Source organism: Nicotiana tomentosiformis, chromosome 12 (genome assembly GCF_000390325.3).
Source record: "Nicotiana tomentosiformis chromosome 12, ASM39032v3, whole genome shotgun sequence".
In the NCBI taxonomy this organism is placed as follows: domain Eukaryota; kingdom Viridiplantae; phylum Streptophyta; class Magnoliopsida; order Solanales; family Solanaceae; genus Nicotiana; species Nicotiana tomentosiformis.
The window spans coordinates 42,264,261-42,336,349 of NC_090823.1; positions in this window are offsets into that span (position 1 = coordinate 42,264,261).

Below are 72,089 nucleotides of genomic sequence, written 5' to 3' on the forward strand. Positions count from 1 at the left end.
CCCATAACTATCCTCACAATGGACAATTATTACTGAGTGTGAAATGTATATTTTAGAATAATTAATTCAACAGCATCACGACCCCATGGGCCCTAAAATATCGGCACGTAGCCTAAACACGATCTTTATTACAAACCTCAACTCAATTCCTCTAACACGTGCCACATGTTCAGATAATAACATGATTCTTTAATTTTACAACTTCACACAGGATTTATTCAAGACACAATTTCTGTGGTGCATGTCTACATGTTCGTCACCTATCGTGTGTGTCACCTTCAACAATTCATATCATACCAAATTCGGGGATTCATACCCTCAGAACCAAGTTAGAAGTGTTACTTACCTCAAACCGTGTACTTCTTTACTCCGGTATGCCTTTGCCTCGTGAATTGGCCTCCAAACACCTCAAATATAGCCACAAATAATTTGTTTCAGTCAATAAAAATGATAGGAATTAATTCCATAAGAAAATACAAATTTTCCATCAACATTCGAAATTTCACCCAAAAATCGCCCGTGGGGCCCATGTCTCGGAACCTGACAAAAGTTATTAAATCTGAAAGTCCATTCAACCACGAGTCTAACCATACTAATTTTACCAAAATCCGACCTCAACTCGACCTCCAAACCCTCAAATCTTACTTTCAAATCCCGAGGTTCAAATTCCGAATTACACCTCAAAAATACATAATCTAGTCGGATTATGCGATGATAATACAATATTATGGAGTAGAAATGATCACAGGTGACTTACCTCAAGATTCCCCATGATTTCTTGCTCAAAAATCGCCAAAACCCAACCTCAAAATGTCAAAATTGATAAAAATGTCGGAACCCCTCTGTTTTGTACACTGCCCAGGATTTTCGCACCTGCGACCTCCTATCCGCACCTACGAAACCGCTTTCGCGGTGAAATTTCCGCTTTTGCGGAAGCCACCTGGTTTCCCAAACTCCGCACCAGAAGACAGAAAATTTTCCAGTTTTCTTCTAAGTCCGAATTTGATCCGTTAACCATCCGAAATTCACCCGAAACTCCCGAGACCCCCGGGACCTCAACCAAATATACCAACAAGTCCTAAAACATCATACGAACTTAGTCGAGTCTTCAAAACACATCCAACAATACTAAAAACACGAATCACACATAGATTCAAGCCTAATAAACTTTGAAACTTCCAATTTCTAAAAACGACACCGAAACCTATCAAATCACGTCCGATTGACCTCAAATTTTGCACACGAGTCATAAATGACATAACGAAACTATTCTAATTTTCAGAAATGGATTTCGACTCTGATATCAAAAGTCAACCCCGGTCAAACTTTCAAAAAATTTAACTTTCGGCATTTCAAGCCTAATTCCACTACAGACCTCCAAATAATTTTCCGGACACGCTCCTAAGTTAAAAATTACCATACAGAGCTGTTGAAATTATCAGAAATTCAAATCCGAGGTCTTTTACACATAGGTCAACATCCAGTCAACTTTTCTAACTTAAATTTTCAATAATGAGACTAAATATCTCATTTCATTCTGAACTCTTTCCGGACCCGAACCAACTAACCCGATAAGTCATAAATCAATTGTATGGCATAAATTAAGTAGTAAATTGGGGAACGGGACCATAATAGTCAAAACGACTGATCGAGTCATTACACACACATGGTAGTCTCACTATCAAAAAATACATAAATGGCTGGCTTAGGTTGTGGCCATAACTTTATATCTAATAACATGTTCCTCAACCATTCTGGTTCTTTCCCAGCAGTTGCTAGTGCTATGGATTCAGATTATATATTAAAAATGAGAAATACAAGTTTATTTCTTAGATGCCCAACTAATGGAACCACCTCCCAGAGTAAATATCCATCATGAAGTGGATTTATTATCATTAACACTAGTAATCCAGCTTGCATCAGAATATCCTTCTAAAATAGTAGGACAACCATTATAGCAAATGCCCAAATGTTTAGTATAATTTAAATAGCCAAGTACTCTAGTTATTGCTTTCCAATGATCATTACTTGGATTACTAGTAAACCTTGAAAGCTTACAAACAACAAATGCTAATTGGGATACTGCTCTTTCAGTGTTCTCAGTTAGTTTGATACTAGAGTCATAAGGAGTATTGAACTCCTTTATGCCTAAATAATTGAACTTAGCAAGAATTTTATCAATATAATATGATTGTGATAAAGTCACTCTTTTGTTATCTCTTTTGACCTTTATGCCCAAAATAGTATCTACTTCATTTAAGTTTTTCATTATAAATCCTAAAGTTAGATACTTCTTGATTTTAGAAGTACCAAGCATATTTGTACCAAATATAAGCATATGATCAACATAGAGATAAAAGATAACTCCGTATTCTTTTGTGAACTTGGAATAAATACATTTGTCAACATGATTATGTATGTATCCATTTGATAGTACTGCACTGTTAAATCTTTCATGCCATTGTTTAGGTGCTTGTTTTAAACCATAAAGAGACTTTATCAACTTACAAACTTTTTTCTCATTTCCTGGAAGAACAAATCCTTCAAGTTGTTGCATATAAATCTCTTCACTAACGATTTTATTTAAGAAGGCCGTTTTAACATCCATTTGATGCACATACAAGTTATATATAGAATATAATGATAAACTACTCTAATGGATGTTATTCTTACTACAAGAGCATATGTATCAAAATAATCTATGCCTTTCTTTTTGAGTGAAACCTTTTGCAACTAATCTTGCCTTGAAGGTTTGGATAGAACCATCTGTATTATACTTTCTTCTAAAGACCCATTTGTAACCTATGGGTTTTGATCCAGTTGGAAGATCAACTAAAATCCAAATATTATTGGACATTATAGAATTTATTTCGTCATTAATATCCTCCTTCCAAAAGGCAGCATCTCTAGAGGCCATAACCTCTTTAAATATTTTCGGGTTTTCTTCAACATTTAATAAGGTAGGAATTTGACTACGGACTTTTTTTCTATCTCCTTCAACAAGAAAAAACTAAAGATTGTGAAGAGATAAAATCAGAACCAAGACACTTTTTTTTCTTATTTTTTGACTCTTTCTTGGTTCTATTTGAATATTATCACTTTTATCTTTACTTGTAGTAGTTTCAGAATGCGATAATCTATATGCATTAATATCACTTTCATTTGGTTCAGTCACTTTCTTATCAATACTATCATGTATAAAAATATTTTCAATGAAATCAACATGAGTGGATTCTATTATAACATTAGATTCTAGATCCAATAGTCTGTATGCCTTTGAATTTTATGCATATCCAACGAAAATACTTTTATTTCCTCTAGGACCAAGTTTGGTTCTTTAATGATCATGAACCTTGTAGAATGATATACACCCTACACTTTAAAATAATCTAAATTTGATTTTCTACCATTCCAAAGCTCATATGGTGAAACATGTATACGTTTTGAAGGCACCCTATTTAATATGAGACAAGCTATTAAAAGTGCTTCACCCCATAAATTATGTGGTAAATGTGCATTCATTAACATAGCATTAACTATATCAACTAAAGTTCTATTTTTTCTTTCAGCCAAACTATTTTATTGTGGTGTATAAGTGTCACGACCCCAATCTCCCTCTGTAGGATATCGTGATAGCACCTAGTCTCTAAGACTAGGTAAGCCTAGCATACATGAAGAGTTTAATGGAAATAGAAATAAAACTTCCAATTTAAAACACATAGCTATCATAAAAAGGACTCTGCAATACAACTGAACATAACACCCAAAATATGCTGATACCGAGTCACAAGCTCTACACGAGTATACTAAAATATCCCTATACAACAGTATCTATAAAGGGAGAATATTAGAAACTAGATAGAGGGAGACTTTGAGGCATGCGAACGCCGGAAGGTATACCTTGAAGTTCCCGATCCAAGCTCGACTCTCTGATGCCTAGGCTGACATGAAATACCTAGATCTGCACAAGAAAATATGCAGAAACGTAGTATGAGTACAAAACAATGATACCCAGTAAGTATTAAACCTAACCTCGGTAGAGTAGTGACGAGGTCAGGTTAAGACACCTACTGAAATAAATAAAGAAAATTAAACATGTATAGTACAGTATGATAATGAAAATAATGGAAGTGATGCAAGGAAGAAATATAATAAGAATAGCTACACAGAGACTAAGGCAATTAAGACATCACGGAAGAAACACATAATAAGCATGCCAAGGAAATGATGCAAACAAAACACAAGTGATGTGAACGAAAGGTATCAACAAGCATTACTACTGAGGTACTGCCTCGTAGTCTCATTTCACAAATCAAATCACAATTTTTCCTTATAGCACTACGGGTGTAACTACCCAACCGATCGTTTTGAGCTCTAGCGCGTCATTCAGTGGTTTGAGGCCTTGAGTAGTTTCACTTCAAGTATTATGACTTGCACGTGTGGTCGGAATTGAATTTCGGGAAGTTCGGAGTTGATTCGAAAGGAAAATTCTCATTTCGAAAGCTTAAGTTGGAAGGATTGACTAAGGTTTGACTTTTGAGTAAACAACCTCGGAATCGGGATTTGAAAGTTTTAACAGGTTTGTATGATGATTTTGGACTTGGGTGTATGTCCGAATCGAGTGTTAGATGACCCGGGAGCGTTTCAACGCTTATTGTGGAAAGTTGGCATTTTGGAAGAGTTTCATAAATTTGGGTTGAAGTGTATTTTAATGTTATCGATGTCCGTTTGGGATTATGATCCTGGGAATAGCTCCATATGGTGATTCTGGTTTTAGGAGTGCATCCAGATGTCGATTTGGAGGTCCGTAGGTCATTTAGCAAAAGTTAAAAATTGGATGATTTTTAGGAAGTTTGACCGGGATTGGACTTTTTGATATCGGGGTCGGATTCTGATTCCGAAAGTGGGAGTAGGTCTGTAATGTCAATTATGACTTTGTGCAAAATTTCTGGTCAATCGGACTTGATTTGATATGTTCCGGTACAATGTATAGAATTTGGAAATTATATGTTTGATTCGAGGCGTGATTCATTATTTTTATGTTATTTGACATGGTTTAAGGCATCAACTAAGTTTGTATTGTATTTTGGGACATGTTGGTATATTTGGTTAAGGTCCCGAGGGCCTCGGGTGGATTCCGGATGGTTAACGAATTGAATTTGGCCTTATAGAAATGCTGAAGCTGCTGTCATCTGGTGTAACCGTACCTGCGAGGTTTTGGCCGAAGGTGCGGGGCTACAGAAGCGTCCCAGGGGTCGCACAAGCGGAGCAGGTAAGCCAGGGGAAGGACTGCAGATGTGGAGTTTTGGCCGCATCTGCATAAGCGCAGAAGTGAACCGTGGGCTCCGAAGCGGAAAAAGGCGCAGGAGTGGAAGGGGGCTCGCACCTGCGATGTCGCAGAAGTGCGGAATGCTTTTGCAGGTGCGAGGCATCGTGTTTTGGTGATGTTTTGCAGAATCGGTGGTGTGGTCGCAGAAGGGACGCCGCAGGTGCAACTACTGTCCCGCATGTGCGAAAATATCGCTGGGCAAAATCGTTTTAAGAGCGGGATTTGGCTCTTCTTCTCTCATTTTTTACTTGGTTGGGGCGATTTTGGAGAGTTTCAAGGAGGGATTTTCATCAAGCAACACGAGATAAGTGATTCCCATTAATTACATGTTAAAGACATGGATTCTATATGGATTTAAATATGGAAATTAGTAGGAATTTGAGAGTTTTGGTAGAAAACCTAAAAATTGGTATTTTTGGATTTTGACCACGAAATTGGAAATGGAATTGAGAATAAATCATATATTTGAGTTCGTAGTGTTATGGGTAATGATGATCTTCAAAAGGTTTCAAAATCCGGACATGTGGGCCTAAGGGTGACTTTATCGACTTTCTGAGCGGAGTTGGAAATTGTTAAAATTGATTTATTATGAGTATTAGAGTATATATTTAGGGATTTGCACATTGATTTACTAGTTTTGGAGCGACGGGCATCGGTTTGGGGTGTTAGAGTGGTGTTGGAGCCGGTTATGGAACTTCGGAGCGAGGTAAGTCTCTTTTTTAACCTTGTAAGAGGGAATTAACCCCATAGTTAAATTGATTTAATATGTGCTTTTATTTGTGAGTGTTTCATACACACGAGGTGATGAGAGTCTGCACGTAGCTACTAATTATGCTTATGTTCGGGTAGTCTAGGACCCAAATCATGTTATACTTGCGATGTTTGTACACTACTTGTTAATTTAATCGCTTAAATCATATTGGAACTTGATAAAGGAATTGTAAAATGTTAAATTTTATTTACTTGAATGTAACGACCCGGCCGGTCGTTTCAAGTATTACAACCCCATTACCCCATTTACTGCTCACTTTATGCTTTATAGTCGTTATATGACTTACCAGGGTAATTGGTTCGGATCCGAAAAGATTTCGGAGAGAAATGAGGCACTAAGTCTCATAATTGAAAATATAAGTTGGAAAAGTTGACCGGATATTGACTTATGTGTAAACGACATCGGATTTGAATTCCGATAATTTCAGTAGCTCCGTATGGTAATTTTGGACTTAGGAGCGTGTCTGAAAAATTATTTGGAGGTCCATAGTGGAATTAGGCTCGAAATGGCGAATGTTGAATTTTTGAAAAGTATGACCGGGGTGTTGACTTTTTGATATCTGTGTCGGAATCCGATTCTGGAAATTGAAATAGGTTTGTAATGTGAAATATGACTTGTGTGCAAAATTTGAGGTCAATTGGATGTGATTGATAGGTTTCGGCATCAGTTGTGGAAGTTGAAGTTTCAAAGTTCATTGATTTTGAATTGAGGTGTAATTCATCGTTTTGATGTTGTTTGATGTGAATTGAGGCCTCGAGTAGGTCCATGGTATGTTTTAGGACTTGTTGGTGTATTTGGGTTGAGACCCCGGGTTCCTCGGGTGAGTTACGGATGGTTAACAGATCAAATTCAGACTTAAGGAAATGCTGGAACTGTTGCCTCTAGTGTGATCGCACCTGCGAGGGTCTTTTCCGTAGTTGCGATGCCGCAGGTGCGGCAGGGTTGGCGTAGATGCGGGCCTGGGCCTGCCCTAGGGCGAATGCAGGTGCGAAGGGGAATGCACATTTACGAGCCCGTAGATGCAAGAAGGGCACCACAGATGTGAGGTTTTGGAAGGCTGGCTCTGTCCGTAGGCACACATTTTCGTTCGCAAAACCGGATGCGCAGGTGCGAGTCTAGGCACCGTCGGTGCGGAAAATGCATGGACAGTGTTAAAAATGAGGGTTTCCGAGATTTTTCTTATTTTGGAGCTCGTTTTGGGCAATTTTGGAATGGAATGTTTCCACACAACTTGGGGTAAGTATTCTTGATTCCCTTGTGATTATATTCCATGAATCCATCTTCTTTTTTAGCAATTAGTTGATGAATTTTAAAGAGGAAATTGGGGGTTTTGGCCTAAAGGTTTATAATATAAATATTTGAGTTTTGAACATCGAATTGGAGTCGGAATTGAGTGAAACTAGTACGGTTGGACACATAATTGAATGGGTTGTTGAATTTTGTGAATTTTGTCGGGTTCTGAGGTGCGGGCCCGGGTTAGGCTTTTGGCCGATTTTGGGCTTTTGATTCAAGATTTGATCTTTTTCGATCGGGATTTGGTTCCCTTAGCATTGTTTGATGCACTTGAGTTGTTTTTGGTTAGTTTCGAGCCGGTCGGAGGTCGGAACGCCTGAGACGGCATCTTTGGAGCACTGCTTGGCTTGTTCGGCATTGGTATTGGCTTGTTCGAGGTAAGTAACTCTTCTAATCTTAGTGTTGAGGGTATAAAACCCTGAAATACGTGTTGTGTGATTGGTATTGAGGTGACGCACATGCTAGGTGACGGGCGTGTGGGCGTGCATCATGTGAATTGGGACTCTGTTGTTTCCATGGCACTGTATAATGGTCCCACTTTGTTGATATCCGTGTTTTCACCATGTGATAAAGTAGTTAAGCTATCAATCATGCTAGAGATCATGTTTTGCCATTATGTCGATATTGTTTGGACCTATAGTGGTCGTTTCTTACTATCATCTCACTGATTTCATTGATATTTCGTACTCAGTCATATTCATGCATTCATATCATATCTCAGTCTCAGTTATTTATTGATACATCATATCATTGTTGTCGGGCTAGTTTCATGACACTGTGATCCCGTGAGTAAGACTTGAGAGATTGATGACTGAGTGGGGCCGGGGCCTGTTTGTGAGGATGTTGTCACTATATCACGTGAGTTGTCCGTGCAGCACATGAGTTGTCCGCACGATTTCAGATGTTGATATTATAGCATGTGAGTTGTCCTTGTGGCACGTGAGTTGTCCGTGTGATTCCAGATATTGATATTATGGCACGTGAGTTGTCCGTAAGGATTATAGCGCTTGGGCTGAAAGGAGCCCCTCCGAAGTTTACACGCCCCTAGTGAGCGCAATCGGCTATAAATAGGGATCGGGCTGCACGCCGCAGAGGGTATTGTACAGCGCTGAGTGATTGAGTGTGCTGAGCGTAGTTAGAGAGAATGAGAGACAGTGAGATTGAGTACTCTGAGATAGTGAGTACATGAGCTCATCATCGAGATGCATTGCATTTCCTTCTGCTACCCAGTTTTGGGGACATTTGTGATTTTACATGTATCTTGACATGTAGGCATAGAGAAGTACTTTCCTCATGCTATCTGAAAATGAAACATCTTACTATTTGTTGTAAGGAGTTTTAGAAAAAATTATAGTTTTCAAAGTTACTCGTATTTTGGCTTTTTCGGTAAAAGATTTGGATTTTCACTAAGATACTTGAAAAGAAACGCCTATTTTTCTGGAACTATGAACGAAATAAGCCTTTTATTTCTGAGATACTCTTTTCTTACGTGTACTATGCTGTTATGAACTGTTGCAGAATATTGGTGTTGGACCCGACCTTTCTGGTAGCTCGTCACTACTTTCAACCTAAGGTTGGGTTTGTTACTTATTGACTACATGGGGTCGGTTGTACTCATACTACACTTCTGCACCTTGCGTGCAGATATTGGCTACTGATGTTGCTGTGTTCATTGGGAGCTGGATTTGAAGATGTACCTGCGTCTCGGTCGTAGATGCCTCTCATTCATGGTAGCCTTAGATCTATAAAACTCTATTTATGTACTTTTCAAAAAGACGATGTACTTTATTTCATTTTAGTTTTGTAAACTCTATTCTTAGAAACTCATGATTTGTACTACCAGTTCTTGGAGAATGTATCAGATTCATATATTTCTTTACTTAATTACTTTATAAATTATTATTGGAATTGGTTAGTGGTTAACCGGCTTACCTAGTGGGTTGGGTTAGGTTTCATCACGACTAGTTAGGTTTTGGGTCGTGACATTGAGTTTTGGACGGGTCACTTGACCGTTAATGAGAATTGGTGTTTCTTTAAATATTAGCCTCTTAATAATCTTGAATCGATTGTTTATAAAGTATTTTCCCTTCTCGTGGAGCGGGTCGAACACCTGGGTAGTAGATAGATGCATCTATGGTTCGTGCTGTTCGACCCTCTGCAGTGCACAATTTATATATTTGTATGTTGGATCGGGTCGTACGACCTCGGCATAATTCGTGCGTAATAATTCTTGGAGTCCAATTATAATTGATATTGTTTCATTGGTTTGAGAGATTAATTTGTTAAATGATGGAAATAATTTGGGATTTACTATCAGTGAAAGAATTATTTATTTATTTCTTGTTATTGAGTTTTCAGTTGTATTTACATAATCCATGCTAATATAATTTGCGTATTTTATTGGTAGCCCATAGTAAGTGTCGAAGTCGACCCGTTATCACTACTTCTTCGAGGTTAGACTAGAAACTTACTGGGTACACATTATTTTACATACTCATGCTACACTTGTTGCACGTTTTGTGTAGGTACATATATGTCTAGTGGTCTTGTGGGCGTAGAGGCGCGGCTATTGCGGGGGTTTAGTGAGCTGCATCCCATGTTACGAGTCCGCAACACACATAGTCTCTATCAGAGTTATTTACATTCTCCTGTCTAATTTGTATTCCAGACAGATGTTGTATTTTGTCATATTTCCTAGTTGATGCTCATGCACTTATGACACCGAATTTTGGGGTTTCCTATTGGATGTTTAGTATGGTAGTTCACGTAATTATCATTGTTTCACCCTGTTAATTCTATTTTATACTATTTAATTAATGGAAATTATGATTTCAAAAGGAATAAAAATGAGTAATTAAGTGGATCAATCATCGTTGGCTTGCCTGACGGCGGTGTTAGGCATCATCACGAACTATAGTGGATTTTGGGTCATGACAGCTTGGTATCAGAGCATTAGGTTCACTTGGGTCTCACGAGTCATGAGCAAGTATAGTAGAGTCTTGCAGATCGGTCCTGAGACGTCTGTACTTATCTTCGAGAGGCTACAGGGCTGTTAGGAGCACTTCCCTTCTTGATTCCTCATCGTACGATTTGATTCCTTCGAGGCTTATGCCTTTATTTCCTTCTTATTCATTCTTGTACAGTGTTCAGCACTCGTGCTAATTGGGCATCGAGGAGTTGCAGTAGTACTACCGATGTGGAGCAGGATGTTTCTCCCTACGCATTCAAGCAACATATTATCGTTTTCTTACGGAAGGATATTCTGTCATTTCAGCTCAGTTGCTATATTTTCGATGGGATCGAGTCTACGCGTCGATTGCTATGATGTTTAGACGTTGTTATCGCACAGTGTTGGTGTAATTGTGGGGTATTTATTTATGTGTCGAGGTAGTGAACGACTTGATAGGGGGATTTCTCAGCACATGATTTAGAGATTCAACGTTTATTTCCAGCAAAGGAAAGGCAATCGGACTATGAATATTCAGGTTTGGGTTGATGGATTGACGAGACTTAGTATTTTCGAGCGTGGTGGAATTTTCATCTGTGATGTGGTGTCGTTGTCCTTGTTTGAATGTATTAAGTTCACCGATGTTATGGTCTTCTTCAATTCGCCTTTAGGGCAGGGTATTGTGAAAGGATGCTAGGGAAGCGGTCGTCAGATATAGCAGTGTGCAGCGATTCAGAATTGAATCGGTGTTTCTAATGTGATGGCTTGAGAAGGATGATCTTCTAGGAGATTTAGAGTTGGTAGCAATTCACTAATTCCGGTGCTACAAGTATGGATTTGATTTGAGGCAAAATTTGGGCAGCGAAGAATGAGGAAGGACATGGCGAGAGGTGTCTCGCGGTGGTTGAATTACTAGCAGGTCAAATATTAAAAGCAAAGGTTGAGCTGTTACTTAAAGAAGATGGTTTAGCCGAAGTGGGAGTGATAGAGTAGCGTATGGATTCTGTGGTAGGATAGCCACATGACTTGAGAAAAGTTTAGAGTGATTTGGGATTCATGGTGGACAGTGACTAGGTCTATGGACTTAATTTGGAATGTTGGCTGCTATACTAAGGAAAATTGGTTATGACCGAAAGGAGTTTGCTTGATATGAAGGGGAATGCAACAAGACTTCAGATTGGAATGTATTATCGCACTTTTAGTTGATGTCAATTGGGGGGGGGGGGGGGAACAGACTTGTAAAGCTGGTAAACGAGCACGGACTTAGGAGGGTTTACTAATTTCGTAGTAATTGTACCCAGTGCAGCGTCGTTGGAAGATGTCGACATGGGATTTCCACATGTGGGTTATCTCCTGTGAGCAGGTTAGCGGTTGTGTGGTGTTGATGAAGCTTCTATGAAGAATTTACTGGCTATCCGGTAGGAGGTTGAATATGTGATTATGGCTAGTGATTTATAATGTTCATGAAATGTTTAACAGAAAGATTTCAAGAAATTTGGCGGGTTGATTGTGCGTGGTCATGGTAACTGGGAAGGAGGAATCTTGGTGGGTTCCAGGGTTATGAAACTGTAGCTTCAAGATAAGTAGGGGATCCTCACCGTCTATGGTTAGATCACGTGGTCGACTGCTTGTGCGGTTTCTGGTCATCAGTGTATTGATGGGTTATTATGACTAAGGAAAGAAAACATCAGTGGTAATTCGAGCAAAGAATTTGAGGAATGTGTGCTATACTTGGCCTTATCAATTCATGTTCAAGTTTTGAGAAGACTCGGAGTTTATGTCTCTTGTGTGGGTTATGTACAAGGAAAAGAATTCAGTCGAGTGCTTCTTTGATAGGGTGTTCCCGTGCTAACAACGCACTAGAGTTTGGCTTATATTCGGGACCAAGTTAGAGTGGGTGACTCTCAATAGTGGTCCTAGTGGGTTCAAGAATTTATTGTAGTGCCTAAGGACTTGGGATGTTCTATGTTATCATTGGGTATGCAGTGCAGTATTGGAGGAAAGAAGTAAATAGTTTCAGATTCGCTGAGGGTCTTACATAATGGGTGAACCAGTCGGAGATGCTAATGTGCGCTTAAGGAGAATATGAGATAATTCATGAGTAATAAGACGATGTGGTCTTGTGATGCGGGTCACACGGGATGGGTGCGGATTTGGTTCGTTACGTTTGAATGGAGCTATTATTATTTCTAAGGCATGTCGAGAATAAATTGGAAGGAGTTGGGTCGGTTTGTAATGGTTGAATCAGTATGATCGTGGCAACGATCAGTTTCTTCAGCGTGAAGTTATACATGTAGTTTGTGGTTGTACACTTGGGCTTGAGCGCCACCACAACTGGGCTGATTTGGGAGGTATTTGATTCGAATGGCTTTATTATGTAAATGGATTCCGGAAGAGTTATGGCGGTTTAGATCACGACTCGAGGTTTGTATTTTCTATGGTTTGAGAATTCAGTTGTGTGTTGCGTTGGTTCTTCTGAAATGAGCTGAGTGAAATGTTTTCTAGCCAAGGAAGTGTTTATTTTACTAGTAGTTCTGGAGTTATGATGAGTTCTGGTAATCTCGTATAGCGGCACGATAGGTGTAGTGAGCGGCATGGGGATTGGAAGTTGAGAATCAAGTTGCGGTTCAGTTCTTACAAGAATGTTTCGAGCTCGGATGAGCAAGAGTGAATTTAGATGTTCAGAGTAAGCTGACATTTTCTTTAGTGTCACTTGAGGATGTTGTTCGGTGGAAGAGGCATTTTGTATTGACTTGCAAATTTTTGCTTCGCCTTACAGAATTAGAACGGTCTATGGTATGGATGTGCGGATTTGCTACCTGAGAGGAAGGTCGTGGGAGCATACCCCACGGGGAGATTTGTATGAGTGTGGCATGTTAGTCACTTGATTGTTAAATATTGAAACCAAGTATGGAGGTTATGGTAATATTGCAAATACGAGAGTTTATGCCTGAGAGGCATTTTATTCCTTGGGATGTGGGCCGTGTGAGTTTGTTCTGAATTTGATAGTTTTTCTTATGTACCATGAATACGTCATTGTGGATCCTTGAAAGGTTATTTGCCCAATATGGTATGATCGGAATCGGCTTGAAGCCCGTTGATGGGTCTAAATGTGGTTGTGTACTCTACACCAGGTCGGGTGGGTTCATTCAACATAGCGTTTCTTATGGAGGGGTCTTCGGACATTAGATATTATTTTTGTCGTCAGCTATTTCATGTAATACTTCATTGTGCCATGCTTGATTATTCACATATGTGGTGAGGTCCTGCATAGCTGTGGTGTTATGAGAGCATGGTGGTTCTCGAGATGCAGATCATATATCGCACCTTGGTTGTACTTGAGATTCGTAGCGTATGATGCTACCCGTCTCCCCAAGATTTGTATTATGCACTTGGCGTGCTTGTGGTTGATATTCAGGCATTTTGTGAGTATAAGCGTTACAGCTTGATATGTATTTTCTTCTTGATTGTTATGTGCGGATCGGGTGGCACGCCGCCACAGGTGTATTGTTTGGATCGGGTGGCACGCCGCCACGAGTACATTGCATATTTGGATCGGGTTGCACGCCGCAAAATTGCATATTTGGATCGGGTTGCACGCTGCAACAGTGAGATGCTAAGCACAATTCTTTATATTCATTTTGGGTGTCCTGTTTCTTACCTCTGAGAAAGGATCATAGTATTTGATGGCCGTTTTATTCGTTACACGGACTGGATAGTTGTTTTCTAGAGTTCGTTCTTCCGTATGTGTCATATGAAATCTTAGATAGTGTTTGTGGTAGCTTATTGCCGGAGCAGCTTGTACTGGGTGAGATGAGATTATTGGACTTGGGATCAGTGCTATCGGATTTATATAAGGCATATTAAAGAGAAAATATCGATATTTGGTTCAAAATGAGCTAATGGTTCTTTTCAAGAGGAGAGACTCAATGATTTGTTGATTCGGCAGGTGGTTATGAATTTCTACACATCTCTTCCATTGTGGCAGTATTACGAGAGTTGGAACAGGACTTACATGCGTCATGAGTTGTGTTATGGGCATCAGATTCGTGGAATTTCAGTTATTGTTGTCAGAAGATGTTATTAGGATCATGTAAATTATGCGGTGCTTGCTGTGATTCCAGCCCAGATGCACGATCATGTTTGGGTATAGTGTGTAGTGATTGATACGGTGTCCGTATGTTGGAATCAGGCATTGTAGAGAAATTCGGAGGTTGGAATTCGGTTCTAAGGCTTATTGACTAAATAAAAAAGGGAGAATCTTCAGTCCGACTCGAGCAAATATGTTCAATTGGGTAGTGGAAGCACGGGCAGGTGCACGAGGTGTTAAACAGTGATTTTGGACAACTATAGAGCAGTTCTTAGCACGTTTGAGACGAACGTATGTTTAAGAGGGAGAAAATGTAACGACCCGACCAGTCATTTTGAGCTCTAGCGTATCATTCAGCGGTTTGAGGCCTTGAGTAACTTCATTTAAGGTATTATGACTTGCACGTGTGGTCGGAATTGAATTTCGGGAAGATCAGAGTTGATTCGGAAGGAAAACTCTCATTTCGGAAGCTTAAGTTGGAAGGATTAACTAAGTTTTGACTTTTGAGTAAACGACCTCAGAATCGGGATTTGAAAGTTCCAACAGGTTTGTATGATGATTTTGGACTTGGGCGTATCTTCGGATCGAGTTTTGGATGACCCGGGAGCATTTCAACGCTTATTGTGAAAAGTTGGCATTTTGGAAGAGTTTCATAAATTTGGGTTGAAGTGTATTTTAATGTTATCGATGTCCGTTTGGGATTACGATCCCGGGAATAGCTCCATATGGTTATTCTGGTTTTAGGAGCGCGTCCGGATGTCGATTTGGAGGTCCGTAGGTCATTTCGGCGTCGTTTGGCAAAAGTTGAAAATTGGATGATTTTTAGGAAGTTTGACAGGGAGTGGACTTTTGATATCGGGGTCGGATTCTGATTCCGAAAGTGGGAGTAGGCCCGTAATGTAAATTATGACTTGTGTGCGAAATTCGAGGTCAATCGGACTTGATTTAATGCGTTCTGGTACAAGTTATAGAATTTGGAAATTTGGAAATTATAAGTTTGATTCAAGGCGCAATTCATGATTTTGATGTTATTTGACGTGGTTTAAGGCTTTGACTAAGTTCGTATTGTATTTTGGGACATGTTGGTATATTTGGTTAAGGTACTGAGGGCCTCGGGTGGATTCCGTATGGCTAACAGATTGAATTTGGCCTTATGAAAATGCTAAAGCTGTTGTCATCTGTTGTAACTGCACCTGCGAGGTTTTGGCCGCAGGTGCGGGGCCGCAGAAGTGGCCCAAGGGTCGTAGAAGAGGAGCAGGTCAGCCAGGGGAAGGACCGCAGGTGCGGAGTTTTGGGTGCATCTGCACAAGTGCAGAAGGGAAGTGTTGGGCGTAGAAGCGGAAGAAGGCGCAAAAGAGGAAGGGGGCTCGCACCTGCGATGTCGCAGAAGCGGGTTATATTTTCCTAGGTATGAGGCATCGTGTTTGGGTGATTTTCCGCAGAAGGGGTAGCGTAGTCGCAGAAGCGACGCCGCTTGTGCGGCTACTGTCCCTCAGGTGCGAAAATATCGCTGGGAAGAATCGTTTTAAGAGCGGGATTTGGCTATTCTTCTCTCATTTTTCACTTGGTTGGGGCGATTTTGGAGAGATTCAAGGAGGGATTTTCATCAAGCAACACGAGGTAAGTAGAAAACCTAGAAATTGGTATTTTGGGATTTTGACCACGAAATTGGACATGGAATTGGGAATAAATCATGTATTTGAGTTCGTAGTGTTATGGGTAATGATTATCTTCGAAATACGGGCACGTGTGCCCGAGGATGACTTTATCAAGCAACACGAGGTAAGTAGAAAACCTAGAAATGAGTATTAGAGTATATATTTATGGATTTGCACATTGATTTACTAGTTTTGGAGCAACGGGCATCGGTTTTGGGTGTTAGAGTGGGTTTGGAGTCGGTTATGGAACTTCGGAGCGATGTAAGTCTCTTTTCTATCCTTGTAAGAGGGAATTAACCCCATAGGTGAGTTGATTTTATATGTGCTTCTAATTATGGGGGCTGCGTACGCACGAGGTGACGAAAGTCCGTACGTAGCTACTAATTATGCTTATGTCCGGGTAGTCTAGGACCCAAATCATGTTATACTTGCGATGTTTGTACCCTGCTTGTTAATTTTATCGCTTAAATCATATTGGAACTTGATAAAGGAATTGTAAAAGGTTAAATTTCATTTACTTGAGTTTTGGACGGGACACTTTACCATTAATGAGAATTGGTGTTTGTTTGAATATTAGCCTCTTAGTAATCTTGAATCGGTTGTTTATAAAGTATTTTCTCTTCTCGTGAAGCGGGCCGAACGCCTCGGTAGCAGATAGATGCATCTATGGTTCATTCTGTTCGGCCCTCGGCATTGCACCGTTTATAAATTTGTATGTTGGATCGGGCCGTACGGCCTCGGCATAATTCATGCGTAATAATTTTTGGAGTCCAATTGTAATTGATATTGTTTCATTGGCTTGAGAGATTAATTTGTTAAATGATGAAAATTAATTTGGGGTTTACTATCAGTGAAAGAATTATTTATTTCTTTCTTGTTATTGAGTTTTTAGTTGTATTTACATAATCCATGCTAAATTATAATTTCAGTATTTTATTGTTATACCGTTGCATGCGTATCAATATCACAATATGTATAAGAGTCTCAACAATAGTAGCCGAAAGTGAATATCTCAACAAGAATGGTATTTTAATAATTTACAACTCTGCCTCAATGTGAATCACGAACTTTATAACTTCAACACCATAATTCAACAATAAGATATTCCAAGAAATAATAACTTCAACTAAGGTAACTCAATAATTAAATAATTAACAAGGAAATGAGAGAACAATAATATCAACTAAGCATGTAAAGGCAAATGACAAGTAAGAAATGAGACAAGTATTTACAATGTCAAGTAAATCACATAAGGATAGATTAACGATGATAAACATAACATGTTATGACAGTTCAACTAAAGGCATGAAAAGAATCTACATAACTTTAACCGGTCATTTACCATATTTAGACCGTGTACCCACTCGCCACCTTGGGTACATGGCCTTCACGTACATCAATTAACACAAAACAACACCAATCCTAAGGGGTAATTGCCCCCCCCCCCTCATACACACAAAGTTAGGCAAGACACTTACCTCAAAACTAGCTAATTCAATGCACTAGTAAGCCTTTTCCGTAATTATCCACCTCCGAACGGCTTGAATCTAACAAAAATAACTTTATACCATAAATATAAACCATAGGAAACTATTCCGAATAATAAATAGCAATCTTTAAACAAACTCAAAAGGTCAACATCAGGCTCGTGTCTCGGAACCCGACCAAACTTATATAATTTGAACACCGTTTTGATAATGAGTCCAACCATACAAAAATTACTAAATTCCGATCTCGAATTGACCTTCAATTCCCCAAAATATAGTGTATGAAGTTTCAAAAACGTTTCCCAAATTTTCCAACTTAGAACGCTAATTAAATGACAAAAAAGAACGATGGATTCATGTATGATAGCAAAATATGAGTTAGAATCACTTGCGCTGATCAATTTCTTGAAAATCCCTCTCAAAATCGCCACAAACCGAGCTCTCTAGGTCAAAATATGAAAAATGAAGTTAAACCCTTGAACTCACCCTTTCCTGCCAAGCGATCTTGTATTTGCGAGCCCTCAGCCGCATCTGCGGAATTTCCATCGTAGGTGCGGCCCTCACTTAGGCCCACCTCCCTTCGTGTCTGCGGACGTAAATATGCTTCTACAGTCATGCTTCTGCGGGTAGTGGCTCGCTTCTACGTGCCCGCTTCTACAGAGCTTCGACCGCGCCTATGGTCCTTCACAAATCCCTCCCAGATCAGCTTCTGCGGAAAAATGTCGTGCATGCGGATGCGCATTTGCGCCCAGGTGTCAGCACCTGCGACCCTGACCTTGGCTTGCCCTCTTTGCTTCTATGATGAACAACCTTGCACCTACGTGTCCGAACCTGCGGCCAAACCCACCGCAGGTGCGATGACACCAGAACACCAACAACTTCAATAATCAACTAAGTCCAAAATTATCGCGATTTCAATCCGATTCACACCAGGGCCCTCATCCGAATATACCAACAAGTTCAAAAACACATAACAGACCTAGTTGAGGCCAAAAATCACATCAAACAACATCGATTCTACGAATCACAACCCAATTCAAGCCTATTGAAACTATGAACATCCGACTTCCAAAACTAATGTCGATTCATACCAAAACAACTCCGATTGACCTCAAATTTTGCAGACAAGTCATAAATGACACAATTGACATATTAAAACTTCTAGAATTGGATTCTGACCTAAATATCAATAAAGTCAACTCCTGGTTAAACTTCTCAACCTTCCAAACCTTCAACTTTCTAACTTTTGCCAATTCAAGCCAAAACGACCTACGGACCTCCAAAACAATATCCGGACACACTCCTAAGTCCAAAATCACTATACGGAGCTATCGAACCGTCAAAACTCTATTCCGGAGTCATCTACACAAAAGTCAAACTCCGGTCAACTTTTTCGACTTCAGCCTCCAACTTAGGGACGAAGTGTCCTATTTAACTCTGAAATTCACCCGAAACCAAAACCAACCACCCCGGAAAGTAAAATAACCACAATATAACATAAATGAGGCAATAAATATGGGAACGGGGCTAAAATACTCCAAATGACCTGGCGGGTCATTACATCCTCCCCCTCTTAAAATAAACGTTCGTCCTCAAACGGGTATAGAGACATACCTGAAGTTATGAAAAGATGAGGATAACGGCTACGCATATCATGCTCGGTCTCCCAAGTCGCCTCCTCAACTGGTTGACCCCTCCACTAAACCTTCACTTAAGCAATTCTCTTTAACCTCAACTTCTAGACCTGCCTGTCCAATTGGACTGAGTTGAAATGTAACACATAGGATAGATCACCTTAATTTTGAAGCATAGAAGCATGAAATACTGGATGAACTGTAGCTAGATTAGGTGGAAAGGTAATCTTGTAGGACACCTCACCAATTCTCTCAAGAATCTCAAAGGTCCGATATACCTAGGGCTCAAATTTCTCTTCTTCTCGAACCTCATAACACCCTTCATGGGTGAAACACCGAGCAAGACCCGCTCTCCCACCATGAATGCAACATCACGAACCTTCAGATCTACATAACTCTTCTGTCTAGAATGGGCTGTATGAAGTCGATCTTGGATCAACTTGACCTTCTCCAAGGCATCTCGAACTAGATCTGTGCCTAATAACTTCTTAGCCTCTCCGGGATCAAGACAACCAACTGGGGAACGACACCATCTCCTATATAGGGCATCATTAGGAGACATTTAGATAGTCGATTTGTAGTTGTTGTTGTAGGCAAACTCCGCAAGCTGTAAGAACTGGTCCCAAGAACCCCCGAAATGCATAACACAGGCACAAAGCATATTCTCCAATATTTGAATGGTGCGCTTGGGCTGTCCATCCGTCTGTGGGTGAAATGTTGTACTCAACTCAACCCATGTGACTAACTCACGATGATCGGATCTCCAGAAGCACGATGTAAACTGCGTACCTCGGTCAGATATGATGGATACCGGCACACCATGAAGTCTGACAATCCCGCGAATATAGACGTGAGCTTACTGCTCTGAAGAATTGGTAGTCACCATTGGAATGAAATGAGCTGATTTGGTCAACCTATCCACAATCACCCATACTGCATCAAATTTCCTCTGAATCCTTGGGATCCCAACATTGAAGTCCATGGTAACTCGCTCCCCTTTCCACTCAGGAATCTCAAGTCTCTGAAGCAACCCACCTGGCTTCTGGTGCTCATACTTCACCTGCTGACAATTTAGGCACCGAGATACATACTCCACTATGTCTTTCTTCATTCTCCTCCACCAATAGTGCTACCTCAAATCATGGTACATCTTAGCGACACCTTAATGAATGGAGTACCACGAACTGTGGGCCTCCTGAAGAATCAACTCACGCAAACCATCCATATTAGGCACAGATAATCGGCCCTGCATCCGCAACATGCCATCATATCTGATATAAACCTCCTTGGCATCGCCGGGATGTACCGTGTCCTTAAGGACAAGCAAATGGGGGTCATCATACTAGCACTCTCTGATGTGATCATATAAGGAAGACCGAGAATCCACGCAAGCCAGAACTCGACCCGGCTCCGAAATATCCAATCTAACAAGCTGGTTGTCCAAGGCCTGAACATCGAATGCTAATGGCCTCTCTGCTGCCGGTAGATATGCTAAACTACCCAAACTCTTCGCCTTTCGACTCAAGGCATCGGCCACCATATTGACCTTCCCGGGATGATATAGAATGGTGATATCATAGTTCTTAAGAAATTCTAACCATCTCCACTGCCACAAGTTAAGGTCCTTCTGTTTGAACAGATGTTGTAGACTCTGGTGGTCGGTATAGACCTCACAATGGAGACCTTTCAAATAGTGCCGCCAAATCTTCAAGGCATGACCAATAGCTGCTAATTCCAGGTCGTGGATAGGATAATTCTTCTCATGCACCTTCAACTGCCTAGACGCATAGGCAATCACCCTACCGTCTTGCACCAACACTGCGCCAAGGACAATACGCGATGCATTACAGTGCATAGTCTAAGACCCCCGAACCCGTAGGCAACACCAATACTTAGGATGTAGTGAAAGCAGTCTTGAGGTTTTGAAAGCTCTCCTCACACTCCTTGGTCCATCTGAAAGGAGCACCCTTCTAGGTCAATCTAGTCATAGGTGCAGCAATAGACGGGAAGCCCTCTACGAAACAACGGTAATACCCAGCAAAACCAAGAAAACTCCGCCAGTATCTGAAGACAGTCTGGGCCAACTCTACACTGCTTCAATCTTCTTCGGATCCACCTTGATCCCCTCACTCGACACCACATGACCCAAAAACGCCACCGAATCAAGCCAGAATTCACACTTTGAAAATTTTGCATACAACTTCATTTCTGTCAAGGTCTGGAGCATGATCCTCAGGTGTTGCTCGTGATCCTCCCAGCTCCGGGAGTACACCAAGATGTCGTCAATAAACACAATGACAAATGAATCAAGATAGAGTTTGAATACACTATTCATCAAGTGCATGAACGATGCTGGGGCGTTGGTCAGCTCAAATGAGATCGTAAGGAACTCGTAGTGACCATACCAATTCCTAAAGGCAGTCTTTGGAATATCCAGATTCCGAATCTTTAGCTGGTGGTAACCTGACCTCAAATCAATCTTTGAGAACACTCTGGCACCCTGTAGCTGATAAAATAAGTCATCAATGTGTGGCAATGAATATCTGTTCTTCATTGTAACCTTGTTCAACTGCCGATAGTCAATACACATGCGCATAGGTGACACACTAGGCCGAATGAAACCCATATCAAGCAACTCTTGCAACTTCTCCTTCAACTCCGCTGGGGCAATACGATATGGTGGAATATAAATGGACTGAGTGCCCGGCAATAAGTCAATACCAAAATCAATATCCCTATCGGGTGGCATGCCCGGAAGATCTGCCAAAAATGCATTTGGATAGTCTCTCACTACCGGAACTAACTCAACGGTGGGAGTATTGACGAGCTCGAAACACACACTTCAATTATTCTCGCTAGTCAAAGATAGTATAGTATAATATCGTATCCACAGGGATTGGCGTTAAACAGTATTTTCTTAGTTTCTAACTTGATTTCTATCCAAGAGAATAAAAAATTGAGATTTATATGATTAATAACTAAAATTAACTAAGAATTTAAAGCTATTGACTAATGACTATCTCAACAAAGGTAAGCAAGGAAGTTATCAGTGGGAGAAAATATGAGTTGATAGGATAGGTGCAAGATAAATATTTTAGGATCTAACTCTAGGTAATTCACTTCTAATGTTTAAGTAAGTCTCTCGAACTCACTCTATTAGCAGTTCAAACGTTTAGTAGAAGCTCCTCTCTCGATTTAGTCTCAACCTCACAAGATGAACCAATTTAAGCATGTGAAGATATGCAAGAATGTGTAGTGGATTGGTCTTTAGGTGAACCTTTCTCGATTATTCTACTAATTAGGTTTAATCAATGATTCAACTAGACTCTTTCGATTACTAAGAAGAATTAATGAACTCACCCAATAGTATAATGCAAAGATATCACAAGTTATGCCTCTCTCGATTACATGAACAAGTGAATATAGATGCAACGATTAAATCATTCAAAAACACTTCAATACATAAAACTAGAGTTATAATCCAAAAACAATCATCAATATACCAAATCCATCAAACCCTAAGAGAACTACTCCATAGATATGGAGTAATTCATCACAAATAAAATTAAAGTATAGGAAAACATAAATTCAATCCAAACTCGGGTCTTGGGTGAGGAAGGAATGATGAAATCCTTGTGCTTTTGCTCCTCCAACTCATCCTTAGCTTCCTTAGGTCTAGAGTGTGTCAAAAGTCCAAAAAATAATATTTTTACATGTATTTATACCAAGTAGGGTCGGGCCCAAACGAAATCACCCTTTCCTAGCCGAAATAGGAAAACTTGCAAACTGATTGCTTTTCATGCGTCGCAGTATGCCACGTCCAGTGCATCCCATTAGTACAATTTTATCGGCCGTAAACTCTCTGAACTTAGCTTGTCTGACAGATTTTTGTACTGATGCTACGCACTATGCCTAGCATTAATGTATTTTTCTATCAAACCCAAAAATTACAAGTCTCTAAACTTCTCAAATTTCTGACGCACATTTGCACTGATGCATCGCACAGTGCTATGCATGGTGCGTCGCATTAGTGCATTTCCTCATAGTGTTGCTTCTTCATTGATTTTTGACATCCAGAAGTGATCCTCGACCCCCAAACACGATCCCGGCTCAATCCCTTGTGCTTTTAATCAGACTTCAAAGCTCCCATTATTTGATTTAGCTCCACAACATCTAAATAACTCGGAATCACCCTACAAGGCATAAAATACGCAATAAGTGCAAAATACTACCAATTAAAGCTTAACACAAGTAAAGTAAAGTGAATTAGAGTGCAATAAGCGACTAAAACACGAGATTATAGCCTACCATCAAGTATCAACACTGACATCTCTCACTAAGTCTAGATATGCATCACACCCCTTCCCAACCATCCGTTGTGCCTTAAGGAAGGACACAACCCTACTAGGAACATAATCCATAGTACCCCTCCACTCCAACCGCGGTAAAATAGGCATAGCTAACATCATTGTCTTAGCGTGACAATCAAGAATAGCATGGTAGGGCGACAACTAGTCCATTCCTAAAATAACATCAAAGTCTACCATACTGAATAATAATAGATCAACTCTGGTCTCAAAACCACCAATATCAACTAAACACGTCTAATATACACGGTCAACAACAATAGAATCTCCTACATGCGTGGATACATAAACAGAAGAACTCAAAGAATCACGAGATATACCCAAATACGGAGTAAAGTAAGATGATACATATGAATAAGTAGAGCCTGGATCAAATAAGACTGATGCATCTCTATGACAAATCGGAAAAATACTTGTGATAACTGCGTCTAATGCAACCGCCTCCATCCTACCTGAAAAAGCATAACATCTGGCCTGGTCTCCCCCTCTAGGGTGACCCCTACCCACCTGAACTCCACACCTAGCTGGGTGTGCAGGTGGAGCGGCAACTGGAACAGTAACCACGGCCTGAGAAGTCTGGGGACCCTGTAGAATACGTAGAGCCTGAGTAGTCTGTAGAGGTGCATCCCTCATGAGTCTGTAGAAAAGTATCACCACACTCAAAGCAAGCTTTCGGAGGAAGTGGCTACTGGAACTGGCTCGGGCCTGGTCAGCTGAAATGACCGCTGAAAACACCCTATAGAGGAGGTACACTAGATAGTGGCGGTGCAGAATAGGCAACATGAGGCCTGGGAGTAGCTGGAGCACTACCACAAACTGGAAGTGCTGAATGAACTGGACGACTCACATAGCCTCTACCATGACGAGCTGCAACTGGGGCGCGGGCACGACTATATCCGCCAAAATCTTGAGGACTCATGGCCCCGCCCACCCTCAAATCTCCGAGCGATCTATGCCCCCTGTTGATATGGGGTATCTGTCTCCAACTCTAGAGCCATGTTGAATCTAATACCATAGTTGAGCCCCTCGATAAATCAACAGACTCACTATCTGAAACCAAGGCAGATGCATGTCTGGACAACTCACTGAATCTTACACCATACTCTGACACGATCATAGCACCCTAGCACAACTGCTCAAACTCCGCGCGCCGTGCATTCCGAAGGCTCTGGGAAAAAACTCTCTCAGGAACATCTCTGAAAATTGAGCCCATATGAGTGAAGCTACCTTGGTTGGGATACCCTCCTCATAAGCTTGCCACCACTGGTACGCTGGTCCCGACAGCTAGAATGTAGTAAAAGAAAACCCGCTCGTCTCTACAATACCCGTGGTACAAAGAATATGGTGGTACTTCTCTAGAAAATTATGTGCATCCTCTGTAGCTAGGCCACTGAAAGTAGGAGGGTGGTACTGCTTGTACCTATCGAGTCTGAGTTTCTACTCCTCAGATGTTACTGCACTAAGCTAGAGCTGATCTGGGATAATCGGCTGCACTGGTATAACCTTTGGGACCCGGTCAACATGGACCTGCTGCTCTGGGGTACGGATCGCGGGACTCTGAGCTCCTCCCCAAGCCTGAGATGTGCCTGATGCAAGTGGAATCAACCCCGCCTGAGATAGAGTACCAAACATGCTCAAGAACCGGGCGAGGGTCTCCTTAAGTGCAGGGGTAGCAACAGGAGCCTCAGGTATATGCCCCCCAACTGGAGCTACTGGTGGTGTTCTAGTAGGTGCTCTGGCTGCACCACGTGCCCCTTCTTGGCCCCTGCCCCGGCAACGGACTCTCGCGGCTCTAGTATGGGGCATTAGAGTCTGATCGTCGGATCTAACGGTGCGTGTCCTCACCATCTGTGAGAGAATAGAAAGACAAAGATTCAAAATTTTGAAGTCAACAAATTCGCACGATATGGAATCAAAGAAGTGAAGTTTCCTAATAGTTTCATAGCTTCTCGAATATAAGTACAGACTCATATGTACTGATCCGCGAGACTCTACTAAACCCTCTTATGGTTCGTAACACCTATGAACCTAAAGCTCTAATACCAACTTGTCACGACCCCAATCTCCCTCCGTAGGATGTCATGATGGCACCTAGTCTGTAAGACTAAGTAAGCCTAGCAAACATGAAGAATTTATCGGACATAGAAATAAAACTTACAATTTAAAACCCATAGCTATCATAAAAAGGACTCCGCAATACAACTGAACATAATACCAAAAATCTGGTGATACCGAGTCACTAGCTCTACACATGTATACTGAAACATCCCTATATAACAACATCTATAAATGGAGAACGAAATAGAAACTAGATAGAGGTGACTCCAAGCTCGACTCAATGATGCCTAGGCTGGTATGATGTACTTGGATCTGCAAAAATAAAATATGCAGAAGTGTAGTGTGAGTACACCACAACAGTACCCAGTAAGTATCAAGCCTAACCTCGGTAGAGTAGTGACGAGGTCAGGTCAAGACACCTATTGGAATAAATAAAGAAAACTGAACATGTATAGTATAGTATGATAATGAAAATAATGGAAGTGATACAAGGAAGAAATATAATAAGAATAGCTACACTGATACTAAGGAATTTAAGACATCACAGAAGAAACACATAACAAGAATGCCAAGGAAATGATGCAAACAAAACACAAGTGATGTGAATGAAAGGTATCAACAAGAATCACTATTGAGGTACTGCCTCGTAGTCTCATTTCACAAATCAAATCATAATATTTCCTTATACCACCGTAGAGGCCTTGAATTTAGTTTTGAAAATCATTTTCCCGAAATAGCTACACGCGTTTTAGCCAACCTTATCACACCGCGTGGCTTCTAGTTGTTCCCCTACTAGCAACATGCGTATCAAGCCCACATTATCTCACCGCATGCGTATCAACCCCAATCCTTATACCACCACATGCGTATCGATATCACAACATGTCACAAATTGCACCTCAAGTGCCCAAAACAACAACTTTCCAAAGAAGTCAACAATAATAATATTTTCACAATAAATATCCCATGGCTCAACCACAATATGTACAAGAGTCTCAACAATAATAACGGAAAGTGACTATCTCAACAAGAATGGTATTTCAATAATTTACAACTTTGCCTCAATGTGAATCCCAACCTTGATAACTTCAACATCATAATTCAACAATAAGATATTCCAAGAAATAACAACTTCAACTAAGGTAACTCAACAGTTAAATAATTAACAAGAATATGAGAGAACAATAATTTCAACTAAGCATGTAAAGGAAAATGATAAGTAAGAGATGAGAGAAGTATTTACAATTCCAAGTCAATCACGTAAGGATAGATTAATGATGATGAAGATAAAATATTATGACCGTTCAATTAAAGGCATGAAAAGAATCTAGATAACTTTAACCGGTCAATTATCATATTTAGCCTGTGTACCCACTCGTCACCTTGCATACACGGCCTTCACGTACCACAATTACCACAAAATAATGCCAATCCTAAGGGGTAATCTCCCCTCCCCCCCCCCACAAAGTTAGGCAAGACACTTATCTCAAAATACGCTAACTCAATCCACTAGTAAGCCTTTTCCGTGATTATCCAACTCTGAAAGGCTCGAATCTAGCAAAAATAACTCTATACCATAAATACAAACCATAGGAAACTATTCTGAATAATAAAGTTGTAATATTTAAAGAAAATCAAAAAGTCATCCCCGAGATCACGTTTAGTCTATGAAGTTTCACAAATATTTCCCAAAATTATTAAATTCTGATATCGAATCGACCTTCAATTCCCCAAAATATAGTCTATAAAGTTTCACACATCTTTCCTAAATTTTCCGAATCAAAACGCTAATTAAATGACAAAAGCAACGATGGATTCATGTGTAATAGCCAAATCCGAGTTAGAATTACTTACCCCAATCAATTCCTTGAAAATCCCTCTCATAATCGCCACAAATCGAGCTCTCTAGGTCAAAAGATGAAGAATCAAATTAAACCCTCAAACTCACCCTTTTATGCCCAGCGATCGCGCATCTGCGAGCCCTCAGCCACATTTGCGGCTCCACACCTGCGGAATTTTCATCGTAGGTGCGGCCCTCACTTAGGCCCTGCTCCCTTCGCTTCTGCGGATATAAAGCCGGTCATGTGGTCACTCTTCTACGAACAGTGGCTAACTTCCGCGAGCCCGCTTCTGCAGAGCTTTGACCGCGCCTGCAGTCCTTCACAAATCCCTCCCAGGTCCGCTTCTGCGGAAAACAATGTCGTGCCTGCGGATGCGCATCTGCGCCCAAGTGTACGCATCGTCGTGGATCGCAACGTTAGGGGAGGAGACGATCTCTAAGGACATCTTGTGTGGTTATATAATCCATTTCATACATCTACTTTATTTTCTCATTATGCGAGCTATTAAACACGAATTTGGAAGAGTTTTGAAGCAGATTTCATCTATATCATTGGGTATGAAATCTTAACCTATATCTATGGTTATGACTTTGATCTATCATTAAATTTACCTCTAAATAAATGAACCTAAAAGAGGAAAATAGGATTTTTAACTTGATAGTTAAGAGTTTTTTTAGGGTCTTAAACACCGATTGTGGACTCGAATTTAGGAAGTAGTCACATATTTGAATTCTCCCGGTTATGGATCAACATAATTCAACTTTTATTTTGTATTTAACCATGTGGGTCAGGGTTGACTTTTTATTGACATTTGAGGTTGGCTTAAAGGTTTAAATTTAACATTTGGAATTAGTTTCTATAGATTTATTTGATATCGTTAGCATTTGGAGGCCGAGGATAAGAGAAAATGCATTTTGGAAGGTTGAAGCCTACTTTAGAGAAGATAATATCCTTTCTAACCTTGAATTCAGGGAAGTTTTCCAACTATGAATATATATGCTACATGATACGTATTTGGGGTAATGTATATATAAGGTGACGAGCGTATATGTGGATACCAAGGTTATATCACGTTCGGGGGGAAGGGGGGGATAGATTTTAGGCTTTTTATGCCTTATTTTGATAGATGTTCTACTTGTAACGTGTTTTATTTGTTTGGCAAATACTAATTGCTGCTCAAAAATACTTTTCAAATTAATTAGCCAAACACAAAAAACTTCTCACCAAAAGTACTTTTAAGAAAATTACTTTTCAAAATAAGCTGATTTTAGAAACTTGGTCAAGCATGCTATTCATCTCGTTATATGTCTTGTTAAACGATCCTAAATAAGACACAACATCAGATTTAAATGAGCAAAAATTAAACTTGATCCAGAGATAAACAACAATCCTAAATGCAAAAGCCCAAAAGGAAATAAATAGATTTATTTCATGTTGGGCCCATTGGACAGAATTTTGTACAAGGATTTAAAAAGAAACCAAAATCTAACTAATATTTCCTTAATTTAATTTCAATTTATATGACTACTTGACCATTCTTATTCATGATAGGGATTATGTCTAGGCTTTTGATATCTTATTTGGACATGATGGGCTAATTGTTTATTGGATTACATGTTGTAGCCGTAGTCATACACAGTACACACGCGTACATTCCTGCTTGTTTATCTCTCCTATCCATATGCATTTTAAAGATAATTAATACGCTATCGCATGTTTCAATTTACTAGTAATATAAAAAAATTACACTACCATTATATATAACTTAAATCTTTTTGTATTTGAAAACTTATATTGATTCCTAATGCTCTAATAAGCAATCAATATCAAGTAATCCTATTCAGTTTTTCTTAGGAGTTTTCTTTTTGTGTAGAGCAAGATCACAAGTGTAGACTAAAGGATTCTACCAAGCGTGATCAGGCATTGTTTTCAAAATAGGAAACTAAATATTATCATTAGCTTTTTACAAAATCTAAAGAACAATTTGGTAAAAGAACATAATTTTTTACCAATTATACTATGGCCATATTTGGCATGCTTATTAAACCGTCAAAATTTAATTTTGAACCACCTATATAATATAAAGATAAAGATAAAGAAAGAAACATGTCATGAGCAAAAGCCAACTTATACAAAGCAAAACCGCCTTGTGCATTCTTTCTCAACATGAATTACCTTCACCTATTTGTTTTTATCTCTTTTCTTTTTCTTATCAATACATCAATAGCAATTGATGCCATCCAACTTGAGAGACCTTCCAATAAATCGATTAAAGTCAAAGAGATCTTTCATTATTTGACACAGTTGAAAACTTCAAGACACTTCAGGTCATCCATGAGAGAAGCTCCTGAGGGACCAGACCCACTGCACCATGAATCCATGACATCCAAACACAACTATAGAGGAAAACCGATGAGGACAAGAGAGAGAAACATTATCTGATAAATTGAATCTAAACGAGATTTATAACATTTTTTTTGGTGTTTCTTTATGCGCTTTCGCTTGATTGCTTGTCGAATTATTAAAATTTTTGATTATTATATATTTTTTCTATAATATTGAATTCAAGTGATACTACACATGCCACTTAATTTTACTATATGTACTTTTGGAATTATTCTTATTGCTCAAGGCATTAAAGCTATCATATTCAACACTCTAAATTTGCGGATCTAAACCATTTTCGATGGAAATTCATAATGGCAATGGGGCGGGGCGGGGCGGATGCGGGGCAAAACCCACAAAACAACCCGCCCCGTCCGCCCCACTTATGTTTTTTTTCTTTTCTTTTTTATTTTTAAAACAAACTAGTTTGACATTTTATTATTTTATAAAATGGAGAGTTTAATATTATTCAAGCAATTATGTTTTTTTCTTTGTCGTAGTGTGAAACTACATGCTCATACCAATTAATCTCAGCAGTAGTAACATAATTTTACAAATGTATAAAGTAACCACACACTGCCCATGAAATGAGAGAGACAAGATTCTTTCACCTAATCAGTTAGTTTCTATATGCAAAATACATTCCTTTTCAATTTTGTGTTCATCCTTAATTAGGAATATTTAATTACTACCCGCAAAATAGAGCTGAAATAAAACAAATCTTAAAAGATTTATAACCGTTCTTTTTAACAGTTCATAATGTATTTCACTGCCATGTTTCTCGTTATGAACACTCTAAAATAGTAACCATTATCGTTTTTAAATATGAAAAGATTGTAAGTAAAATAATTAGAAGATAAAGAAACAAGAATGCTTACTAGGAAAAGACCGAAAGTTAAATTGCTAATAAATAAGAATGTAAAATTGTAGTCGAAGTGATTGCTTTGTTTCAAAATCAAAAAAATTCATAGCTGCCCCACATTGAACCCGCGTTAAACCCGCAACCCGCTCCGTCCCGCTTTCAAATTTTTAAAAACTATTTTAACCCCTCACCCGCCCCGCCCCGCATAAAATTAAACATGCCCCGCCCCATTGCCATCTCTAATGAAAATATTCAAAATTCGCTTCTAAATTCTAAAGAGCTAGTAACAATAAGCGTAAGGAAATATTTTAGATTTACAAAGGGGCTACTTTTCATGCGTTAGTACTCTCATTTCTACTTCAATTATCTCTAAAAAGGAGGACGCATGTAAGCAACTCAAGACTAATGGCGGTAAATAAGTGGGTTGGGTCAAATTTGAAACGGATTAAAAACAGATTGAACAAAAATGATCTAAAATCTTATCATCCAACCATATTTGAGGCGAACATAAAATGAGTTGAGTCACAAATGGGCGGGTTGAGTCATTTAGTGGTGACGACATGTAACTCAACAAAACCAAAATCATGCTTCAAAACAATAAATGATAATAAAATCTAATGAGATATCATAGATATACTGATAATATTAGAACTAATTAAAATGAGGAATACTCAAATTACACTCCAAGACTAGTGATACGATGTCATGGGCTACTTAAGAATACAATAAAATGTTATCTCAACATATATCATTGGTTGAATAGAAATAATGTCAATATAATAAAGAAAGATGAAGACTCTAAGGTACTGCGGATCCAAGCAAAATAGCTCACTCTCAAATCTCCAAGCTAACTCCTAAGTAGTCTCCTAGGCTCCAGTAGTATCAGGGTCAATATCTGAATAAAAATATGTAGAAATATAGTACGAGTACAACAATACGTAACCATAAGTGTCATTGATAGTCCTCAACAAAGTAGTGACACGGATTGTCAAAACACCCACTTTAAAAACCCGTGTAGTATTATTAAATAAAGACAGTAAAGTAAAGATAAATATAGAGAGAAACTGATATATTATTCAAACTTCAAACTTATGTACATAATGAACTGAATTCTCCTCTATTTATAGAAGAAAGGAAGCTGCTATGTAAGCTGCTACTTTAAGCTATTGTGCCAGATATAGATAATCTTCTACCATGGGTAATATTTATCCATAACGGAGTACCAAAAGGATAAGCTTCTTCGGGAGGCTTATTTCCAATGGAGTACTAAATAGATAAATATATTTACGGTGGAGTCTCATATGGATAAGCTTCTTCAGGAAACTTATTTACAATGGAGTACTAAATGAACATCCATAATATAATATATTTATAACACTCCCCCTTCGATATTCATTAAAAGATAATGTGCCTCATTTAAACCTTACTAGGAAAAAATCCCGTGGGAAAATAGCCTAGTGAAGGAAAAAGAATACACATATTTAGTAATACGCATTGCTAGCTGCCTCATTAAAAACCTTATAAGGAAAACCTTGTGGGAAAAAACTTTAGTAAGTAAAAAAGAGTACATAACATATTTTACTCCCCCGGATGAAAACCTTGTTTCAAATATTTAAGTCTCCGCATTCCAATCTTGTATACCATCTTCTCAAAAGTTGAAGTTGGTAAAGATTTAGTGAATAAATCTACCGGATTGTCACTTGAACAGATTTGTTGCACATCAATGTCACCATTTTTCTGAAGATCGTGTGTGTAGAATAATTTTGGTGAAATGTGTTTCGTTCTATCTCCTTTTATAAATCCCCCCTTCAATTGGGCTATACATGCAGCATTGTCTTCGTATAAAATTGTGGGTCCTTTCTCACATTCCAAACCACATTTTTCTCAAATAAAATAAATTATTGATCTCAACCATACACATTCCCTACTTGCTTCATGAATAGCTATTATTTCAGCATGATTTGAAGAAGTAGCAACAATAAATTATTTTGTAGAGCGCCATGATATGATAGTACCTCCACATGTAAAAATATACCCGGTTTGAGATCTAGCTTTATGGGGATCAGATAAATAACCTGCATCTACATAACTAACAAGATCTGCACTATCTTTGTTATCATAAAACAAACCCATATCAAGAGTTCCCTTTAAATATCGCAATATATGCTTAATCTCGTTCCAATGTCTCCGTATAGGAGAAGAACTATATCTTGGTAGTAAATTAATAGAAAATGCTATGTCACGCCTTGTAGCATTAGCAAGATACATTAGTGCACTAATTGCACTGAGATAGGGTACTTCGGGACCAAGGAGTTCCTCATCCTCTTTCGGAGGTCGGAACAAATCTTTATTTACTTCAAGTGATCGAACAACCATTGATGTACTCAATGAGTGCGCTTTGTCCATGTAAAAGCTTTTTAAGACCTTTCTGTATAGGCAGATTGATAGATAAAGATCCCGTCTGCTAAATGTTCAATTTGCAGACCAAGACAAAGTTTTGTCTTTCCAAGATCTTTCATCTCAAATTCTTTCTTAAGATATTCAATTGTCTTTTGGAGCTCTTCTGAAGTTCCAACAAGATTTATGTCATCAACATAAACAGCAAGTATAAAAAATTCTGAAGCCATTTTCTTTATAAAAATACATGGATAAATAACATTATTTATGTAACCCTCTTTCAGAAAATATTCACTGAGGCGATTATACCACATGCACCCAGATTGCTTTAAATCGTACAAAGATCTTTATAATATGATTGAGTACATTTCCCGAGATTTTGAATATGCTTCAGGCATTTTAAATCCTTCAGCGATTTTCGTGTAAATTTTATTATCAAGTGACCCGTACAGATAAGCTGTAACCACATCCATTAGATGTATTTCAAGCCTTTCACGTAAGGCTAAACTGATGAGATATCGAAATGTTATGGCATCTATAACCTTTGAATATGTTTCTTCATAATCGACTCCAGGTCGTTGTGAGAATCCTTGTGCAACAAGGCGAGCCTTGTATCTTTCAATTTCATTTTCATCATTCCTTTTTCGCACAAAAACCCATTTATGATCAACTGGCTTTATAACAGCAGGTGTTTGGACTACTGGTCTAAAGACCTCTCTTTTAGCAAGTGACTTCAATTCCGATTGAATTGACTCTTGCCATTTTGGCCAATCAGTTCTTTGTCGACATTCTTCGATAGATCGGGGTTCAAGATTCTCACTATCTTGCATAATGTTAAGTGCAACATCATATGCAAAAATATTATCCACCACTATTTCAGATCGATTTTAATTAATCCCGTCACCAGTAGAACTTATTAAAAGTTCCTTACTCACTTGAGTCTCGGGTTCATTGATTTCTTCAGGAATCTCAGAACTAATCAGATCTCGGGTCTCTTCAGAAGATCCCTTCATAATATCATTTTGATCATTTGTCGATTTTCTTTTTCTAGGATTTCGATCCTTAGAACCCACAGGTCTACCATGCTTCAGGCGTGCTTTAGGTTCACTAGCTTTCATGCTAGTAGATGGTCCTGCTGGGACATCAATTCGGATGGGCACATTCTCTGCAGGGATATGCGACTTAGTTATCCTTTCAAATCAGTAAATGCGTCTGGCGTTTGATTTGCTATATTCTGTAAATGGATGATCTTCTCGACCTCCTGATTACATATAGGGGTACGTGGATCAAAGTGAGATAATGATAAAACTTTCCACACAATTTCTCTTTTGATTTCCTTTTTCTCTCCCCCTAATTGTGGGAAATTTATTTCATCAAATCGACAATCTGCAAATCAAGCAGTAAATAAATCTCCCATCAATGGTTCAAGATAGCGAATAATAGAGGGTGATTCAAAACCAATATATATTCCTAACCTTCTTTGGGGGCCCATCTTACTGCGCTGTGGTGGTGCTACTGGCACATATACAGCACATCCAAAAATTCGTAGATGGGCAATATTTGATTCATGACCAAAAACTAATTGTGACGGAGAATATTTATTATAATGTGTTGGTCTGAGACGGATAAGTGATGCTGCGTGTAAGATAGCATAGCCCCAAACAGAAGTGGGCAATTTTGTTTTCATAAGTAATGGTCTTGATATCAATTGTAGCCGTTTAATAAATGACTCTGCAAGGCCATTTTGAGTATGAACATAAGCTACAGGATGTTCAACTTTTATTCCAACTGATAGATAGTAATTATCAAAAGCTTGAGATGAGAATTCTCCAACATTATCAAGACGAATAGCCTTTATAGGATAATCTAGGAATTGTGCCCTTAATCGAATTATTTGGGTTAATAGCTTTGCAAATGCCAGGTTGCGAGATGATAGTAGGCACACATGAGACCATCTTGAAGATGCATCTATTAGGACCATAAAATATCTAAACAGCCCACTTGGTAGGTGAATAGGTCCACATATATCCCCATGTATATGTTCTAAAAAGGCATGGGACTCAATGCCAACCTTCATTGGTGATGGTCTAGTGATCATTTTTCCTTGATAACAAGCATCACAAGAAAATTCATCATTTGTAAGAATCTTCAGGTTCTTTAATGGATGCCCACTCGAATTTTCAGTAATTCGTCTCATCATTATTGATCCAGGATGGCCCAAACGGCCATGCCAAAGCACAAAAGTATTTGAATCAGTAAACTTCTGGTTTATGATAGAGTGTGCTTCAACTGTACTAATCTTTGAATAGTATAAGCCAGAAGATAAAGTTGATAACTTTTCTACAATACATTTCTGGCCAGAAATATTCTTTGTAATACAAAGATATTCCACGTTCATTTCATCTATTGTCTCAACATGATACCCATTTCGGCGGATATCTATAAAACTCAACAAGTTTCTTCGGGACTTGGAGGAGAACAATGCATTATCGATAATAAGTTTTATTTCCTTAGACAGAAATACAGTAGCTCTTCCGGAGCCTTCAATCAAACTTATATTACCAGATATTATTGAAACATTTACTTTTTCCTTATGCAGATAAGAAAAGTATTTCTGATCTTTGAATATAGCATGAGTTGTTCCACTATCAATTACACAAATATCTTCATGATTGGTCTTTGATCCAAACATAATTTGAGGATTATCCATATTCTTCAAAATGACATAAACAAAATAAATATAATAGTAAACATCATTTTCAAAGCATAACTTTTATTTATGTACAACAATTACAGAACCATCCTATCTACTACAAACAACAAAAATTAAAATATTTACATTTTTACAGATTCACTACCGATCACATGACTTGTTTCTCCTTCCGGGAGTGCAAAATAACCAGCTACATCCAAATGCATGAAGTCTAAATTATCTTCAAAAATAAAATTTGCTTCAGTATTTTTCTCTGTCTTCTTCAGGGAGGCTTGATACAGCTCAACCAGGTGCTTTGGCGTACGACATGTACGTGACCAGTGCTCTTTTCCTCCACATCTATAGCATGCATTTTCTGACTTTGCTGCTTGCACCGCTTCATGCTTTTGTTCCTTCCTTTTCCACTGTTGGTTGTGAGGAGGGTTCTTTGGTGTATTGTTATTACCATGATTAGAGTTTCCTCCCCGACCATGGCCATGACCACGACCGGGGTCACATCCTCTTCCACGCTTAGCTTGGTGGAAGTTCGTCTCATTCACTTCAGGGAATGGACAAGAACCAGTAGGTCGGCTTTCATGGTTCTCGGCTACAAGAAGATGTGAGATAAGTTCAGAATACTTTTTGAATCCCATCTCTCGATATTGCTACTGCAGGAGCATATTCGAGGCATGAAAAGTGGTGAAAGTTTTCTCCAATATATCATGATCAGTAATATTGTCACCACATAGTTTCAATTGGGAAATAATTCTAAACATAGCAGAATTATATTCACTGATAGATTTAAAATCTTGTAGCCTTAGATGAGTCCAATCATAACGTGCCTATGGAAGAACGACCATCTTCGGGTGGTCATATCTATCTTTCAAATTATTCCACAGTATGACTGGATCTCTAACAGTAAGATATTCCATTTTCAGGCCCTCATCAAGGTAATGGCGTAGGAATATCATTGCTTTGGCACGGTCTTGGTTTGATGCCTTATTTTTATCTTTGATGGTATCTGCCAGACCCATCGTATCAAGATGAATTTCGGCATCAAGCACCCAAGACATGTAGCTTTTGCCCGATATATCCAGGGCTACAAACTCAAGTTTAGAAAGATTAGACATCATTTAGAAAAAGAAAGTTCGTACCTCTGATACTTTCAAAGTATTTTCTGGAGATAGCAGAGTCTCGTGTTGATAACATGTTATAAAATAAAGACAGTAAAGTAAAGACAAGTATAGAGAGAAACTGATATATTATTTAAACTTCAAACTTATGTACATAATGAACTGAATTCTCCTCTATTTATAGAAGAAAGGAAGCTGCTGTGTAAGCTGCTGCTGCAAGCTACTGTATAAGCTGCTACTTTAAGCTGTTGTGCCAGATATAGATAATCTTCTACCATGGGTAATATTTATCCATAACGGAGTACCGAAAGGATAATCTTCTTCAGGAGGTTTATTTTCAATGAAGTACTAAATAGATAAACATATTTACGGTGGAGTCTCATATGGATAAGCTTCTTCAGGAAGATTATTTACAACGGAATACTAAATGAACATCCATAATATAATATATTTATAACATGTAGTTTATATTCATAACATCAATAGAAAGAATGCACATAAATAACATAATAAGATATGCACAAATACAAAATTTCTAACAAAATCGACAAGAACCTATATATTATTATTTGCACATACACTTAATAGTGTATATTATTAATCAATTATATAAAGTGGACATGAACTTAAAAGACCCATAAAATAACTTTAGGCCACCGATGTGAGAAAGACCCACATTCCCCACATGAATAACAAACTACTTCTTAAAATCCTTCGCTAGTTTGTTATATTTCTTATAACATCACACATACCAAAAAGTATCTTGTTAAGATTTGAACTTTCCATTAGTGTAAACACTTTAAAGTTCTAACGAAGTGATTGGTATCTTAAAGATTTGAACCACAACTCCTTGTGCCAAAATCGAAAGTATCACATACATGATATTATTTTAGTAACTCAGAAAATTCAGTATATGCTTTAGCACGTTTACGGCTCTGTGCTCATCCTGATTTCATGAATACATACAAGATCAACCCTTTAATTCTTGCTTGAAGTGGCACCACTTTATTATTCATATTGGTAAAGTTAGATACAATGTCCCTGTTACTACAAATATTAACTAATTTTATTAAGATTTAACTCAACCTCTTTGTGTAACAGTTAGCACTACAAAGTTTGTTATTTTGCCCCTGTTATTCAAGGCATTTAACAACTTATTGACTTCTCACATAACAATATATAGTACATTTAAATTAAGGTGTTGAAAGAAGATCAGTGCTTAAACAATACAAAGCAACTTGTTATTACCTCCTTTAACTTATCTTGTTAGACTGTATACTAACTCAAAGTTAGGTTCCCGTTGCTTGTGTTTAATTCAAGTATTTTATCCCCATTCCTTCACAAGTTTGTTGTACGACATCTCTCGTCAACACTTTGGTAAGTGGATCAGACAAATTCTTATTCGATCTCAAATACACAATAGCTATAGTCCCATTTGTGACTAATTCTCTTATATAAGCATGCCTCAAGCTTATATGTCTTGATTTTCCATTATATATCTTATTATGATCCACACACATAGTAGTCTCACTATGACAAAATACAAAAATGGCTAGTATAGGGTGTGGCCACAACTTTATATCTAATAACATGTTCCTCAACCATTCTACTTCTTTCCTAAAGTAATACAAGTTTATTTTGTGGATGCCCAACTAATGGTTGCCCAACTAATGGCACCACCTCCCAAAGTGAATGTCCATCCTGAAGTGTATTTATTATCATTAATACTCGTAATCTAACTTGTATCAGAATATCCTTCTAAAATAGTAAAAAAAACTATTATAGCAAATGACCAAATGTTTAGTATATTTTAAATATTCAAGTACTCTAGTTATTCCTTTTCAATGATCATTACTTGGATTACTAGTAAACCTTTAAAGTTTACAAACATCAAATGTTATATCAGGCCATGTACAATGCATTGCATACATCATACTACCTATTGCACTTGCATACTGTAATTGGGCTACTGTTCTTCTAGTGTTCTCAATTAGTTTGATACTAGAGTCATAAGAAGTATTGAACTCCTTTATGCCTAAATGACTGAACTTAGCAAGGATTTTATCAATATATTATGATTGTGATAAAGTCATTCTTTTGTTATCTCTTTCGACCTTTATGCTCCAAATAGTATCTACTTCATTTAAGTCTTTCATTCTAAAGATAGAAGTTAGATACTTTTTGGTTTCAGAAATACCAAACATATTTGTACCAAATATAAGCTTATCATCAATATTGATAACTCCATATTCTTTTGTGAACTTGGAATAAATACAGTTGTCAGCATGATTATATATGAATCCATTTGATAGCACTGCACTGTCAAATCTTTCATGTCATTGTTTAGGCGTTTGTTTCAAACCATAAAGAGACTTTTTCAACTTACAAATTGCCTTCTCATTTTCTGAAAGAACAAATCCTCCAGGTTGTTGCATATAAATCTCTTCACTAAGGTTTCCATTAAGAATATTGTTTTAACATCCATTTGATGCACATACAAGTTATATATAGAAGATAATGATAAAAGTACTCTAACGGATGTTATTCTTGCTACAGGAACATGTGTATCAAAATAATCTATGACTTCTTTTTGAGTGAAACCTTTTGCAACTAATCTTGCCTTGAAGGTTTGATAGAATCGTCTGTATTATACTTTCTTCTAAAGACCCATTTGCAACCTATGGGTTTTGATCCAGTTGGGATATCAACTAAAATCCAAGTGTTATTAGACATTATATAGTCCATTTCGTCATTAATATTCTCCTTCCAAAAGGAAGCATTTCTGGAGGCCATAGCCTCTTGAAATGTCTTCGGGTCTTCTTCAACATTTAATAAGATAGAAATTTGACTACAGATATTTTTCTATCTCCCTCAACAAGAAAAACTAAAGATTGTAAAGATACAAAATCAGAACCAAGACACTTTTCTTTTCTTATTCTTTGACTCTTTCTTGGTTCTATTTGAATATTATCACTTTTCTCTTTACTTGTAGTAGTTTCGGAATGAGATAATCTATATGTATTAACATCACTTTCATTTGGTTAAACCATTTTCTCATGAATACTATCATGTATAAAACTATTTTCAATGAAATCAATATGAATGGATTCTATAATAACATTAGATTCTAGATCCAATAGTCTGTATGACTTTGAATTTTGTGCATATCTAACAAAAATACTTTTAATTCCTCCGGGACCTAGTTTTGTTCTTTGATGATCATGAACCCTATAGAGTGATATACACCCCCATACTTTAAAATAATCTAAATTTGGGTTTCTACCATTCCAAAGTTCATATGATGAAACATGTATACTTTTTGAAGGCATCCTATTTACTATGTGACAAGTTGTTAAAAGTGCTTCACCCCATAAATTATGTGGTAAATGTGCATTCATTAACATAACATTAACCATATCAACTTAATTCTTTTTTTTCTTTAATTTCTGCCAAACTATTTTGTTGTGGTGTATAAGGAGCACTTGTTTGATGTATCAAACCATTTCCTTCGCAAAACTTACTAAACCTATAGGAAAAGTATTTCCACCTCTATCACTATGAAGAATCTTAATTTTAGTACTCTTTTGATTTTTCACAACAGATTTATATTCTTTAAACTTCTGAAAGGCTTCATCTTTTATTCTAAGCAAGTAAACATATGTGAATCTAGAATAATTATCTCTAAAAGTAATAAAATATCTTTTGTCTTCTCTAGTTAATTTTTTGTTTAACTCACATATATCAGAATGTACTATGTGTAGCAATTCACTAAATCTCTTATTTTTAGGAAAATGTTTCTTAGTCATTTTTGTGTGTATACATATCTTACATTTTTTCACATGATCATGCTTGCAAGAAATATAGATATTTTTGGACGTATAATTAAACGAACCAAAATTTAAATGATCTAATCTAGCATGCCATAAAAAAGAATTAGACTCAACAATATAAGCAGAAACATAGTTTGTTGGATTAATACTAAGTTTCAACATGCCATCACAGGTATAGCCCTTTTCTAACAAATAAACCATTATTAGATACTATTACATGATCATATTTTATGACTATCTTGAAGCTTCTCTTAGAGTACAAACTAGCATACATAAAGTTCTTCTTTATATAGGTATCATGGTATACATTTAGCAATATAAGCTTATGCCTAGAAGTGAAATTGATCTCAACACTTCCCTTTCCTTCAACATTTGCAATCATATGATGTAACGATCTGACAGATAATTTTGAGTATTTTAGCATATTTCCCCAATTTATTGCCTCATCTATATCATATTGTGGTTATGTAACTTGCCGAGGCGGTTGGTTTGGTTTTGGGTGAGGTTCAAAGTGAATTGGGACACTTAGTCCTAAAGTTGGAAGCTTAAGTTGATAGAATTGACCTTAGTTTGACTTTCATGTAGACGGATTCAGAATGAAGTTTTGATAGTTTTGATAGTTTTGTATGGTTATTTTAGACTTAGGCGTATTTTCGGATATTGATTTGGAGGTCCGTAGGTCATTTTGGCATGAATTGGCAAAAGTTAGAAAGTTAAAGTTTTGAAAGATTGAGAAGTTTGACCGAGAGTTAAATTTATTGATATAGGGTCCGAATTTCAATTTTGAAAGTTGGAATAGTGTCAATTATGACTTGTGTGCAAAATTTGAGGTCATTTGGAGTTTGTTTGGTATGTTTCAGTGTGAGTTTTAAAAGTTAGAAGTTCATTAATGGTTTTGGTATTGTTTCATTTGATTTTGAGGCTTCGAGAGAGTTCATATCATGTTTTAGGACTTGTTGGTGTGTTTGGACGGGGTCTCGGGAGCCACGGGTGTGTTTCAGATTGAGTTCGGACCATTTGTTTATGTATTAAGATTTCTGGTTTTTTGTGTTCTGGTTTCCTTCACTGCGATCGTGAGGAAAGGTCTGCGATGAAGGGTCTTTGAGGACTAGTGAAATTTTATGCATTGCGTTCACGAAAATAGAGATGCGATCGCGTAGCTTGTGGGTCTTAGTTCTTCACGACCGCGAGAGAGCCTACACATTTGCATAGTGGAGAGGTCAGCTAGGGCCCTTAGGCATCAGGCTTACGCGATCTCGTAGGTGAGATCGCGTTCGCGTAAGGGCAGGTCTCTTAACCATCACGTTTACGTCCCTAGTTCCGAATTCGCGTAGGGTGTTTGAGGGAAATGGTCATTTTATTCTTCGCGATCGCGACGGTCTTTCCGCGATCGCTATTCACAATAACTGGCAGCATATATTTAATTTTCAAATCGAGGATTTTGTTCCATATTTCATCTTTTGAGCTAGAGACCACGGTTTTGGCCGATATTTGAAGAGATTTTCAAGGAGTTGATCAGGGTAAGTGATTTTGACTCGGATTTGATTATTATACATGAATCCATCATTATATTTACTATTTAATTAGTGTTTTGAGTTGGAAAAATTTAAAAAATTTGTGAAATCTTCATAAGCTATAGTTTTAGGATTTGAAGGTCGATTTGAGGTCAGAATTGAATAATTTTAGTATGGTTGGACTCGTTATTGAATGAGTGTTTGGATTTTGCATGTTTGGTTGGGTTCCGAGATGCAAGCCTGGGGTTGATTGTTTGAGTTGACTTTTTAATTTTATTTAAAGATTGCAACTTTATTATCCGAAATAGTTTCCTATGGTTTGTATTTATGGTATAAAGTTATTTGTGCTAGATTTGAGCAGTTCAGAGTTTGATATTCTCGAAAAAAGTTTTCTAGTGGATAGAATTAACTTGTTTGAGATAAGTATCTTGTCTAACTTTGTGTGGGGAATTACCCTAAGGATTGGAGTTGTTTTGTGCTAATTATGGCACGTGAAAGCCGTGTATGCAAGGTGATGAGGGGGTACACGGGCTATATGTGGTAACTGACCAGTTTGGACTATTTAGCTTATTTTCATGCCTTTAATCGTATTGTCATAACATATTATGTCTTTGTAATGACCTGACCAGTCGTTTTTAGCATTATTACTTCGCTCGTTATTTTGAGGGCACGAGTATCTCCGCATGGTGTATTATGACTTATGTGAATCGTCGGTTTTGGTTTTCAGGTCGTTCGGAATCGATTTGGAAGAATGAAATTCATGATTGAAGCTTTAAGTGATTGCGTAGTAGTTGAGGCTGTGAAAGGGTATAGAGAAATGTTAGTTTGAGGCTAAGCAGGTGGATTATGACCTGCGGGGTAATCTACGGGGGTGTGACCCTTATGATGGTTGTGTGGAGAGTTTCCTGCTACTAGTGGGTTATGTGTGTTGCGATATAGTTTGGATCGCTCAGGGAAGTTGACCTGACCGTCACGAGGATGAATGCGATCTTAGCAGACGATTTGAAGTATTATATGATTTGTATTACATGAGCTTATGAAGGATTTAGTTGAATTTCAGTGCGGGATTATGACAGTAATAGAGTATGGGTATTGTGAGTTATCGATTGTTTTGTTCTATAGCTTTGAGCCAAGTGTGGGAGTCTGTTATCGACGATTTAATTTCATGGTTATGTGTTGTAGTGGTTTCAGTTTAAGGCATACTTGTGAATTAGTTATGACTTGCAAAGGTTGAGATCGAGGATGACTCGAGTAAGGGAATTTCTAGATATGGGGTATATTACACTTTATGAGTATATGGAAATCATGGAATAATTTGAGTTGTTATGCGTGACAGATGTAGTGCACATAGAGTAGGAGTTTTCTTGGTTGCATTAAGGTGGGGTTACTTTTTTAGGTGTCATCGTGCTAACGGGGCACAGGTCGTTCTGCCCGTTTGGGTGGCGCAATTGAGATTTGGGCAGAATGGATGACTCTCGAGAAAGTTCTAATAGATTCAAGATTTAGGCATAGAAATTGTGAGTTTTTCTGGATTGGTATATTACTAGGATATGAGATTTACATTGGATGGTGTCGAGACTCGCGGTATTTCTATGTCATTATGGATCTTACATTTCGGTATCAGAAGGGTGAATGAAATGACTTTAGACTCACAGAAGGTCTCTTCAGAATGGGTATCTCGGTTGTGGTACTTTGGGGTATTTAAGAGGGAATTCAGTGGCTTATGAGCCTTAGGGCATTGTGGTTATATGCTAGGATTCGTAGGGTGAGTTTTGGTTAAGGATCGTGGTGTTCTAGGAAGGAGGAGTATTAACTTTAAGGTAATTCAGAAGTAACTTGGAGGAAACAGGACAACTTGGAAGTAGGTTCAATTCGTATGGTAATGGTATGCTCGGTCCTTTTGGTTCTTACGATGTGGTGCGTCTCTACATGTAATTGGTGGAAATACTCTAGGGTTGGGCGACATGCGTGGCTTAGTTGAGTTAGAGAGGTTCAGTTCTGATGGCTTGGTTACGTGTTAATGGGTTTCGAAGAGTTCTTGATTGTTTCTACCACAATTTGAGATGGATATTTCCTACCGACGTGAAGAGCATGTCACGTATTGTGATTTTCTCCTGGATGGGATCAAATGAAAGGTTTTTGGCTGATCGGGTATGTATTCTGTTGGTGACTCAGAGATTGATTATGAGATTCTCGTACTTTTCATATATTGGCATGATAGTTGCGGTGTGTTGTGTAGGATTGAGATTTGCATGTGTAATGTCATAGTTCAGTTTTGAAGGGATGTTCATGAATTCTTAGACAACATGGACCGTTTCATATGCCTAGATGAATGCTATTACTACTTGGTATTGCCTGAGGAGAGTGTATATTCAGAAGGCGCACTGAGTTTTGACTTATGACTGCTTCATGGGTATTGCGATACTCGCCTGGCTGATTGACTGCTGATGTTCAGATTTTGTTATGTGGCATAGAATAATTATAGAAGTATTTCTCGGGGGGGGGGGGGATTATGTATGAGAAATGTGTTAGTCATTCGAGCGGTGGAGTTGGAATCAGATATGGTGACTCGTGTGTTCTACGGAAATGAAGACCGGGAGTTCTCAGAAGCAGATTATTTCGTGGTTGTGGACTGTGAAGATGTGGCCAAAGTTAGCTAGATGGTGATACATGTTATGGTTAGATCATTGAGGACTTTGGAGGGTTATTTATCTATTTGCGGATGACCAGAGTTTGATTCGGGGCACATTGGTAAGCCTAATGAGGATGTGTATCCTATATCGGGTCGAATTTGTTGATTCAACATGATTAGTGTTGAGGGGTGAGTCAGTCAGTTAGAGTTGAGCTTGTTCGTGTTCTGATATGTTTAATGAGTTACTCTTCTATGCTACGAGGGGTTCTGATCGATTGGTTATATGCACACATGGTGCAGTTCTATTTGGGCCTTATAGAGGAATTTGAACGAGATTGGTATTTTGGTGTGGAATGACTGATTGCGCATTTGTTGTTGTTCTTTCCGGTCTATGGTATTGTGTTATTGGTTCCTCCATGGTTATGGTCATGCACCTTGGGAACTGGATGTCGAATTGCGCGTGGTCATTGATTTTGAACATTTTGGCTGGAGGTATTTCATATGGACTAGTGTTTGGATGGGGTCACGCATTGAAGCTTGGGTATATCGGGATATGATCCTTTGTGATTGATTCATGTGTATTGGTTCTACGCTGTGTGATGGGTTCTTAGCATTATGTTGTGGTGGTACTTGTTGAGCTTGCAGGACGGTTCTCTCATTTGAGTCATTTTCTATGTTTGAGTAAACTTGAATTGTTGCGTATTGGTGCATAGATTGCACAGTTTGTGACTTAAGGTTGTATGTATGGCATGTCAGTAGGGCGGCTGTTTTTGATAAGATGAGGTCGTCGAACCTAGAATGGGTGCTATCGGATTTGATTACAGTGTGTGTGGAGGAATAATATCGTGAATCGGCTTAGGATTTGTCAAAGAGGGCTCCATGACTTGTTGGTTTGATGAGTCGTTATTAGTTTCTGCGTGTTTCTTTTATCATTGGCAGTGTACGAACGTTTTAAAATGAGGTTTTGTTTGATATGTGGTTCATTACCGGTATTGCGTGTGTTTTGAGCAGCTGCTGTGGTCAAAAGTTATTGTTGTAAGCATCTGAGTTATGTGGTACATCATGTGATTACATCTTGGGTTATGGTTATGGCTCGATGCAACTTGTTCAGACTTATATAGTGTGTAGGTGGGAGATTCGGGTATTGTAAGGAATTCTGGATGTGGAAATTGGATTCTAAGGTTTACGGTCTAAGGTTGGAGTAATGATCTTCAGTTATGTTATGTTGTTAGGCTTATATGGATTAGGGTGACGTGGGATCACTCCCGGTTATGTGTATGATAAGGTTACACGGCGATTTGATGGCCTTGGAATGACTCCTGGCAAATTCGAGGACGAACATATGTTTAAGTGAGGGAGAATGTAAAGCCCCGACCGGTCATTTTGAGCATTTCACTTCGCTCGGTAGTTTGAGGGCACGAGTATCTGCACATGATGTATTATGACTTGTGTGAATTGTCGGTTTTGGTTTTTAGGTTGTTCAGAATCGATTTGGAAGAATGAACTTCATGATTGAAGCTTTAAGTTGGAAGACTTTTGTGTATTTGACCCCGGATCGGATTTTTGATAGTTTTGTTAGGCCCGGATGGTGATTTTGGACTTGGGTGTATGCCCGTATTTGCATTTGGATGTTTCTTGAAGGTTCTAGAGTTAATTGGCGAAAGTTGGCAATTTAGAGTTTTGGAATGTTCCTAAGTTTGACTGGAAGTTGACTTTGGTGATATCGGGTTCGGATTTTGGTTTCGGGAGTTGGAATAGCTTCGTTATGTCATTTGAAACTTGTGTGCAAAATTTGAGGTCATTCCGAGTTGATTTGATATGTTTTGGCACGAGTTTTGGAAGTTAAAAGTTCAAAAGTTTATTAAGTTTGATTTGAGGTACGATTCGTTGTTTTTATGTTGTTTGATGTGATTTGAAGCTTCGAATAATTTCTTATCGTATTTTAAGACTTTTTGTTATGAAGGAAAAGAACCCCGAGAAGCTCATTCATCCATGAGAAAGGGAGCTGGGAATGCACAAAAGAAAAGAAAGATTGATGTCGCATCTCCCTCATTTGGCCAGTTTCCTGACACCATTGTTGATATGCCACAGGGACTTGTACTGCTATTGTACCACGTGAGCAGGGACCTCTCACACTCAGGTACATCTCTCGCCAGGTCTATGGCATGGAGACACAGGTCCACCAGCTTGTCGCTGGTCTACCTTCTAGACCGGGTGGAGAGAGCACATCTGCAGGTCCAGCTGGCCAAGGAAAGGTTCCATCTTTGATAGATCTTGCTAAGGAGCAGCAAGCCATTAAAGCCAAATTGGTTAAGATTGAGCGGAGGCAGTTGAAGCAGAGAGAACATGAAAAGAAGAAAAACAAGTTCTTGACAAAGATGATGAGCACATTGAGGAAATTTTGTGGATCAGATGACGTCGACGAGGATGACTTGGAGCTCACAATTCCCAGTACCTCCAGCTTGGAGTGATGTAGTTTCAGGGAGCAACCCTTTCATTTTATCTTGTTTTGTTTAGTTGCATTGAGGAAAATGCAACACTTTAGGTTGGGGGTGGCTCATTTATATATGATGGATGTATGTGGAGTATTACTATTTTTTTGGTGAACTTGTATAGATTGGTTAACGTTTGTAGTTTATTAGTGATGTTTTGTAGTTTATTTCTAGCATGTTAGCATTAGTTTTTATTTTCTTATTTTGGTAATTTATTTATTTGTAGTAGTATAAATTAAACTCTTTGGTTTTTCTTTTTGCCGCGTTCTTTTCCAAGAAAATAATTTGTGTCGAACCAGATGACTTTTCCCTATGATGGATGGCGTGACAACTTTCTTAAGAGATTTGTCTTGTTTAGTTTTTTCTCTTTTTGTTAGTAAATATGTTTTTTAGTTAGTTTAGTAGCTAGTAGTGAATAAATTGGTTATTGGGTGTGATCCTTTGTCCATAAACCAACATGTGGCTTATTTGGTACCAACATGATTTAAACGTTGGCATATGAAGTTTTGATCTTTAAAATAAAAAATGATTGAAGTGATAATCCTTGTTGTGACTTTTAGGTTATATTTTTGACTTTTTGATTCATTAAATAGTCTTTTAGGCTATATATGATTTTCTTTGGGTTCATAGGTTTTAATTGGATTTTGGATTTACATGTCACTCGAGTTTGCATGTGCCATGTGTGGTGATATTTGTTGTAAGTTCTTTTATATTATTTATAGTCTAGAATTTTCCCGGAATGTGCTTCAAGGTGAAATCCTAGACTAACCTGGTTTGAAAAATGATGTTAGGCCTTCCTTGGACCGTTATTGTGCCTTAAATTTTCTACCCTTTCATATTTTCCCTAGTCAACCCCTTTTGAGCCTTTAACCTTTTTCTTTGGCAACCATGTTACAAGCTTTAGACTTTTACTCTTTATTGATCTATCTTTTGGCATCGTACCAACCAAAGTACTTTGAAAGTGTAAACATAGGCTAAAAGCCTAAGTTTGGGGTGAAGGTTGGAAACATTGTGATATGGAAGTTGCTTCAAAGGTGAAAAGTAATAAGAAATATAGTGGAACCTTCCTTGATTTTTGAAAAAAAGAAAATTTGCGTAAGAAAGAAGAAAACGGGAGGAAAAATAAGGAGTTGTGAACAAAGGGAAGATTAGGTGTGGAATTAAAAGTGAAGAAAGGATGGAAAAAGTTTTTGAAGGAAGCATGCTTTAATTGTTGTAAATTGTAGTGTTTAGGGAGGTTTTGAGTCACTCTTATCCAAATTGTGCCCTACCTTAACCAAAAACCTACATTTTAATCCTTTAAGTCCTACTTGATTTGAACCAAATGTGTCTACATTAGTGGAGAAATACATGAAGGGCAAGCCTATGGAACTACTTATGTGCATTTAAATATCTTTGTGTGTGTGTGTGTGTGTGAGAGAGAGAGAGAGAGAGAGAGAGAGAGAGAGAGAGAGAGAGAGAGAGAGAGCGTTAATTCTTTCCATTCGATATCCCATTTGTGTTTAAATTACAATTTTTAAGTTGGGATTCTCTCTTCCGTGTGAGGGAACATGAAATTTTGGGTTGTGAACTTAATCCAATCTCCAATTGGGACGAATAAACAAAAGAAAATTATTTGTAATAATGAGGCAAATTTTGAACCTTTAGTGTCGTGACTTAGTTGCTACTTTGATTAATGTAGTGTTTGAGTAATTGAATTGAAATGAGAAGTTGTTGGCAATTCATATGCTTTGGATTAATTGTTCGTACCAACCGAAGTCACTAAATTGTGTTCAATTCAAACCTTTCTGACTTGAAATGATGTTTGGTATGTCATTGAGCCTAATTGATGATTTTATTGAAGGATGTTCTTGGTTGTTGAATTGCTTGAGAACAAGCAATAATTTTAAGTTTGGGAAGTTGGTATTTTACCAACTTATCTCTTCTTGATACTTAGATTTTTGTATGATTTTGTTGAGAAACTAAGGCATTCGTTGAGGTTTATTGGCATATTTCAGGTATCAAGTGATTTAGACAAGATACAGAAGAAAACAAGTCAAAATGTTTTAAAAGAAGAAAAATGGGCTGCTGCCAGATAATGTTCTTCGCGATCGCAAAAACTCGTATGTGATCGCGTAAGTCCAGGAAAATATGCTTCGCGAAAGCGGAGAAAATGCTGCGAACGTGAAGAAGAAAGTTGGTCAGCTGCTGTCAGGTGTCCTATGCGAACACGAGGTTTGGTTTGCAATCGCGATGCTTTGTAGCATTACTCTTTGCGATCGCAGGCTTATGTTCACGAACACGATTCACTCAAATCTGACAGAAACCTGGGCAGTTCTGGAATTTTACTTTTTTGACCCCAAACCATTTAATACACGTCCTAGCTTATTGGAAACACATCTTTGGCATCTTGGGTAGATTCTATCAGGTTTTGGAGCTAGGGTTTTCACACACACACTTGGGTCTTGAAGATTTGGAGATTTTGGTTGAGAATTTTCTACCCATTTATGTTTAATTCTTCATTTCCTTGCTTTGCATTGAATATTTAAGTGTATAGATATTTTTCCAGCATTTAAAACTTGTTTATGAGAATATTCATATTTAAAGTGTGGATTAAATACCTTGTTGTGCTTATGTATTGAACGATTTTTATTTATTATTGTGATGAACCGATGTATCATCTTTAAATTTAATAATTATTTCGGTGTTCTAAAACCTCAAATAACAGCATTCATCATTCATCGACTTACGTGCATAGTCTGTAATTTTTTCCGAAATGTTTTTATATAAAAAACTGATTAAAATGTGAAATAGAGCTTTAAGTTATCGCTTGTGGTCGAAATTTTGAAGTTTAAAGGTTTAATGACTTGAGAGATTTGATAAATGTTTGACTTTGTTGATACCGGGTCTGTATTCTGGTTCCGGAACCCGATATAGGTCCATTACTATATTTATGACTTGTCTGTCAAATTTGGTGAAAAACGGAGTTAGTTTGACGTGTTTCGGACGTCCGGTGGTTAAAATAAAAGTTCTAAAGTTTTATCAAAAATTTCATTTGATTTGGTGTCCGATTCGAAGTTCTAGGTGTTACATTGGTGTTTTGATCACGTGAGCGAGTTTGTATGAGGCTTTTGGACTTGTGTGCATATTTGGTTTGGAGCCCCGAGGGCTCGGGTGAGTTTCGGATAGCCTACGGGCCTTAGTTCTTTGAAAAATCTGGTTTTTGGGACATCTGGTGGTTTCTGGTGTCATGTGCTTCGCGAACGCAATGCCTTTCTCGCGAACGCGGAAAGAAATTTGGGATAGGCAAATTTTTTTCATCGCGAACGTGATAGCTGGGTCGCGAACGTGGAGCAATGGGGCGCCTTACCCATCGCGAACGCGACCAGCTTCCCGCGAACGCGAGGGCTTGTGACCTGGGGTGGGGGAATCGTTGTTTCTTCTACGCGAACGTGAGTATTGACTCGCGAACGTGAAGGCCAGAGGGGAGCAACCTTCGTGAACGCGTGGGAGGACTCGCGGACGTGAAGGCCACTTGGGTTGCTTCATATCTCTAACGCGACAGGCCCTTCGCGAACGCGAAGAAGGCCTGATGCCAGTGATTAAAACAAACCAAAAACGGGATCTTCCGCATTTTTCACAAATCCTCCATTAGAGCTCGGCCTAGGGGCGATTTCAGAGGAGTTTTTCATGATTTCTAGCTGGGTAAGTGTTCTTTATCATATAGTGATTATATTTCATAAATTCATGTCTATATTCATCATTTATTTCGGATTTAGATGGAAGAAAATTGGAATTTTTGTAAAACTTTCAAAAAACAAAATTTATGATTTGAAGGTCCATTTGACATCGGAATTTGATAATTTTTGTATGGTTGAACTCATATCGGAACGGGTGTTCGGATTTCATGAGTTTTTCTGGGATTCGAGATGTGGGTCCTACTGTCGATTTGTAAAATGAATTTCGGATTTTAATCAGGAAAATTAGTAAATTCATATGGAATAATTTCTACGATTAGTGTTGAGTATATTGAATTATTTGTGACTAGATTTTAAGCTTTTGGACATGAATTCACGAGCCAAAGGTTTATTGGAATCTTAAATTTGGTTGCGAGCCCATCTATAGCAAGCCCATTGACCAAATTGACGCCAATGTTGGTATTACCCACTCGTTCAGGATCTTATACGGTGTATTGTGATGCATCTCACATTGGACTTGGTGAAGCACTAATGCAAGATGGCGGAGTGATTGCATATGCGTCGCGGCAGTTAAAAGTTCATGAGAAAAATTACCCTGTTCATGAGGTAGAATTGGCAGCCATTATTCATGCGTTGAAGATTTGGAGACATTACCTTTACGCTGTCTCGTGTGAGGTATTCAATGATCATCATAGTCTACAGTATCTGTTCAAACAAAAAGATCTCAATTTGAGGTAAAGAAGATGGTTGGAGCTTTTGAAAGACTATGATATCACCATTTTGTATCACCCCGGAAAGGCCAATGTGGTAGCGGATGCTTTTTGTAGAAAGGCTATGAGTATGGGTAGCCTTGTGTATATTCCTGTTGGTGAGAGGCCGTTAGCTTCAGATGTTCAGACTTTGGCCAATCAGTTTTTGAGGTTAGATGTTTCAGGGCCCAGTCGGGTTCTAGCCTGCACAATTGCTCGGTCTTCCTTATATGAGCGTATCAGAGAGCGACAGTATGTTGATCCTCATTTGCTTGTCCTTAAGGACACGGTGCGTCACAGTGGTGCCAAACGGGTTGCTGTAGGGGAAGATGGAGTTCTGCGAGTGGAGGGTCGTATTTGTGTGCCTAATGTGGACAGACATTATGAATAAATTCTTGAGGAGGCCCACAGTTCCCGGTATTCTATTCATCCGGGTGACGCCAAAATGTATCATGATTTGCGGCAACATTATTGGTGGAGGAGAATTAAGAAGGATATAGTTGCATATGTAGCTCGGTGCTTAAATTGTCAGCAAGTCAAGTACGAGCATCAGAGACCTGGTGGTTTGCTTCAGAAGTTAGAAATTGCTGAGTGGAAGTTGGAGCGTATCACTATGGATTTTGTTGTTGGGCTCCCACAGACTCATAGAAAGTTCGATGCAATATGGGTCATTGTGGACAGGTTGTCCAAGTCAGCATATTTCATTCTAGTAGCAGTTACCTATTCTTCAAAGCGGTTAGCGAAGATTTACATCCACGAGATTGTCTGCCTTCACGGTGTGCCCGTGTCTATCATTTTTTATCGAGGTACGCAGTTTACCTCGTACTTTTGGAGGGCTGTACAGTGTGAGTTAGGCACACGGTTTGAGTTGAGTACATCATTTCACCCAGAGACAGACGGACAGTCAGAGCGCACCATTCAGATATTGGAAGATATGGTCCGCTCTTGTGTTGTAGACTTTGGAGGTTCTTGGGATTAGTTTTTGCCACTTGCATAGTTTGCCTATAATAACAGCTACCAATCTAGCATTCAGATGGCTCCATATAAAGCGTTATACGGGAGGCGATATCGTTCGCCCGTTGGCTGGTTTGAACCGGGAGAGGCTCGGTTGTTGGGTATCGATTTGGTATAGGATGCCTTGGATAAGGTCAAGATTATTCAAGATTGACTTCACATAACTTAGTCTAGGCAAAAGAGTTATGCTCACCATAAAGTTCGTGATATTGCATTCATGGTTGGAGAAAGAGTAGTGCTCCAGGTTTCACCTATGAAAGGTGTAATGAGATTCGGAAAGAAGGGTAAGTTAAGCCCTATGTATATTGGACCCTTTGAAATTTTGGTAAGGTTGGGTGAAGTAGACTACAGGCTTTCACTACCACATAGTTTATCAGCAGTTCATTCGTTGTTCCATCTGTCTATGCTTCGAAAATATCATGGTGATCTGTCCCATGTATTAGATTTCAGTTCAGTCCAATTGGACAAAGATTTGACTTGTGAAGAGGAACCGATAGCTATTCTAGCCCGGCAGGTCCGACAGTTGAGGTCTAAGAGTTATCCTTCAGTTTAGGTGCAATGGAGAGGTCAGCCAGTAGAAGCATCTACCTGGGAGTCTGAGTCGGACATGCAGAGTAGATATCCACACCTTTCACCAGCTCAGGTAATTTTCTAATTCCGTACGAGGACGAACGTTTATTTTAGAGGTGGAGAATGTGATGACCCAAAAATATCATATTTAATTTAAACATTCATTTCTATGTTCTAAAACCTCAAATAGCACCATTAATCATTCCTCGACTTGTGTGCGCAGTCCGTAAATTATTTCGAAAATTTTTTATATGAAAAATTGATTAAAATGTGAAATAGAGCTTTAACATTTAAGTGAGTTGACTTCGATCAATATTTCGAGCAAACGGACCCGGATCAGAGTTTTGACAGTTCCAGTAGGTCTGTATCATGATTTGGGACTTGGGCATATTCCCGGAATTGGAGGTCCCTAACTTGATTTATCGCTTGTTGTCAAAATTTTGAAATTTAAAGGTTTAATGAATTGAGAGATTTGACTAATGTTTGACTTTGTTGATACCGGTTCGTATTCTGGTCCCTGAACGCAAAATAGGTCCATTACTATATTTATGACTTGTCTGTCAAATTTGGTGAAAAACGGAGTTAGTTTGATGTGATTCGGACATCCGATTCAGAGTTCTAGGCATTACATTGGTGTTTTGATCGTGCGAGCGAGTTTGTATGTGGTTTTTGGACTTGTGTTCATATTTGGTTTGGAGCCTCAAGGGCTCGGGTGAGTTTCTGATAGCCTACGGACCATAGTTCTTTGAAAAATCTGGTTTTTTGGGGCTTCTGCTGGTTTCTGGTGTCATGTGCTTCGCGAACGCAAAGAGGAATTTGGGACAAGGGAATTTTCTTCATCGCGAACGTGGAGCAATAGGTGTCCTTACCCTTCGCGAACGTGACCATCTTTCCGCGAACGCGAAGGCTTGTTACATGGGGTGGGGGAATCGTTGTTTCTTCTACGTGAACGCGAGTATTGGCTCGCGAACGCGAAGGCTGGGGTGGGGGGAGCAGCCTTCGCGAACGCATAGGAGGACTCACGAACGTGAAGTCCACTTGGGTTGCTTCTCATCGCGAACGCGAAGAAGGCCTGACGCCAGTGATTAAAACAGACCAAAAAGGGGATTTTCCCCATTTTTCACAAACCCTCCATTAGAGCTCAGCCTAGGGGCGATTTCAAAGGAGTTTTTCACGATTTCGAACTGGGTAAGTGTTATTTATCATATAGTGGTTATATTTCATAAATCCATGTGTATATTCATCATTTATTTCGGATTTAGATGGAAGAAAATTGGAATTTTTATAAAACATTCCAAAAACGAAATTTATGATTTGAAGGTCCATTTTACATCGAAATTCGATAATTTTTATATGGTTGAACTCGTATCGGAACGAGTGTTTGGATTTCGTGAGTTTTTCTGGGATTCGAGATGTGGGTCCCACTATCGATTTTTAAAATGAATTTCGTATTTTAATCCGAAAAATTAGTAAATTCATATGGAATTAATTCCTACGATTCGTGTTGAGTACATTGAATTGTTCGTCACTAGATTTGAAGATTTTTTACACAAATTCTGGAGGCAAAGGTTTATTTGAATCTTGAATTTGGTTGCGAAGCGTGGTAAGTGTCGTGGTTAACCTTGACTTGAGGGAATAGATCCCTTGAATTATTTGTTATGTGAAATTCATGTGAACGACGTATAGGCAAGGTGATGAGTGTCTATACGTCGTCAAATTAATTATTTGCATAATTATTTGAAAATCATAAATTAATTATTATATTAATTGTTTATCTCATATTCCTTGCTCAATATTATGCCTTGAATCCATGCTATAATTGCTACATGCTTATTTGATTTATGTGACTTAATTGCTACTTGACATTTAGCATACTAATTATTAAAATGCCTATTTTCTCCTTAATTTCCACAATTAATTGCTACTTGTCATCAATTATTTCTAAATAAATCAAAGTTATTGTATGCTTGTTGTTTTATAATTTTATATTAATTATTGCATTTATTGGAGTAGTTTCTTTTATAAGAATTGGTAAATTATTATTGGAGGAGCGAGTTGCACGCCTCAATAGAAATGAAAGTGAATATATTGGAGGAGCAGGTTGCACGCCGCAACAGAATCGATTGAAAAGATATATTGAGGATCGAGTTGCAAGCTGCAACAGAATTGATTGACATGAATATATTGGAGGAGCGGGTAGCACGCCATAACAAAATTAAATTTAAATGAATATATTGTGGGATCGGGTTGCACGCCGCAATGAAAACTGATTGAAATAATAATTGGTTATGACTACCGAGTTGGCTTCAACTATTGAATTGAGTTGCCTATTTTATTTCTATTATTATTGTTATTATTATAATTGCGTACAGGTTAATGTAAGTGACATGTCTTAGCCTCGTCACTACTTCGTCGAGGTTAGGCTCGACACTTACTGGGTACATGAGGTCGGTTGTACTCATACCACACTCTGCACTGCTTGTGGAGATACCGGAGTTGGTCGTAGCGGTGTACAATATATTTTCTAGGATTCATCTATTCACAGGAGACTTGAGGTATAGCTGCACGACGTTCGTAGTTCTGAAGTCCCCTTCCACTTTATCGTAGATGTGTATTTCATTTCAGACAACTTCATTTTCATTCAGACCTTTATTTATATTATTCTAGTAGCTCGTGCACTTGTGACACCAGTTCTGAGATGGTATTTAGACATCGCTATTATTATGGATTATTCATTTTATTTCAGACTATATTTCCGCATTTGTTTCTTTGTTATTAATTAATTTAAAATTTGTTTAAATATGGCTGATATTATTCTAATGTTGGCTTGCCTAGCAAGTGAAATGTTAGGCGCCATCACGGTCCCGAAGGTGGGAATTTCGGGTTATGACAATTATGAAGTGAATTATTATTTCTTTAATTGTTCTTATTCTTTAACTTTTCCAAAGGGATTAGCTAACCCTAGGACTCGCCCATTTACTTCGAATTAATTTTAGGAAAAATAATTTGGGGTTGGGAAAGAATAATTAACAAGAACTTGAGGCGTTAACCCTTATTATATAGATTCTACCAAGGGATAGGATTGAACTACTTGTAGCCATATTCGGGTGTGCTTAATCTCTTAACTGTTTTAGGGATAATTCAATTAGGAAGTCTTGTTAGTCTTCGAAAGAAGCTAATATAGAATTATTACCCGAGGCTAATTAACTTAAACTCGCTCATATTTGTAAAATCGCGAAATACATTGGATCGTTACTTAAGTGTAAATTCCCAATGCATCCATGCTTGAAGCTATTGATCATTTTAATTGCTTTCTAGGTTAGTTTACATTTTCGCAATTAGTTATAAATATTTTCTCAAGAAATTTGTAAGTGTTTGGCTTAGCATAATAAGTGATAATTCTCTTACACGCCTAATTGCCTACATATTGTTCTCTGTGGGATTCGATCCCGACTCATAGTTGGGTAAATTATATTGCATTCGACAATGTCCATTTACTTTTTAGTAGTGTATTTGAACGTCATTAGATACATGACCCCATTGTACCACTTCCTTTCGAACACCCCACAATGCAACACCTCTGCAGTCAAATCTATGGCATCAATGCACACATTCGCCGACTTATAACTGCCCTTCCTTCTGGTCCATCTGGGGGAGGGCACTTCTACTTGGATCGATGACAAGCCATCTTTGAATGATGTAGTTAATGAGCAAAAGGCAAACAAAAGCAGGTTGAAGGAGATGAGTCGAAGGTAAGGAAAGATTGAGAGGAAACAACTGAAGTTCAAGGAGCTTGAGAAAAAGAAAAGCAAATTTATATCCAAAATAATGCAAAAACTGAGTTCATTATGTGCCTCACATGAATCAGAAGATGACGATGAGGAGGATTTGGAGCTCAAATTTCCCACCACCTCCAGCTCCGAGTAATACCGCTTTCAGGGAGCACCTCTCACCATTTTACCTTGTTTTGTTTAGTTGCGCTGAGGACAGTGCAACAATGTAGGTTGGGGGTGTCTCATTTATGTATGATGATGCATGTGGAGCATGACTTTTTTGTGAACTTGATATATTGGTTAATTTATGTAGTTTATTAATGATATTTTGAAGTTTATTTCATGCATGTTAGCAGTAGTTTTTATTTTTTATTACTAGTTGTTATTTTATTTTGGGTTTTATTATTTTGTTACTTTCTTTACTTGTAGTAGTATTAATTATAGTCCTTGGTTTTTTTTATGCGCGACTCTTCTCTAAGAAATAAATTTGTGTCGAACCGGGTGACTTTTTCCGATGATGGATGGCGTGACAACTTTCTTAAGGGATTAGTCTTATTTAGATTTTCTCTTTCTAGGCAAATTTTTTTATTAGTTAGTTTAGTAGCTAGTAGCAAATAAATTTGTTATTGGGCGTGATCTTTTTATCCATAAACCATCGTGTGGCATGTTTGGTACCAACATATTTACACCTTAGCATATGAATTGTTGGTAGTTTAAAATGAAAAAGGAATGAAGTGATAATCATTGTTATGACTTTTAGGTTCTATTTTTGGGCTCTTTGATTCATTAAACAGTTTTTAGGCTATATGTGATTTTCTTTGAGTTCATTGGTTTTTTGGATTTTGAATTTATATTTCACTCGAGTTTGCATGTGCCATGTGTGGTGAGATTTGTTGTAATTTTTTTTACATTATTTATGGTCTAGAACTTGCCCGAGATGTGCTTCAAGGCGAAATCCTAGACTAATGTGATTTAAAAAATGAAGTTACGCCTTCCTTGGACCGTTCTTATACCTTACATTTCTCACTCTTGCATATATTCTCTAGTCAACCCCTTTTGAGCCTTTAACCTTTTCTTTGGCAACCATATTACAAGACATAACCGTCTGTTCTTTATTGATCTATCTTTTTGGCACCCCACCTCCCAAACTACTTTGAGAGTGTAAACATTGGCTAAAAGCCTAAGTTTGGGGGTGTCGGTTGGAAAAGTTGTGCTGTAGAAGTTTCTTAAAAGGTGAAAGGTTAAAAAGACAAAAATAAAAAAAATATAGTGAAACCTTCCTTGATTTTGTTTTGAAAATAAATGAGTAAGAAAGAAGAAAAAAGAAGGAAAATAAGGAGTTCTAAATAAAGGGAAGACTAGGTGGTGAAATGAAAAGTGAAAAAATGGTGGAAACGTTTTTGAAGGAAGTCTGCTTTATATTGTAAATTATAGTGCTTTGAGAGGTTTTGAGTCACTCTTATCCAAATTGTATCAAGTCTTACTTGATTTTGAACTAAGTGTGTCTACATTAGTGGAGAAATACATGAAGGGCAAGCCTAAGACACTACTTATGTGCATTTAAATGTCTTTGCGAGAGCGAGAGTTAATTCTTTCTATTTGATATCCCATTTAGGTTCAAATTCAATTTATGCATTGGGATTCTCTCTTAAGTGCGAGGGAACATGAATTTTGGGTTGTGAATTTAATCCAAGTTCCAATTACGAGGAATGGACAAAAGAAAATTGTTTGTGACAAAGATGCAAATTTTGAAGCTTTAGTATCACGACATGATTGCTACTTTGATTAACATGGTGTTTGAGCACTTGAATTAAAATAAAATTTGTGAGAAGTTGGTGATTCATATGCTTTGGATTAATTGTTGGTACCAACCGAAGTCACTATATTAAAGGATTGTCCTAGTTGTTGAATTACTTGAGGACAAGCAATAGTTTAAGTTTGGGGGTTAGATAAGTTGGTATTTTACCAATATATCTTTTCTTGATACTTAAAATTTTATATGATTTTATTGATAAACTAAGGCATTTGTGAGGTTTATTGGCATATTTCAGGTATCATGCAATTTAGAGAAGATACAAAATTAAACAAGTCAAAATGGGAAAAGTGGACTGCTGACAACTAATGTTCTTTGCGATCGCGGAGAGTTATATGCGATCAAGGAAGTTTTCACGACCCCAGTTTCACTCCGAAGGACGTCGTGATGGCACCTAATCTATACGACTAGAAAAGCCTAATAAATAACAACATTTGAACAAATATATAATAACAAGTCACTGAAAAGGACTGAATAATAGATAAAACCTCCTGAAAACTAAATCTCACAAATACACACCCCAAAACCGGTGGAACGGATTAATAAGCTATACAGAATGCAACTAGATTACTACTACATCACTGTCCGAAAGGAAATACAACAGTAATAAAAACAAGGGAAGGTGACTCCGAGGCCTGCGGTCATACCCTGAAGTCTCCGGTAAAAGCAACTAGCAAGAAATCTCTATCAACCGGCAGGAGCGGACGTACCTGGATCTGCACAAACGGATGTGCATAAGCATAGTATGAGTACACCACAACGGTACCCAGTATGTATCAAGCCTAACCTCAGTAGATTAGTAACAAGGCAAGGTCAAGACACCTACTAGATGTAACGACCCACTTTATCATTTTAAGAATTAACACCCCGTTCAGTGACTTAAGGTCTTGAGAAGCTTCGCAATTTGTATTATGACCGGCGGGTGTGGTCGAGTTTTATTTTCGAAAGATTCAGAATTAAATTAAAAGAACAATTCTTATTTAGAAGCTTAAATGGAAAGAGTTGACAGGAGAGTTGACTTTTGAGAAAATGACCCCGGAATTTAATTTTGATGAGGGAAATAACTTCGTATGATGATTTTTGACTTAGGCCTATGTTCAATTTGGATTTGAAAGTTGTCAATTCGACGTATTTTGGCAAAAGTTGAAAAATAGAAGATTTTTGAAAAACTTCGACCTAATGTTGAATTTTTGATAACAAGGTCAAATTTTGATTCCGAAAATTGGAATAGCTCCATTACGTCATTTATGACTTGTATTCAAAATTTGAAGTCATTCAGCTTTGATTTGATACGTTTTGGCGCAAAATATAGAAGTTGGATGATTTGAAAACTCAAAATTTGAGTCGATGCACGATTCGTAATTGTAGGCCATTTTCAGTTGCTGGTTTTTGGCCACAGAGGTATGCATCGCGATCGCGGACAAATGGTCGGGATCGCGAAGAGCAATTTTGCTCTTTGGACGCTGTGAATCGTGATCGTGGAAGCCTTTTCGCGATCGCGTAGAGGAAAATCCTGCTTCACTAACCCAACTTTGGAAGCTTATATCTCACAATCTTTAAGGAATTTGGAGATGGTCCAAATATGAAAGTTGTAGTCCTTTGTGTCTAATTTGCAAAAAATTAAACCATTTGCTATTTGGATTTTTGTACAAAACGTTATGACCATTATACTATAGGCTATATGGAAAAGTTGGGCACTTGTTTTTCGCGATCGCTAAAGGCAAATTTTGTGTTGAGAAAAGTTGTGCTTCACGATTGGGAAGAGTAAATACCGGGGAAGTAGCTATATTTTGAGGTTTCAGCCATTTTTAACATATTTGGAGATATGGAGCTCGGATTGAAGCGATTTGTGAGGCTATTTTCACCATATGGATTGGGATTTGAGCGGTCCGGAGGTCAATTCAAGCAAGAAGACAATTTTGGAATGTTGGCATAACTTTTAAATCCTATTACCTAATTATAATTCAGTTTAAATCCACCCAAAATAGGATTTTTAAAAAATAGGATTTGTTTATTTTCTATTTAAATATGTTATATATATAATGTCATTTTTTCCCCTTCCTTGAAAGGGTAAGACACAGAAAAGGTAAGTATCTTGCATAACCTTGAGTGGAGGAAATTTTTCTTAGGCATTGAGACTTATGTACAATTTGTGTAATTAAAAACCGTGTACGCGAGGTGACGAGTAGGTACTTGATTTATATGTGCAAATTATATTGGTTAAGATCCTTAGAAGCCCTTATGTATTAAATTGAAAATTATTGGCACTTATTAAATCCTTTAATTGTCTTGCCTAAATCCTTGTTTTATTGAATTTGTTTTTATATGATGATTTGGTGTGATTGCCACCTTGATTTTTATGTGAAATATTATTTTTATTGAGTTGTTCACTCCCGAATATATTTGTTAAGATTTTGTGCACATTATGGTTGAGCCATGGGCTCCTTATTGTAGAAAATAATGCATTATTGAATTTTGTGGCGAGTTGTAATATTTGAGCACTTGATGTGCAATCTATGATAAATTGTAATAGTTGAGTACTTGATGTGCAATCTGTGATATATTGTAATATTTGAGCAGTTGATGTGCAAATCTGTGATATATTGTAATATTTGAGCACTTGAGGTGCAATTTATGAGATGTGATATTGGCACGTTATATTGTTGGGAAGTTTTGTTCGGGTGCTATTATTACTATTAATTTATGCACATGCGGTGTGACAAGGCGGGCTATATATATGTGTGTGGGGGGGGGGGGGGTTTCCGCATGTGGCGATACAAGATGGGAATATTATTATGTGTGGCGAAACAGGGCGGGCATTTACTTTATTATTGCGCACGTGGCGAGACAAGGTGGGCTATGTCCGAAATTGAATTGTGATGATTTGTGATAGCCTGGGGGGAATTGTTGTTTGTTGCATATTTACTTTGGGACTACGAGGCGGTACCTCGGGAGATCCCCTTGTCTTGCATATTTACTTTTGGGACTACGAGACGGTATCTCGAGAGATCCCCTGTTGAGCATTTAATTTTGGGACTACGAGACGGTACCTTGCGAGATCCCCCTGTCTTGCGTATTTACTTTTGTGACTACGAGACGGTATCTCGGGAGATCCCCTGTTGAGCATTTACTTTTGGGACTATGAGGCGGTACCTCGGGAGATCCCCCTGTCTTGCATATTTACTTTTGGGACTATAAGACGGTATCTCGGGATATTCCCTGTTTAGCATTTACTTTTGGGACTACGAGATAATATCTCGGGAGTGCCTTTTGTTGATATCTCTCTATGGTAACACTTGTATTTGGTTATTTTGTATTTCCGTGACAGGTCAATCCTTATGATCTGCCGTGACGTATTATTTGATTTTTACTATGTGTTTGTATTCCTTGTTGTTTTGTGTTGGCTTGGGCTTTTTAGTGCGAGACTCTGATGATTATATTCCTGATTCTTATCGATTTTCGATGACAAAGTTATTTTAAATAAAAGAAGTTACTATTATGTTTTGAATAAATAAGTTTTACATCCAAAACAATAGATTATCTGATGTTTTATTTAAATTGAAATGTCGTTTTTCTTTACTCAAACTATTTCTAAAATAAACTCATTTCTTTGTTGAATTCTTACTTGGTTTAAAAAAGAATTGTAACCTTACTTAATTGAAAATAAATAAATCGTGCGGATCTTATGTATCGAAATATTTGGCACGAGAGTTGTTCGTGCGGTTGTGATTAGAGATATGGACACGAGGTGTCGTGAGAATATAAAAGGGGATCGAGAACTCTATTTTATGATTATGCTATGAGATATTTATTTGAAAGAGTTTTATATTCGAAGGATACTTATTTGAAGAAATATATTTGGAGGGTATTTATTTGAAGAGATTATGTTTGAAAGACTTGTTTAATTGGTTGTTCTTCTGTTTCTTATTCGTCTAAGTAACAATCATGGTGTTTTTGCTGCCTTACTGTTTATAGCACTATTGGATTATTGTTGCTATCACTGCTATTTATTTTTGATTATTTTGGTATGGCGCAGGTTATTTGACTAGTGAGTGTCTTGACTGTACCTCGTCACTACTCCACTGAGGTTAGTCTTGATACTTACTAGGTACGGACTGTGGAGTACTCATATTACACTTCTGCACATTTTTGTGCAGAGCCAGGTAATGTGGAGTCAGTTGACCGATCGCTAGCAGTACGGATCTTGCTGGGGAGACTCAAGGTAAACCTGTTGCTGCGTTCGCAGGCTTCGGAGTCACCTTCTGATATTGTACTTGCACTGTTTTATCTCTATTTCAAAACAGTTGTATTTATAGGCCTTTATAGTAACTCAGTAGAGCTTATGACTTGTACTACCGGTTTTGGGATTGTAAAGTATTGTATAGAGATTTCTACTTCGCATTTGTTAGTCGTTAGTTAATATTGTTATTATTTCAGTAAATGTTAGGCTTACCTAGTCCCTAAGACTAGGTGCCATCACGACATCTTACAGAGGGAGATTTAGGTTGTTACAAGTTGGTATCAGAGCTTTAGGTTCATTGGTGCTACGAGTCATAAGCGAGTTTAGTAGAGTCTTGCGGATCGGTACAAAGACATCTGTACTTATCTTCCAAAGGCTACAGAACTGTTAGGAAATTTTAACTTCTTTCATTCCTGTCGTGCGAAATTTGTTGATTGTTGAATTTGGGCCTTTGTATCTCTATTCTCTCACTGATGGTGAAGACACGTGCTATCGGGTCAGCTGAGCAGGCATCCGCGCACAAACTGCCCGGTCCACAAGAGGCCGGGGCCGAGGTAGAAGCCGAGGTAGAGGCCGAGGTAGAGGCTGAGGAAGGGCAGGTGTCACAGCTAGAGCATCGGTCAAAATAACAATTGAGGAGCCGCCAGTAGCTCCGTTTGTGGGCCAGGCACCAGAAGCACCTATTGTTACCCACGGACTTCAGGAGACTTTAACACAGTCCCTAAACATGTTTGGTATATTAACTCAGGCGGGATTGAGCTTCGTTTCACCAAATATTTCACAGATTGGGGGAGGGGTTCAAACTCCTACCACCCATACTCCAGAGTAGCAGGTTCATATTGGTCAGGTTTCGGGTATAGTACCGGTACAACCTGTTATTCTAGTTCAGCTTGAGGTCAGGCCAGAGGTATCAGAATAAGAACAAAAGAAACTTGAGAGGTTTAAGAGATATAGTGCACCTACTTTAGTGGCACAGCTCCTGAGGTTGCCGAGGGATTTCTAGAAAAATGTCACCGTATTCTCCACACCATGGGTATTGTGGAAGTGGGCGGAGTTTCCTTTACTACATTTTAGCTGTCGGGAGCAGTGTATCAGTGGTGGCAAGTTTATAAATGAGGTAGACCAGCCGATGCAGTACCACCCACTTGGGCTTAGTTTTTAGGGATGTTTTTGAAAGAGATTGTTCCCCAGACTCTTCGGGATGCATGGTGCACAGAGTTTGAACGGTTTCGTTAGGGCACCATGACGCTGTCAGATTATGCTATCAGGTTCAGTGAGTTAGCCCGACATGCACCTATCTTGGTTCCTACAGTTAGAGAGCGAGTCCGCAGATTCATTGAAGGGCTCGATTATGATTTTAAAATATGTATGGCTCGAGAGTTGCAGACTGATATTCCATTTCAGCAAGTAGTAGAGACTGCCAGGATGTTACAACATGTTAGAAATTAGGAGAAAGAGTCTAAGAAAGCCAAAAGGTCTCCGAATTTTAGAGGATTTAGTAGATTCTACTTTGCAGTTATGACTCATCACAACGGATGTTCGGGTAGTCGGTCAGCCTAGTCCGCAATTCAGAGTACTCGCAGTGCTCCAGTTAATACTTTTAGTGCACCACAGACATGAGATTCTTAAAGTTGTTATTTCAGTTATCCGGCACAGACTCAGCACGAGCAGCCGCGACCTCAGATAGGCTGTTATGAGTGTGGTGATACTAGGCACATCATGAGAGATTGCCCCGTACTTGGGAGAGGCGAATTTTATCAAAACGCTCTGGCTACAGGCTTTATTCCAGTTAATATTCCACGTTCACAGCCAGTTAGAGGTACAGGAAAGGCGGGTTGAGGGCGGCCTAGAGGGGGAGGCCTAACCCGTTGATATATTTTCTATGGTGTGGCTTTGGCTACTACACCACATTGTGTCGTTAGAGGTACGATCTCGATTTGTTATAAAAGGATATTTTTCCTTAATTTAATTTGGTTATGAATATTGAGGCGAGTCCTGCTATTATGCTCCGCTTATGGGTGAGCTTCGTTATTTTGTGACATGCTTATATGTTTATCCCTGTTGGGAGAGTTGAAGATGTTAGCCCGTGTCTATCATTTTTTATTTTGTACACTACTGAAGGCTATAAGTCCAAAAGTGAATCTATTATACTCACTACAGTGGGGTTTGATGTGATTTCGGAATAATTGATCTCAATTTAATGAATTTTATGCCCTATTGTTATGAGGGTTCATTATGTGTTGTGAAAAAATTATTTACGGAATTTATTGAAAAGTAGAAAGAAAGGAAATTGAAAATTTTAGTTGGCACAATGTGCAAAATACTTGTGATTCGAGTTGAGGACGAGATGCTCGCTTTTTTAAATGAGATAAAATATTTAAACTGGGCTACGAGCCGCGGTGGAAGTTATGTAAGGACGAGGTCCTTGTGGTGAAAGTTTTATGAGTTTAAATTTTTTAAAATTTAATTTGTACTATAGTATTAATAGGGAGTCATGCATGTTAGGTTTATTTGATAATTCTTGTATATTTTTCTGTGCATATTTAGCCATTTTCATGTTGTAAACATTGAGTTTTAGCCTATGAGGTGAGTGTCCAGGTGGTGTTAAATGTGACTCATTAATCCGAGTAAGTAATTATGAGGTCTTCATGCCTCGCGTGTTGCCATCAGTGTTGTGCATAATTAGATATGAGATTTTGGTTAAGATGAGATTAATTGAGGATGCTGAAATTAATTATAAACAGCTATTATGATCAGAGATGTGGTTATGGACATACGTATGATGTGTGAATAAGCACAATTTGTTACAGCCGGTTGAGACTAATACCGTGTGTTGATGTGAGAAATTTGAAATTTATTGGAGTGCAAGGAAATTGGCTTTAAAGCTTATAAGTGTGAATCAAAGAAATATTCTCCACTGAGATGATGTTGTCGGACCCCTGTTAAGTGTACGGTGACGTAGAATCACCCGTGAGTATGTGTGAAATAATGCACTCAGTAATTTAATATCATCAGAATAATTCTTTGCACGTTCGACGACTAACGTATGTTTAAGAGGGGGGGAATGTAACGACCCAACTTATCGTTTTAATAATTAACGCCTCGTTCGGTGACTTAAGGTCTCGAAAAGCTTTGCAATATGTATTATGACCCGCGGGTATGGTCGAGTTTGATTTTCGGACGATTCAACATTAAATTAAAAGAAAAATTCTTATTTTAGAGCTTAAATGGAAAGAGTTGACCGGAGAGTTGACTTTTGAGCAAACGACCCCGAAATGGAATTTCGATGATGGCAATAGCTTCGTATGATGATTTTGGACTTAGGCGTATGTTTGGATTTGGATTTGGAAGTATGTAGGTCAATTCGACGTATTTTGGCGAAAGTTAGAAAATAGAAGATTTTTGAAAAAATCCGACCGAAGGTTGAATTTTTGATAATGAGGTCAAATTTCGATTCCGGAAATTGGAATAGCTACATTACGTCATTTATGGCTTGTGTTCAAAATTTGAAGTTATTCCGGAGTGATTGGATACGTTGCGGCGCAAAATATAGAAGTTGGAAGATTTGAAAACTCAAAATTTGATTCGATGCGCGATTCGTAATTTCGACGTTGTTTGACGTAGTTTAAAGCCTCAACTAAGTTCGTATTGTGTTTTAGGATTTGTTGGTATGTTCGGATGGGGTACCGAGTGGCTCGGGTGGTATCTGACCATTTCTAGGCCATTTTTAGTTGCTGGTTTTTGGCCACAAAGGTATGCATCGCGATCGCGGACAAACGATCGCGATCGCGAAGAGCAATTTTTCTGTTTGGACACTCTGAATCGCGAACGCGGAAGCCTTTTCGCAATCGCTTAGAGGAAAATCCTACTGCACTGTCCCGACTTTGGAATCTTATATCTCGCAATCTATAAGGAATTTGGAGATGATCCAAAAATAAAAGTCGTAGCCCTTTGTGTCTAATTTGCAGAAATGTAAACCATTTGCAATTTGGAGTCTTGTACAAAAGGTTATGACCATTATACTAAAGGCTATCTGGAAGAGCTGGGCACTTGTTCTTCGCGATCGCGAAAGGCAAAGTTTGGGCTGAGAAAAGTTGTGTTTCACCATCGCGAAGCATTTTCCGCGATCGCGAAGAGTAAATACTTGGGCAGTAGCTATATTTTGAGGTTTAAGCCATTTTTAACATATATGGAGCTATGGAGCTCGGATTGAAGCGATTTTTGAGGCGATTTTCACCATATGGATTGGGATTTGAGCGGTCTGGAGGTCAATTCAAGCAAGAAGGAAATTTTTGAATATTGGCATAACTTCGAAAAGGTAAGTATCTTGCATAACCTTGAGTGAGAGAAATTTTCCTTAGGCATTGAGTCTTATGTTCAATTTGTGTAATTGAAAACCATGTACGCGAGGTGACGAGTATGTACTTGGTTTATATGTGCATATTACATTGGTTAAGATCCTTAGACACCCTTATGTATTAAATTGGAAATTATTGGCACTTATTAAATCCTTTAATTGTCTTGCCTAAATCCTTGTTTTATTGGATTTGTTTTTATATGATGATTTGGTGTGATCGCCACCTTGATTTTTATGTGAAATATTATTTTGTTGAGTTGTTCACTCTCGGATATATTTGTTAAGATTTTGTGCACATTATGGTCGAGCCATGGGCTCCTTATTGTCGAAAATAATGCATTGTTGAATTTTTTGGCGAGTTGTAATATTTGAGCACTTGATGTGCAATTTGTGATAAATTATAATAGTTGAGCAATTGATGTGCAATCTGCGATAAATTGTAATATTTGATCAGTTGATGTGCAAATCTGTGATATGTTGTAATATTTGAGCACTTGAGGTACAATTTATTAGATGTGATATTGGCATGTTATATTGTTGGAAAGTTTTGTTCGGGTGTTTGCACGAGGTTTCTGCCATGCTATTATTACTATTGATTTATGCACATGCGGCGTGATAAGGCGGTATATATATATATATATATATATATATATATATATATATATATATATATATATATATATATATATATATATATATGGTTTGCGCATGTGGCGAGACAAGGTAAAAATATTATTATGCGCATGTGGCGAGACAAGGCGGGCATATACTTTATTATTGCGCACGTGGCGTGACAAGGTAGGCTATGTCAGGAATTGAATTGTGATGATTTGTGATAGCCTGGGGGCATTGTTGTTTGTTGCATATTTACTTTGGGACTACGAGGCGGTACCTCGGGAGATCCCCCTGTCTTGCATATTTAATTTTTGAATTACGAGACGATATCTCGGGAGATCTCCTATTGAGCATTTACTTTTGGGACTACAAGGCGGTACCTCAGGAGATCCTCCTGTCTTGCATATTTACTTTTAGGACTGCGAGACGGTATATTGGAAGATCCTCTGTTGAGCATTTACTTGTGGGACTACGAGGCGGTACCTCGGGAGATCCCCCTGTCTTGCATATTTAATTTTGGGACTACGAGACGGTATCTCGGGAGATTCCCTGTTGAGCATTTACTTTTGGGACTACGAGACGGTATCTCAGGAGTGCCCTTTGTTGACATCTCTATGGTTGCACTTGTTTTTGGTTATTTGTTATTTCCGTGATAGGTCAATCCTTGTGATCTGTCGTGATGTATTATTTGATTTTTACTATGTGTTTGTATTCTTTGTTGTTTTATATTGGCTCGGGCTTCTTAGTACGAGACGCTGAAGATTTATATTCCTGATTCTTACCAATTTTTGATGACTGAGTTATTTTAAATAATAGAAGTTACTAATATGTTTTGAATTAATATGTTTTACATCCGAAGCAATAGATTATCTGATGTTTTATTTAAATTGAAATGTCATTTTTCTGTACTCAAACTATTTCTAAAATAAACTCATTTCTTTGTTGAATTCTTACTTGGTTTAAAAATAATTGTGACCTTACTTTATTAAAATTAAATTAATTGTGCGAATCTTATGTATTGAAATATTTGGCACGCGAGTTGTTCGTGCGGTTGTGATTAGAGATATGGGCAGGAGGTGCCGTGAGAATATAAAAGGGGATCGAGAACCGTATTTTATGATTATGCTATGAGATATTTATTTGGAAGAGTTTTATATTCGAAGTATATTTATTTGAAGAAATATATTTGGAGGGTATTTATTTGAAGAGATTATATGTGAAAGACTTGTTTAATTGGTTGTTCTTGTGTTTCTTTTTCGTTTGAGTAACAGTTATGGTGTTTTTGCTGCCTTACTGTTTATAGCACTAGTGGATTATTGTTCCTATCACTGCTATTTGTTTTCGATTATTTTGGTATGGCACAGGTTATTTGACTAATGAGTGTCTTGACTGTACCCCGCCACTACTCCACTGAGATTAGTCTTGATGCTTACTAGCGAGATCTGAGGCATGTGCAGAAAAAACCAGCAACTTTGATTCCAACAACATGCATCTTAGCATCCGAAACTCAAAAATAACATTTAAAACTACGATTGAACTAAAAAGTGCATGATTTTCAAAGAGATTTTCAAGAACGTCTAAAATCTAAATGGAGCGTCCGAATCCTATCAAATCAACTCTGAACGAGACCAAATTTTGAAAACAAATTTTAAATACCATAACAGACCTATTCCAGTCCCAAAACCAAATTCCGAGCTCAATAGCAAAAAGTCAACCTATAGTCAAACTTTTCAACTTAAAATTGCCACATTTCGGCTAATCAACAACAATCAACCTACAGACTTCCAAAATCAATTTCGGGCATACGCCCAAGTCCGAAATCACGATACGAAACTATCGGAGTCATAACAATACAGTTTTAAGGTAGTTTTCACAAAAATTAAAGTTTGGTCAACATTTTTAAATTTAAACTTCTAAGTCTAGAATCAATGGTCCAAATCAACCCGAAAATTTCACGGAACTAATCAACCCCATAAGTCATAAAGACATAAAAAAATAAGTGTGAAGCAGTAAAAGGGGTAACAAGCACAATTACAGAAAATGATTGATCGGGTCGTTACATTCACTCCTTCTTAAAACAAACGTTCATCCTCCAACGTTCATAAGGACATACCTGAAATGGTGAATAGACGAGGATAACGACTCCACATATCGTGCTCGGTCTCCCAGGTCGCTTCCTCGACGCGATGACTCTTCCACTGAACCTTCATTGAAGAAATATCCTTCGACCTCAACTTCTGGACCTGTTGGTCCATGATGGCCACCGGCTCCTCAACATAAGACAAATCCTTGTCCAACTCGACTGAGCTAAAGTCTAACACATGAGACGGATCACCGTGATACGTTCGGAGCATAGAAACATGGAATACTGGATGAACTGCAGGTAGACTAGGTGGAAGTGCAGGCTTCTAGGCCACCTCTCCAATCCTCTCAAGAATCTCAAATGGTTCGATATACCTAGGGCTCAGCTTTCCCTTCTCCCTGAACCTCATAACACACTTCATTGGGGAAACCCGTAGCAAGACCTGCTCCCCAACCATGAATGTAATGTTGCAAACACTCTAATCTGCATAACTCTTCTATCTAGATTGGGCTGTGCAAAACTGATCTTGAATAAATTTAACCTTTTCCAAAGCATCCTGAACCAAATCTGTACCCAATAGCCTAGCCTGGCTCAGCTCAAACCAACCCACCTGAGACAGACACCGCCTCCCATACACGGCCTCATACAGAGCCATCTGAATGCTTGACTGGTAGCTATTGTTGTAGGCAAACTTCGCAAGTGGCAAGAACTGAAACCAAGAACCACCAAACTCCATTACACACGCAGGGAGCATATCCTCCAATATCTGAATAGTGCGCTCGGAGTGTCTGTCCGTCTGAGGGTGAAATATTGTACTCAACTCCACCCGTGTTCCTAACTCACAATCTACGGCCGTCCAAAACTGTGATGTAAACTGCGTACCCCAATCAGAGATGATGGATACCGGCACGCCATGAAGTTTGACGACCCATAGTAACCCGCTCCCATTTCCACTATGGAATCTCTAGCCTCTAAAGTAATCCACCTGGCTGCTGATGCTCATACTTCACCTGCTGACAATTTAGGCACCGAGCTACATAATCCACTATGTTTTTCTTTATCCTCCTCCACCAATAGTGCTGCCTCAAGTCGTGATACATCTTAGTGGCACTCTGATGAATAAAGTACCGCAAATTGTGAGGCTCCTGAAGAATGAACTCAGGCAACCTATCTATATTGGGCACACATAGCCTGCACATCATCCTTAACACACCATCATCCCCGATAGTGACCTCCTTGGAATCGCCATGCTGAACCGTGTCCTTAAGGAAAAACAAGTGGGGGTCGTCATATTGAAGCTCTTTGATAAGATCATATAGGGAAGACCAAGAAACCACAAAAGACAAAACTTTCCTAGACTCCGAAATATCCAATCTAACAAACTGCTGCCAAGGCTTTGACATCCAATGCTAATGGCTTATTCGGTGCCAGTAGATATGCTAAACTCCCCAAGCTCTCAGCCTTTCAACTCAATGCATCAGCCACCACATTGGCCTTCCCGAGATGGTATAGAATGGTGATATCGTAGTCCTTAAGCAACTCTAGACTCTACTGGTCGGTATAGACCTCACAAGGGACACTGCATAAATAGTGTCGCCAAATCTTAAAGGCATGAACAACAGCTGCTAACTCAAGGTCATGGATAAGATAGTTCTTCTCATGCACCTTCAGCTGCCTAGATGCGTAGGCAATCACCGTAATGTCTTGCATCAACACCGCGCCAAGGCTAACAAGCGTCGCATCATAGTACACAGTGTAAGATTCTGAACCCCTCGGCAACCCCAA